This window comes from Phocoena phocoena, chromosome 2 (assembly GCF_963924675.1).
Source record: "Phocoena phocoena chromosome 2, mPhoPho1.1, whole genome shotgun sequence".
Taxonomy (NCBI): domain Eukaryota; kingdom Metazoa; phylum Chordata; class Mammalia; order Artiodactyla; family Phocoenidae; genus Phocoena; species Phocoena phocoena.
In genome coordinates this window covers 112,473,839-112,543,171 of record NC_089220.1, presented here as the reverse complement: position 1 = coordinate 112,543,171, position 69,333 = coordinate 112,473,839, and the positions used below count along the sequence as shown (strand labels likewise).

The 69,333-nt window shown below is 54.5% G+C and overlaps 1 protein-coding gene across 16 annotated transcripts; it reads left to right on the top strand.

Moving 5' to 3' along the window:
- The first annotated feature begins 23,346 nt into the window (after nucleotides 1–23,346).
- On the top strand, nucleotides 23,347–68,808 carry TLE3 (TLE family member 3, transcriptional corepressor). 16 transcript variants are annotated; one of them, XM_065871087.1, is made up of 21 exons: nucleotides 23,347–23,370; nucleotides 23,916–24,016; nucleotides 24,532–24,595; nucleotides 25,591–25,635; nucleotides 43,767–43,829; nucleotides 45,398–45,472; nucleotides 46,251–46,259; nucleotides 53,082–53,313; nucleotides 55,114–55,130; nucleotides 58,739–58,858; nucleotides 59,764–59,814; nucleotides 60,464–60,616; nucleotides 61,031–61,163; nucleotides 61,731–61,915; nucleotides 62,756–62,832; nucleotides 63,633–63,882; nucleotides 64,268–64,515; nucleotides 65,352–65,499; nucleotides 66,310–66,460; nucleotides 67,572–67,648; nucleotides 68,701–68,808. In XM_065871087.1, exons 1-21 carry the CDS (start codon nucleotides 23,347–23,349, stop codon nucleotides 68,806–68,808), a joined length of 2,331 nt encoding a protein of 776 aa, XP_065727159.1. The 16 variants fall into 16 exon arrangements, with proteins under 16 accessions (XP_065727159.1, XP_065727166.1, XP_065727165.1 ...); XM_065871094.1 differs by lacking the exon at nucleotides 46,251–46,259 and having other exon boundaries at nucleotides 53,109–53,313; nucleotides 61,031–61,136; XM_065871093.1 differs by lacking the exon at nucleotides 46,251–46,259 and having other exon boundaries at nucleotides 53,109–53,313; nucleotides 61,031–61,136; nucleotides 61,731–61,930.
- Nucleotides 68,809–69,333: the final 525 nt, after the last annotated feature.

Sequence of the window (69,333 nt, the reverse complement as noted above, 5' to 3'; positions counted from 1 at the left end):
TAGACTCTTCCATGGCTCCCCATTGCCCTGAGGAAAAAGTCCAGCATGCAAAGTCGTTGACTTCCTGGCCCCTCACCTCTCGGCTGGGCTTTGCCAAATGACTCATGGTTCTTCAGACCTGCATATGTCCCCCTCGGACTTCTGAGTACGCCGCACCTCTACATGGAAACCTCTCACTCTTTCCCACCTTCCTATTTTCTGGTTTCTCAAACCTTAATGCTTCCTCCAAGCAGAGTGGCCTGACCCCACATCTAGGTTAGATGCTGAGCTCAGATCACACTGCGTGGGCATGTCTGTTTGCTTGTCTATCTCCCTGGGAAGGCTGCGAACCCCTGGGGACAGGGATTTCACATCCAACCCCCCGCCCCCGGCGGTCAGCACCATGGAAGACAGTAGTGTTCATTAGAGGTTGAGTGATGAGCAAGCCAGCGGGTGAGGGAGTGAATCTGACGCGTCATTTCAGGTTAACCCATAGGGCCATGTCACAGGAAAAGGGACCACTCACCCCCATCAAGCATTTTGAAGGAATGGAAAGAACCTACAGATTACCCACATAACCACCTCCACAGCTACCAGACCAGGGGCTCCTGGCACAGGCACTGGGGAGCCAGTGGGGATTTTGACCAAGGGAGGGGCATGCCTTTTCCAGCCACGGTTGTTACCTGTTTGGCAGCCCCTCCGTGTTCCTCCTCCCCTGCACCCCTCCTCCACGTCAAGAGGGCAGAGCAAGTGCTGGCAGCGTCTGCCAGGTTATAGCAGCTTCTCCCGTGGGTGTCTTTCCTGGTCCTCTTTCGATACACTTTCACCTTCTGACCCCAGACAGGAAGCAGGATCAGTGCTTCTGAGTCCTCGTGAGAGGCTGTCCTTCTAATCCCTCACATGCCAAACCCCATCTCTTAACATTGTCACCAACAACAACTCTGGGGGCCCAGACATAGTCTCTGCTTTTGATGGGTTTGGAGAGAGGGCAGGAAGGATGAAACCATCATTAAGTAACGTCCGTAGCAGCCCTAAGGAGGGTGAGCAAGGGATGCACAGGGGTCCCTGGCACCAAAATGCTAAGGAATGGTTTTTCCAGACTGCACACATCTCTCAGCCCTCCTGTCTCGCTCTGTGCCCAACAGAGGATGGAGCAGGTGACCAGGTGGCTGGGGCAGCCCCGCTCCCTGTCCCGTGAGGCCACCACCTGTCGGTGCATTCACGCTTCACGCCCCCGGTCCCACACTGTGAGTGATGACTCTGGCTATCACTTCTCCAGCACTGAGCTACTCACGTACAGCCTCCTGACCTTCACTCAACTGTCCTGAGAGGTGGGGATGATTTCCCCGCTTTAGCTGGAATCTTTGTTCAGCAGAGTGGAACAGCTATTTGAGCTCAGGTCCGGGAGACCCTAAAGCCAGGGCTGTGGTACCAGTTGCCTGGTCTGGCCCTCATAGCAGCCAGGTTGGGGAGGCCAAGCAGACGGGAGCATCCTTACCTGGCAACTCCTAGGTGGAGCTCTCCATTGCTGTGAATGTCGAGGGTCTCCAGAAAGGTGGACAAAATCGACTTCCTCTATGACCAGCCACGCGAGGCCAGGGATAGCAATTGCCCTCTGGGCAGAGCCCTCGGCCATGGAGTAAGGAAAAGGAGGAGCAAAGGAAGGAAAAGAGCCCCTCCCTCCCATCTAGATCCCCCAACCCGTCTCTCTGGACCTCTAATATTCCCCCACCCCAACCCACCAATATCCACATTCATTCACTCATTCACTCCCATAGTGAGCGCCACCCTCACTTCGACGGATAACTCACTCAGTCCCACCTAGGGCTTTATTATTATCCCCATTTCACAGAGAAGAAAACAGAGGCTTAGAGGCATTAATGACCCAAGTTCTGCTGTTGGTGGGGCTGGGATTCCAGCTCAGGGCTGTCTGGCTCTGAAGCCTCTTGGTGCCATATTCCAGCTGGGGGCTCTGCCCCTGCCCCTGCCCCTGCCCTCAGTTATGCTGCTGTTCTAACAGGGCAGGAGGAGCCCAAGAACTTGGAATCCACTAGCAGAAGATTCTGGAAGTCAGGGTTCCTCCTTTTCCTTCTCAGACTTTTGCTCAGCCCCACACCCCTCAGGGAAGTCCCTCAGCCTCCTCTGGGTTTCCCTCCTGGCCCAAGAACACTTAACCTCCATCACCAGGGCAGGCAGGCCAGAGAGGACTAATTAACAGTCTGCCAGGGGCTTTGAAGTTGAAAGGCTGCCTACGGGCGGGTCCCGGCAGGTCCCTCAAGCCTCCAATGTGCAGACCCCAGCCAACCCCAGCCGCCTTAAACTAAGTGTGTGACCTGGGTCAGCCTCAGGCTGGGAGGCCTTTTTCATCACCGCATGCAGCTGTCCCTGCCCGCAACCTGAGACTCTGGAGGAAGGGAGAGCCAGGCCTCTCCTGAGGGGCCCCTGGCCAGGATCTGAGGGGGTCAGGGTGGGAGTGAGCAGTCCCGGGTCCTGGGCCTGGCTCTGCACCGCCTGGGGGTCCTGACCCACGTGGGTCCTGCCCTAAGGTGTGCCTTACGAAGTGACCTGCACGATCCCTACCCCACCCCCCACACACGGCCCTTGAGGGTGGCACCGCACAGCCTGCATCGTGGAGCCCCGAGCCCGGCGTAGAGCAAGTCATCGGTAACTGTTGACTCTGGGGGCCCCTCTGGTGCTGATTTTCTGCGGTTCTCAAACTTTAGGTGTTCCGTGGGTCCCAAGTTACCACGGCTGTACCCTCCGGTCATTCCCTGACCGGCAATGCCCTGGGGGCAGCTGGAGCGCTGAAGGAAGCCCCCTCAGAAGCAGGACCTGCACTCTGCCAGCTCCTTTCTAGTGGGTTCCCTGAAGGCAGGGTTTGTCCCCATTCAGCTCTGGAACCCCAGTGTCTGCCACAGGGGCAAAGCCGTGCTCAAACACAAACTTTGGTGTTAGCGATCCAGTAAACTGTCGTGAAATTGAAACTGTCAACTTATTAGATCGAAGAGATTTTGGAGAAGTCTCACCAAAAATTAAAAGTCTCACCCATCTCCACTATCTGGACCAATTACTGAAACTCTCCAATTCAAAACCAATTACTGACTCAGTTTCTTCAACTGTAAAATAGGGATAGTGAAAGGATTTACCCCATAAGGTTGTTCTTAAGTTATATGAGTTAATTCCTATAAAGAGCTGAGAACAGCATCTGACATATAGTATTTAGTCATTTATTATTACTTTTATTATTATTAATTAGTTATTAGTTACTATTATCATTAGTTAGATAGTTATTTTTCTCTTCACCTGTTTGCTGCCTCCTGGAATTCCTTTAACCCTTTCACCACACAAGGGAGGCGAGACTGGGAAGGCAGATGAATTTGGACAGCCCTTGTGACTTAATAATAAGCCCTTGCAAGTCAACAGCCCATTGCAGGTGTCCAGAACTCTCAATCAGCATCGCATTTGATCCTTACAACAAACCCGAAATCCAGAAAGGCAAGTACTGTTCTCCCCACTTACAGATGAGAACACTGAGTCACAAAGAACAGGGGAGTCAGTCGTCTAGGTGACCCAGCTGGGCGGGGCAGAGCATAGATTTGAATATGAATGAGAAATCATTTGTACAGTCAAGAAATGTGTACTGAGCACGGGTGGGCCAGGCGCCAGGGACACGAGAGAGAGGAAGACAAACTCGGTCCCTGCTCTCGTAGAGGTAACACTTCTTAGACAACGAGCCAGAGAAAGGTGAGTAAATGAATAAAGATCACAGCCTGTGATCAGGGCTATGAAGAAAATAAGCAGGGTGCTATGATCAAGACTAAAGAGGAGGTTGTTCAGAGAAGACTCCTCTGCTGTCTGGGCTGAGCCCTGGAAGATGACAAGTGAAAGGAAGCCAGTGCCTTTCTGTTGCTCCCAGCTGCCTTACCTCTAATTCTCGCTAACATGTAATTGATTAACTGTAGGACAGAGCCTGGAAGCAAGATGTGTAAGTGGAAGGGCAGAGGGAATCCGAGGGCAGTGTGGAGGCCCTGGGAGAGGAGAGGAAGGATGGCGTAGAGAAGGAGAGGGTTTGGAAAAGCCGAGGGGCCTTGCAAAGGTAAGGATGTGAGTTGCAACCTTCCAGGGCTTTGCTAAAACCAGAAAGGCAGGCTTGGAGGCTCGGGGAGAAACTCTCATCAGTGAGAAGGAAGGATGCATGCCTGAGCCCTCCCAGAGACAGGTGGCAATTTAAGGCTATGAAGGTAGAAAAACAAAAATCATCTCTTCCTGGGAGGCGGGGTGCGGAATGAAGCCATCATTCCTAACCAGAGTGGACAGAGAGAGCCTACAGGGTAGGTCCCTCCCTACTCACAGCTGTCCTGACTGAGCTGGTCCCATGCTCTGCCCCACATCCTTAAAGAGTCTCTACTATGCGACCCACACTCTAGTTGGGGAGCTGAGAAGGCCTGTCTGAGGAAGCCCTATTTGCACTGAGGTATGAACGAGGAGGGGAGCTTGCTTCTGGCAAAAGGAGCAGTATGTGTGGTGTGTGCTGGTAAATCTCTAACAACTGGCTAATGATAATAATAACAACTGGAGAGTGCAGGTGACTGACAGCATTTGCAGATTTCCCTGGTGTAAATATTCTTCTCCCGGCAAGATGTGGGCAATCACAAGCCAGAGGGAGCTGGCTCTAGCCCATGACTGGCGTGGGTGGCCTCAGGCAGGCAGGCAGGTACTCGGCTGGTTAAAGAAGGGGAGCCCAGCCGTGGGACCCAAGGAGGTCGCTGGCCTTGGAAGGGGTGTGACCTTTAGCCATCAAGTGGCATGTGTAGATTGTGACCACAGGTCTCTGTGTCATGTTCCCGTGCCCCTCAGAGCTCTCCCTGGGTCCGGAGTCCCTGATGTTAAGTTAACAAAGCGAGAGGTAATTAATTAGCTCCTCACAGGAGCTTTTCATCTGGTAAGAGGGGCAGGCTCTCTGTAGCCGTGGATGGGATGCCCCTGGAAGTGCCTCTGTCTTCGTGTCACTGACAGGACCCAGATCGCATACAAGCTGTGGGTTCAACAACCCTTCTGCATGAGGAGATCCAGGGGGGCAGCCAGGCTGGGGGGCAGGGTGGAAAGGTAAGGTAGAGACCCCACTTGTGCCCCTCGAAAGGCCTGGCCTCAAGAGCTCTTGGATTACGGGGCATCTCTCCATTCCCATTTTAGAGAAGGCTAGAGCAAGGCAGAAGGGGCCCAAGTGCTGACATGTAGGCAGAGAGCCTCCCCAGCTTCAGGCACCCAGGAGGATCAGCCACTCACAGGAAGCAGGGGGAGGAGGCTTGGAAAGGGTAGGACTGAGTGATGGGGCCTTGAGGACAGGGGACCTTCACTTCCCACTCCACCCATCACCCTGCACCAGGCACCCTGCACCTAGGCCATCCTAATTTTCCCAGTCTGAATCTGCCCTAAAAATCCTCTGAGCACCAACTATTCATCCTTCCCTCCCCCTGGCAACCAGTGATCTTTTTACTGTGTCCTTTTTTGCCTTTCCTAGAATGTCACGTAGTTGGAATCATACAGTACGTAGCCTTTTCATATTGGCTTCTTTCACTTAGTAATAAGCATGTAAGTTTCCTCCATGCCTTTTCCTGGCTTGATAGCTCATTTCTTTTTAGTGCTGAAAAAGATCCCATTGTCTGGATGTACCACAGTTTCTTTATCCTTTCACTTGCTGAAGGCCACCTTGGTTGCTTCCAAGTTTTGGCAATTATGAATAAGGCTGCTACAAACATCTACGTGAAGGTTTTTGTATGGACATAAGTTTTTCGTCTCCTTTGGGTAAATAACATGGAGTGCAACTGCTGGATTGTACGGTAAGAATATGTTCAGTTTTCCAAACGAAACTGTCTTCCATGGTGGCTGTACCATTTTGCATTCCCACCAGCAATGAATGAGAGTTCCTATTCCTTCTCATTCTCACCAGCATTTGGTGTCATCAGTGTTTGTAATTTGGCCATTCTTAATAGGTACATAGTGGTCTTATTGTCATTTTAATTTGCATGTCCCTAGTGACATATGATGTGGAGCATCTTTTTATATGCTTCCTTGTCATTTGAATATCTTCTTTGGTGAAATGTCTGTTCAGACCTCTTGTCTATTTTTTTATTGGGTTGTTAATTTTCTTATTGTTGAGTTTTAAGAATTCTTTGTATATTTTGGATAACATTCCTTTATCAGATATGTCTCTTGCAAACGATTTCTCCTAGTCTGTGGCTTGTCTTCTCATTTTCTTGATGAGTTAATTTTTTTTCATTATTAAAATAATTACTGTATAGACAGCATGTCGATAACGAAAATCAAAAGAAAAAAATATTTTTGAGTCTATTCCTCTAAGGATGATAATAATAATGATGATAGTGACAACCATTCCCATCTTTGGAACACTCGCCGTGTTCTGGGTGCTGGGAATCACCTCACGTGATCCTGCCCCAGAACCTTGTCAGGCAGATATTATTACGCCCATTTTACAGGTGCTAAAGAGGAGGCTCAGAGAAATGAAGTAGCTAGACCCCAACTGCATACTACTAAGTAATGGAGCCAGTATTCAAACCCAGCACCGTCAGTGCCAGAGTCCTTGTTCTGAACCGGGCCATCTTAGACTGAGCCATTTTCGTCTTGAACCTCCCCTAGTTGGAGGCTTAAGTACAGTTCATGTCTCTCCTGCCCCCAGACCCTCTTAATTTTTATTGCCTTTTTTTTTTTTTTCAACTTTAGGATCTCCCTGGGAGACAGGTGTCCTTACAGAAGAACAAATTGAGACTCTGAGAGGTTAAGTGACTTGCCCAAAGTCACACAGCCAGCTGGTGTGTGAGCTCGGATGAGCCACTTCCCAAGGATTCACACCCTGTGCCACCAGACCCCATAGCCCAACTCTTCCCACTACTTGGAGTGGCCCCAGAAAAATCACCCCGGGGTTAGACTGTTGCCGTCACTGCCTATCTTGCTTTCCCTCCTCCCCCCACCCATCCTTCTGTCACTTCTAGAGGGATCATTCTGAGCTACCAGCCTAACCGTGGCCCTCCCCAGTAATGGTCATCCTGTAGCTTCCTTCCATCCTCAGGAGGATTCCCAAACCCCCTGGCAGTGCACCCCAGCCTGCCAGCATCCTATCTCTTCTGCCTCTGCACCCTTGCCCGCGGTCTTCTCAGCTGAGCCAGGCCACCTGCATCTACTCTTTCTTGAGCCCTTTCTTTGTACACAAGTCCTGCTCTTCTGCCTGGTACACCTTCTCTCCTCCTTTGCCCCCGACTCCACCTAAGCCCGGAAGAGGCAGAGATGGCAGTGGAGGATGTACTTGGGAGGTGGCACCATCATGATTCCCTGAGAGAGCTGTTCACAGGAAAGGTTTGGGGCGGAAGCCCTTCCCTGGACCCTGTCCTCAGGGGCAGCCGTGCAAGTGGTCCATGGGAGGTGGGAGATTCCAGACCTGCTTTTTCCCAGGTAGGCTGGTGATGCTGGGGCCACCCCAGGAGTGGAAAGTACCTCCACAACCGCCCTTGCCCGGCCTTCATGGGCCCCAATCCCAGTTCCTCTTGATGTTACCATCAGTGGCACAACGATGGTAGCTTCCTACTGCACGCCCCGGAGGCTGACCTCTCTGTCACCGGCCGCAGCATTCCAGTTAAAGAGGAAGGGGGCAGAACAGGAAGTGGAACTCCTGCCCTAGCAACCCCACACTCTACTGGGAGCCTGGCAGGCATGGGGGTGGGGAGAGAGCAGAGGAAGGGATTTTTCTCAGCATTACTGAAAGCTGTTAGACATCTCCAAATGATCCCCTCACTGATATTTTTGCAAACTCTCTGATTCGTGTCATTTAATTCAGCATTTAATGAGCTCCTACTATGTGCCTACCCACAGAGCTAAGTGTTGTTAGCATATAAGTTCGTAACTCCAGCCTTTAATGTAAATAGCACTGACATGTGACCAAGAAGATCTGGGTAGTTGAGTCCTGTTCTGCAATTATTAGCTCCCTGGCCATGGGCACACCAGGAAACCTTCCAGGCTTCTATTGCATCATCTTTAGAATGGGGACTGTGATCTCTATCCAAGAGAGCTGCAAGGGTGCAAGAATGTGAAAATGACCTTATACACTGGACATCACTGTACAAAGGTCAGGTGACGCTCACAGCCTAGGGGCGGAGACCCACACTTGCCCAACTAACCATAGGGCAGGGGGAGTGACTCATTCTGACCAAGAGGGTTCGGCAGTGGCGGGGGGGGGGGGGGGGGGGGGGGACAGTAAAGGAAAGGCCTTAAAGAGTGGGTGGGATTCCATGAGCTCAAACAGAGAAGAAAGGGCATTCAGGTAGAAGGAACCCAAGAGCAAAGGCCAGAGGTGTGATCTATACCACCTAAGGGAGCCATGGGAGCGTTTTGAGGTCACGCTGGCTCCTAGGGAGGGATGGAGTGGAATTGCTGAGCCCAGTGGCCCAGCTGAGCGATTCAGAGGCTTGAGCCAGCCGCACTCTCTAGAAGAGAGGGGAAGCCTGCCGAGGCGCCCCCTCCACCCCCACCCCCACCCCCAGCCGCAGGCCGGGCCGCAGGATCTGCCAGATGGAACTGGGAAGCATGGGCCGGGCTGAGCCAGCTGCCTGCCCACAGCCCCGCCCCCAAGCCCACCCCCACCCCCTGGGAGCCTGGAGACCTGTTTGTTTTCCTTGTAAAGAGGGGAGCCCTGCCCTTTGTGAGATTTCTGCTTAGGAAAGAGCAGGGCCTACTTGTGCTGCTGCCTGGATTTCCAGCTATTGACACAGATTCTGACAATGAAAGCAAAGGCCAAGAGAGGCTGAGACAGGGTGGCTGATTAAAATGTTCTTCCCGGGTTGTTCAGCTCTGCCCTGGGAAGGCTCGCTGGAAAACCCGGGGAGGAACCATCTCCTCCAGAGCTGCAGGCCCAGTTAGAGGTGGCGCTTTGAAAAGGGCTGAGGAGTTTCTGCACCCCCAGCCCAATCCAGCGGCTCCAGCTCCCAAGTGCACTGCTTTTGTGGTCACCCGAGGATAATAACCAGGGTTACGTGTGTGTGACTGTAATTCCTTTCAGGATTCATTTTGTTTCTAAAAAGGGGCAATGGGAGTACCACATCATGGGCTTTGTTATAGGTCAGATTCGCCCAAGAAAGGACTGAGATGGAGCAGGGTTGCCAGATCAAACACAGGACGCCCAGTTAAATTTGAATTTCAGATAAACGAAGGGTTTTTGTTTAAGCGTATGTCCTGTGTAATATTGGGGATATACTAAAAAAAAATTATTTGTTTAACCAAAATTCAAATTTCATCCTGCATTTTTACTTGCTACATCCAACAACTGTAAAGTGGAGAATGTTCAAATGCTGGGGTTTTACTGAGAGGTGTTCTCTGGGTCAATTCGAGCAGTGAGGGCAGCATGAAGGGGCAGAGCGAGAAGGCAGAGGGCCGTGACACTGTCACACAGAGGTCTCAGCCAACCTGCAGGGATGCTCTGGAGCTGGGTGGCCTTTCAGAGCTACCCAAACTGAGGCTAGGGCTCTGGGCTTTTACACTCCCACAGCCCACTGGTCATTGGATTCTGGCTTTCCCAGGTGGGGCAGGAGTGTGACCTTGGGCCAGGGGGCTTTCCTCTGCTGAGGGCAGTTCTGGGAGCCTCCCAATACTCCCTGCAGGTGGGGCCTGGGGCCTCCGTCCTCGGGGGAGTCTGGGCCGTAGCCCACCCCGGCAACCATGACCCGATGGTTATATAGTTTGAGGAGACGATTGTGTATACAGCTTAGTGTGGGCCTGACACCTAGTAGTCGATGATTTTAGCATCCCCCAAATAAAGGCCGGGTCACTTAGCCTGGCCTCCAAGGCCATCAACCATCCAGCTCTGAGTTACCTGCTCTTCCAATCTCCCTCGGCTCCTTTTTGAGAGCCCTTTCCAAAGTCAGTCCTGTTGATTTACCATCTGGGGGGTGGGGGGACGACTCTGTTCACAGTTCCCCCTCTGTGTTGACGGCCAAATCTGCTCTAGCCTTCAATTCTGCAGGTCCCAACCAACAGCATACACGGGGCTTCTAAAGACTCTCTCCAGCCCAGATCCCCTAGTCACAGTTGTGGAGGCTTTGGTCTTCCTCTGTCTGGGTCTGGCCTCATTCTTGTCTTAGTTAGGCGATATGAGGCTGCAGTTAATTGGGTTGGAGAAGACATGCTCCTCATTGGCTAAAAGGGGCTCCCTGCACTGCCAACTGTGGAGGCCGCCTGGCTCTGGTTCCCAGTGTCTGTCTGGATTTGGCCTTTGTAGGGTGGGAGGCTACAGGCAGGTGGGCAGGGGCTGCATCCATGTCAGGCTCTTGCTAGCTCTGGATGAGCAAGTCCCCAATCCCATCTCACCCACCCCCACACACACATCTGTTACCCACTGAAAACCCACCCCCACTTGCATTTTCCCTTTGCAAGGACTCCAGGGGCCCTCTGATTAACATTGACCTCCAGCATTTGGGCCTCTGAGTCCCCATCTTCCCCTCTTTTCATGTCTCCCACTAATGTGAGACATATTTAAGTTCTGGGAGCAGAGGATCTAGCTCTAGTAGAAAAGCATCTAAGTTTGGATTCAGATAAAGAGGCTAAGGGGTCTGAACACATTGAGACAAAACAGTTGACGTGCCCTTATTCATTCAGAATCACTAACAGTCATTGAAAGCTTGATGCCAGCCCACGTTATCCCACTTAATTCTCACAACCACCCTGTCAGGAAGGCACCATTAATATCCCCATTCTACAGATGAGGAAACTGAGGCTTAGCAAAAACAAGTGTTTTGCCCAAGGTTCCACAGCAAAAAAAAAAAGAAAAGCAGAAGAATCAGAATATCAACCCACATCTGTTTTCCAAGAGCACTTGGGCTCTGAACGGAAGAATGTACCCTCCACTAGGTTGCGTGAATTCATCTGTTTATGCTCAGGCTTGATGGCCCTGAGTCACTGTTATTTTCAATATCATTATTCTTGTGAAACAGTTAAACAGCAAGGAAAGACAAAACACCCCAAAAGCCCAAGTCAGGCTGAGGTTGGCACAGTCAGGAGGTTGGCCAGAAGTAGTAGGAGGGTACCAGCCTGGAGTCGGGTGCGGGAATCGGAAGCCACTTTAGCGATGGGACACAGACAGCATTCAGTGGAAGGAACTGGTATCTGAGATACCACTGGAAGGGCTAGAGCAGAGGGCTGGGGCTGGGCCTCTGGGAATCATACCTAGAACTCCACAGAACTTGTCTGCCAGAGGGGCTGCCTCTTTTTTTTTTTTTTTTTTTCAATTATGGTAAAAAGCACATGACATAAAATTTACCATCTTAACCATTTTTACGTGTACAGCTCAACAATGTTAACTAAATGCTCATTGTTGCACAATACATCTCTAGAAATTTTTTCGTCTTGCAAAACTGAAACTCAGTACCCATTTCCCCTCCCCCCAGCTCCTGGCAACCACCATTTTACTTTCTGTTTCTATGAATTTGACTACTTTACATACATTAAGTAAGTGGGATCATACAGTGTTTGTCTTTTCGTGACTGGATTGTTTCGTTCAGCATAATGTCCTCAAGTTTTACCCATATTGTAGCACATGACACAATTTCTTTCTTTCTTAAAATTGAGTAATATTCCATTGTATGTATATATCCCATTCTGTTTATCCATTCATCCACAGATAGACACTTGGGTTGCTTCACCTCTTGGCTATTGTGACTAATGCTGCAGTGAATACAGGTGTGCAAATACCTCTTCAAGATCCTGCTTTCAGTGGTTTTTAGGTGTATACCCAGAAGTGGAACTGCTGGATCCTATGGTAATTCTATTTTTAACTTTTTGAAGAGCCTCCGTACTATTTCCAATAGTGGCTACACCATTTAACACTCCTAACAGTGCACAAGGGTTCAAATTTAACCACATCATAACTAACACTTGTTATTTTCTTTTTTTAATATAATGGTCATCCTAATGAGGTTGAGGTGATATCTCATTGTGGTTTTGGTTTGTATTTCTCTAATGACTGGTGATGTTGAGCATCTTTTCCTGTGCTTGTTGGCCATCTGTATATCTTCTTTGGAGAAATGCCTATTCAAGTCCTTTGCCCATTTTTTTTTTTTTTTGGTACGCGGGCCTCTCATTGTTGTGACCTCTCCCGCTGCGGAGCACAGGCTCCGGACGCGCAGGCTCAGCAGCCATGGCTCACGGGCCCAGCCGCTCCGCGGCATGTGGGATCCTCCCGGACCGGGGCACGAATCCGTGTCCCCTGCATCGGCAGGCGGACTCTCAACCACTGCGCCACCAAGGAAGCCCCCTTTGCCCATTTTTATATCCAGTTATCTATTTTTTTGTTTGTTTACCTGTGGGAGTTCTTTATATAACCTGCATATTATCCCCTCATCAGATATATGATTTGCAAATATTTTCTGCCACTCTGTAGGCTGCCTTTCACTCTGTTGATTGCTTCCTTTGACACACAGAAGTTTTAAGTTTGATATAGTCCCATTTGCCTACTTTTGTGTTTATTGCCTGTGCTTTTGGTGTCACATCCAATAAATCACTGCCAAATCCAATGTCATGAAGGATTTTCCCCCATGCTTTCCTCTAGGAGCCTTGGTGGAGGGCTGCCTGGCACAGTCAGGAGGATGGGGAAATAGATGGCCACCTCTAGCATCTCTGACTTGACGAATACCTGCTGTTACCAAGAGTCAGAGCTTAGAAAGCTGCCCTACCCATCACAACTTACCCTTGACACTTATGAAGCTAGCGATTAGACACTGGACCACAGGTGCAGAAAAAAACACCATCTTTACAAACACATCACCATTCAGAAACGACTGGGGTAGCCAGAGATGGTCTCTGCCATACTGCTGCTTTCCTGTCTTGCTTGAGAGCATCTAATTGTTGAACTGTCTTTTTGTTCAGGGCCCTTGCAATGAAGGAGTCTAGAAGTGTGATGTTTAGCTGTCAGCCTCTGCAGTATAGGAAGGTGCCTAGTAAGGAAGTTGGAATGCATGATGAGTGTTGGGGGGCCAAGGTAACACATAAGATGATGTATCAGAAAGTGCCAGGGCCTTGCTTAGCAGACAGTGGAGCATTAGTTCACGGTGACTTTGCAAGCACAAAGGAATGGCGGGTTGATGAGGCAGGGTGGTACTGGGTAGAGCAGTTCAATGCTCATGAGCACTGACTCTGCAGCTGGACAGGGCTGGGGTGGAACCCCAGGTCTCCCACTCCTGAGCTGAGTGACTTGAGAAGATCCCTGGGTCTCCCTGGGTTTCCCTTCTGTCCTCTATAAAAGGGCAGGTGTGGGTGGTGGGGAGGGAGGTGGCCCAGAATTATCTTCAGCTTTCCCCTTTGAGCCATCCAACCCACTCTGAGGGTTTTAAGAGTGGCCCTCAGCCTCCCAGAGTCTCCCTTTCCTCTTAGGCCATTTCACAAGCGCAAATGGGAAGCCAGATTAGCACTAAGGACTCCCTAGGTGTGAAGACAATGCAAGGCCTTCTGCTATGAGGCATCTGCAGTGCCCCTCCCAGAGCATGGGGCTTCTAGAGCCCTTCTCACTAAGCGGGAGAAAATTCTGTAGTCACAGCTGAGAATGTCTGGACAGATATCAAGTAGTTTAGTGATTCTAAAACTTCTTATTTAGCTCCAGAACCTCTTCTTTATTTCCCCAAAGTATTTTGTAGAACCTAATGTATTAAACAGATATAAAAATTTGGAGCGCTTCCAACGGAAGTGGGGGAGGGGATCCCTGTCTCCACCCTCTCCACTTCCACATCTTCTCCCCACCCCATCAACTTCTGCAGATACAAGGACCGCCTTAGAGCACAGTTTAAAAACCTGACTGGGGCTTCCCTGGTGGCGCAGTGGTTGAGAGTCCGCCTGCCGATGCAGGGGACACGGGTTCCTGCCCCGGTCCGGGAGGATTCCACATGCCGCGGAGCGGCTGGGCCCGTGAGCCATGGCCGCTGAGCCTGCGCGTCCGGAGCCTGTGCTCCGCCGCGGGAGGGGCCACAGCAGTGAGAGGCCCGCGTATCGCAAAAAAAAAATAAAAATAAAAAAAATAACCTGACTGGGTTATTCCAACTCCAGAAGGCCTAATTCTGGTCAAACTCACCATTATCAACTTGTGCGGTGGTGTACAAACCACTTTCTCTCCTTGATCGTCAGTTTTTTCATCTATCAAATGGAGATATTTCCCTGCTCTACATGTTGTGTGTTGCTTACGAGTCCATAGATATGATAGTGCTGTAAACTGAACACACGGCTTTCGTTTTGTTTGTACCTTGCCTCCTTCTGCAGATGTTCGGCAGTGGGTTAGTGGTCAAACAACAAGCTGGTCCTCCAGACTTTCAAAATGAGTCTTTTTTGCAATTCTACTCCAGCATGAACATCTGAAATGGTATATCAGCCGTATTTCCTTCTTTCTTACATCAGAAGCCCCTCCCTCTTCTACTGCCCCCGTCTCTCCATGCTCCCAGAATTCCAGGTCCACCTGCAGCCTGAACCTTCACAGTCTCTGTCACTTTCTTCCCTCTGTACCCCCAGCCTTGCCCCAGCCCACCCTTCTCAAGTTGCCCCAGGCTCCCTCCTGCAGGACCTTCATTCCAGCAAAGACACCTCCAAAGAAGGCAAAGTGTACATATGCCGTTCCTGGGCCACACCTCCCGCGTCGAACTCTACACAACCTCATCCTATTTAGCCTTCCACCTGGAGGTCTTTCAGAGCTGGGCCAACAGCTACTTTCCTGACTGTTTCCCAGTGTAATACAGATGCCCAGAGGGGCCAGGTTTAATGTCCTCACTTGGAGGAGCTACCAGGAAATCCCAGCCAGCCCTTCATAGAGAGAATTTATTTGAACAACTACATAATTGCTAATTTGTAGGGCAACCTTTAAAATGGCTTAAAGTCTACACAAGGGAGGATGCCAGAGCTAGTTGGTTCTAATCACCTTCTGGTAGAGCTCTGTTCTCTGAGAATAGAGAAAAGAGAAGAAAAAGGGTCTAAAGACCCTGATCCCGTGTTTGAAGATAGAGGGTCTGAGTTCAACAACCGCTTCTTCACATCCTAGACAAGTGACACCTTTTTGTATCTCAGTTTCCTCGTCTGCAAAATAGGAACAGAGAGAGATCCCCTGCTTGTTGAGGTCAGGTGAGACAGGTTTGTCAGGGCTCCTGGACCTCAGTGCTATGCACATCTGGGACTGGATCATTCTTTGCCGTGGGGTTGTTCTGTGCACCGTAGGCTGCTTAGAGGCATCCTTGGCCTGTACTCACTAGATGCCAGTAGCACCACAAGCCACAACTGTGACAACCAAAAATGTCCCCAGATAGTGCCAACATCCCCTTAGGAACAAAATCCCTCCTGGTTGAGAACCACTAGTATAGGTGAGCACAGTGGATGAACAGACTCTTCACTGTTATTGCCTGTATGCGACAAACACACTTTTATCAATTCATTTACTAAAAGGATATAAAGCTGAGAGCAGATTTGGAAGTGAAAATCAAAGCTGTGAGGCAAATACAGATCCTCTCCTCTCTCCTCGCCCAACCCGCACCCACCATCAAAGACCAAGTGTGCTCGGTGACAGTCCCCCCTTAATCATCCAGCCTGACCCAGAGCACTCCCCTCTGCTTGCTGGCCTGGATAATTCTTGCGGCGTGGGCCTCACCCTTGTGAAGTTGGATGCATTAATACCAGCCAAATATTTCTTAATCTCCTAAGCCTCCTTTTTGAATCCTTAAAAAGGAAAGAAAGAAATGGCACAAATCTCTTAATTAGGACGCCCAATCACTTCGATAAATATTTACCCGGTTCCGGCATGAGGCATAGAAACCCTGCGCCCTTAGTCGGTGGAGGTCAGCAAAGTGTGCCTTGGGAACAGCAGGATGCGGTGGGGCTCGGCTTCGGATGGAATGCTGGGAGAATGTTTCCAGACTTAAGCTTCTGCTAAAGACAGGTGAACAAACACATTCCATGCCTACTCAGCACAAAGTCCCAGGTAGACATGAGGGGCTCATCAAATCACCGCCCGGCTTCCTTAGCTTTCCGGAGAGAGGTGGTGGCCTCCTCTGCAAGTTGGGCCACCAGGCAAGCAAACCATCCCCAGCATTCTCTAGAACGTCCCGGCTGGGCACCTTTGCCCCTGTCTGGAACTCTCCCCTTCCTCTCCACTTAGCCACACCGAGGGCCACCCTCTATAGGCAGCTTCCCTGACTGTCAACCTCCACCCTTCTACCCAATACCGCTTCCCTGCAGAGACTCTATTTGGTTCTTAGGGCCTACATACAGCCTGGAATTAGGGGTTGTCCTGCCTTGTGTATGTTCCAAAGGCAAAGGCTTCCCTTAGATTTTGGTACCTCCAAAGAGGTCTTACACAGAGCAGGCTTTCTGTAAATTCTTGCCAGGTAAGCAATCAAGTGTCACCGTTCCCATTCTACAGATCTGGAAACCGAGACCCTGAGAGTTTCAGGGTCTAGCCCAGGATCTCGCGGATCCTCAGGCCTCCTGATGCCCAGGCTGGGGCTGCTACACAGCACTAATGAGTGGATTCCTCTCTCCTGACCTTAGGAGACTTTAGAGCCAGATTTCACCGGAGTCTGAAATAGAAGTTGGGATGAGGGCAGGGGTCTTAAGGAAGGGAGCCAAAGCACGTTGTCAGGTGGCAAAACACAGAAAGGATCCAAGGAAGCAGAAAGCACCCTGGCGCAGGCTGAGGGGGAAAGGTTTCTGTTACAAGTCTTTGTTCAGCCTGGTCCCCTTTACCCACTGGCACTTCTGTCCATCCTTCTTGACTGAGCTCAAGCTCCACCCTTCCAGGGAGCCCTCAGAGAACGCCCCCTTCACAATTCCCGTTCTCCCTCAGAGCCAGACTACTTTATACTCATATACTTCATTGTTGCGGCTTGTCTTCTCAGAAATGCTATGGACTCCACTGCTGTTTAGCCGGACTTCTCTGCCTCCAGAACCCCTCACCCCTCCAAGGCTTAGCCTTGAATTGCCCCCTCCCTTCTGCCCTTCCCCTCCCACACACACCTCAAGGGTCCTTGGGCGGTATGGATGTCCAAGGTCATCTGAGGACCACGATAAAGAATGCGAATTCCAGAGAGGGAGGGGAAGGCCTGACGACCTCAGGAGGGGCTCCAGCGAGCTGGGTGTTCCCACCGGGGCTTGGCTACTGCCTGGATTATTCCCTGCAAGGGCTGGGACATTAGACCTTCCTCATCTCTGCAGGCACCCACAAAACGTGCAAGGAGTTGAATCATCTGATGGTTCTGCATCCTCAGGACCAGCATGGCCAACTGTTATTGATCACTTAACGCCCAGGTTCTGTACTAAGTACATTGCGTGCATTACCTCCATCAGTCTTCAAAACAATCCTCAGAGGTGGACAGGATTGTTATCTCCACTTTACAGATGAGGAAATGGAGGCTTAGCAAGATTAAATAAGTCCCCCAAGGTCACATAGCTGGGACCAGCCAGAGAATTGGAAGAGGGGTAAGGAGACCCTGGGAAGTTCCCCAGCCTCTCAGAACTCAGTTCCCTTCCCTGAAAAGAGGTGGTTGCAGGATGAGCTCCCTCTGGGTCTTCCTGGGGCCCCTCCAGTTTCCTGTGGTCTGTCCTGCAGCCCTGATCCCCATTCCCAGGAAAGCCAAGCTTGCACAGTGGAGTGTGGGGGCTGAAGACTCTGGAGCCAGATTGCCTGGGTTCAAGTCCATCAGCCACTGAAGTGACTCTGGGCAAGTCATTGTACCACTGCATGTCAATCGCCCCCTCTGTAAAACAGGGGTGATACTGATAGTACCCACTTCATTCACTGTGAGAGGATTAAGTGTGTTAATATTTGTCAAGTGCTTAGAACAGTGTCTGGGACAGCGTTAAGCACTATGTAAGAGTATGTTAAATAAATAAAAATTCCCTTTCCTTTCACTCTGTGGTGACGTGCTCACTTGTGGAAGAAGGCTGGGGATGACTGAGCGGGGGTGGGGTGGGGTAAGGGTGTTGAAGGTTGGGGAACAGAACTGCCCTAGCAATGGAGTCAAGGGCCAACCATCAGAGGAGCCTTACAGAATCAACCGAAGGGGAGAGGGGAGAGAAAGATTCCTCTTCCCTTTGGGCAGTCCCAACAACAGACCTTTAGAAAATCAAAGCCAGTGGAGGCTGGGGGGCTGGGGGGGGAGCGGGGGAGGGATGATAGGGAGCCATCTGAAACCCACCCAAGATACTGACCTCTTCCTCAAATAGGAGGCCACAGCCCAGTGGCTGACCTCAGTCAGACCCTTTGATTGCTGGGAAAGGGAGAAAACATATATTAACACTTTATCTAAAGTGTTTGACAACTATTTTTTTAAAACCAGAAAAGCAGCTCTTGGAGCTGGCAAACAGCTACCCACCAACCACCCTGCGCCTCAAATGAGGGGCTGGGGAACCTCCGCTCTGCAAATCCAGGCCGGACTTTCTGTCTCACCGGGTGACTTTTTTTTTTTTTTTTTTTTTTTTTTTTTATGCCAGGAATTCCTCTCCCACGTGGGGTGGACTCCGAGGTACTCAATTAAGCAGCCAATGAAAAGTCAGCTCTCCGGTAGCAAATGACCCTGACACTTCTTGTAACATAAACAGTTGAAACGTTTCCAATTAGAACTGGAGACAGAGACGTTTGAACTCTCTCTCTCCACTCCCCTCCTTCTTTAAAAATAATTGTCAAGCGCTTTGGACGGGGTGTTGTATACATGTTTTTTCTTTTCTCTCTCTCGAGCATAAAAAAATTATTTTTCTCCTTGTTTTTCCTAATTTGTGGGGTGGCAAGGTGGGGGGTAGAGCGGTGGCAAGCTGAAAGGGGTGCTGGCCTGGTTGCCTACCTCTGTGCTCCTCTTGAGGCAGGAGGCCCAGACAGCCCTGCAGAGCTGGGAGTGATGCTGGGTGCAGAGCGAGTAGAAGCCAGGGGCTGGGGAGCTGGGCCTCTGACCTCATCGCCAGAACCTCAGAATGAATGAGTGAATATGAATGAATGAATGCCTTTCCTTTTGCAAAAGCTTGCCCCGGTCCAGCTCGCGCTAGCAAAGGGGGCGCTGAAGTTGGCTGTTGAGCCCGCTGCCCTGGACTCTAATCCTGACACCTCTGCCCAGCTTGGGGCAAGTTACTGAACTTTCTCGGCTTCTCTTTTTTACTCTATAAAATGGACTACCAGCCAGGCCGCTTCCTTCAAGGAGGGAGGCGAGAATGAAGAGGGTTCTCGCCTGGGTAGCAGTGTCCTGCCTTGTACACAGAAAGTGCTTGGGCGCCGTTATCATTTCGGTCTGGGCGGCGGAGTAGTCCAGTCGGGCCCTGCTGAGGAGGCGTCTCCCTGCAAAACAGGGTCGATCACACGCCCCACGGGCTCCTCCAAGGTTTCAGGCCTGGCGCTGGCCGTAGGGCTGTGGCTCACAGGTGAATTCGACGTGAGTCTGCTCTGCTCATGGGGTCCCTAGGAGAGTGGACGTCAGGGCAGGAGCGACGCCAAACCCGAGACGTCTCTTCTGGCCACGGTCTGCGTAGACCTGACCTAGGGCCCGGGCTCGTCGGCCGACTGCGGGAGGCGCCGTCGGAGCCGGTCTCGAGTGAGAGAGGAGAGGGGGAAGGCCGGAACAGGGGCCGCGTCCCGGGCATCTTGAAGGCATTGTGTTTAATAAATCCGGGCGAGACGCACACTCGCTCCCCCCCCTTCTTCTCTCAGCTCCCAAATCGAGACCTGCTGCGGGAGCCCCAGTTTATGGGGTCTTAAACCCCCCTCCACTTTGATTAGCAGCTTCAAAGAGCTCCCTTTAAAGTTTGCCCCCTTCCCCGTCCCCACCTCCTTTCACATTGCCACCCCTCCCCCATCACTTTCTAGACTTCTGGACAACAGAACACTTAATGCAAGTTTAAAAGTGGGGGGAGGGTGGGGGGAAGCTTCAGGCTTCCTCCTGAACGTGGGCCGTAGAAATTACCTGTTTCAGGCTTGCACAGGAGTCGGAGAACCGTGGAGTTTGGCTTTTTTCCTTTTTCTTTCTTTTTTTCTTTTCTTTTTTTCTTTTCTTTGGTGTGTGTGTGTGTGTGTGTGTTTTTACCTTTTATTATTTAAATTGATACGTTTCATTACTAGGGAGAAAAATAAAATATTCCTTTGATACACAAAATCAAATTGATATTTAGCCTCTGCTTACTTTTTTATGCATGGCTCCTTTATACCACATGGTAGTGACAGATTGTTTGAGCTGGAAGGAAAAGCCATTCAAAGCTAATTAAGCAGCCATTCCAAGCACTATTTGCAAGCGGGAGGCTCAGAAGCCTCGGCATTTGTCAGCGCTCCCCCACCCCGCGTGGTTTTGACTGACAGCCTTGGTCTCGGACTGACAGCGCTCGGCAGCTTCACCAATCGGTAACAGAGACTCCCATCAGCCGTCTCTGATTGGTCTTTCGGGCCTTGATAGGGGGAGGGGTCGGCGACCCCCACGTGGGGGCAGGGCGAGAAAGGGGCGGGGCGGGTGGGAAGCGGGTGCGCCCACCCGTGACGTAGAGGGGAGGGCAGAGAAGGGGGAGGGGGGAAAGGAAGCTCCAAAGCGGAGCCATTTTGTGTCTAATGAATGCTGCGGCCAGATGCTCGCATCTGTTGAGCCGGGCTTCTCCTCCCCCGCCCTTCGGTGCGTGCCGCACACGATTTATGTTTTTATTTAGGAAAATAAATAAATGAAGAGAGGAGCACGGTTCGGGGCTGGCGGCCGGAACGGACGCGGGGAGGTTCAACTCCGAGGCGGGTGTTCACGTGTAACTCCCATCGCACCGGCCTCCGAGCGCCCGCTCGCTCTCAGCTCCTCATTAAGATGCAAAAGGGAACTCCAGCTCCTAATGAGGAGAAAATATAGATCCGGGGACCGCCGACGGCCCCGGGGTGCGTGCGGGTTCGCGGAGATGCTGGATGGGAGGGTCCGGGGGCCCACCTGGGCCCGCCCACCCGGCGGTGCCCGTGGGCTTTGGGACGCTGCCCTTCCAGCTTCCCAGCCTCTCGAGGACCGCGTCCCCCAGGCCCGTCTGCCCGGACGTAACCCCGAGCACCAGAGGTGGAGGCTATCGCTGTGCGGGCAAACTGGCCCCCGTTGTCGAGCGGCCTGTTTGACCGCACGGGGAGTCCCGGAGGCGCGGCGGCGGGGTAGGAGAGGAGTGCGCGGGGGCGGATGAGCGTCTTCGCCTCGCGGGGCGTCGAGGCTGGCGGCCGAGACGCCCACAGGCTCGCACACGCGCCGCTCCGCGGGTTTCCGCCGACGCGGTGACACTGCCGAGGGCAGGCTGAGGAAACCGGGTCGGAACTCGGAGCTCCCGGGCCGTGGTGAGGCCAGGCCGCCACCGCATTCCCGACTTCGCTTCCCTGGCCCCGGCTCTCAGTGAGCAGCTGCGGCGAGGGCGTAGTCGTCTCCACCGGGAAGTAGCCCCGTGTGGGGACAGCGTGGACTGAGCAGGGTGTCTGCGGGAGTCGGGCTCTTCCGTCTGCGGTGCCCGCCAAGCTAGAGTTCCTCCGACTTCTCGGGGGCAGCCGCCGCACATCAAAGAGGCTGTTTATTTGGCTTTCTGAAAAGAAGGACAAATGAACAAAGAAGAAAAGCTGGGGGCCGTGGGGTCGGGGGTGGGTCGGAGAAGGCGTAAAGAAAGGGACACCCTCAGTTCCGAGCAAATTTTTTAAGGTGGGGGGCAACTTTGGGAACCACCACTTTATCAGTCCGAAATCTTGTGAAAACATTAAAGTGACAAAGTGATTTTGTTTGTTTTATAGTATCTAATTGGGCTGCTTTGCAGACCTAATGGGATTAGAGGAAGGTATCGTTTGCCGCCACTGCAGAATAAACTGATACGTTACTACCAGCCACAGGTTTTGAGGACTGTACAGCTTTTTTTTTCTTTTGTTATTATTCCTGTGTCTTCCCTCTTTCCCCCTCCCGCCAAATAATTATTTGCTAGTAGATCGTGGGAAAAAAAAAAGAGAGGAGGGGAAAAAAACCCTAGCAGCCCAGGACTATAATATATATCTATTTATTATATGTCTTTCGGTTAATTCCTGATCTGAGGAGCGCTGTTTTTCACTCCCATGCGAAAGTCACCAGCGGGTAGGGCCTGATTGCTACTTTTCATGCATAGTTTTAGACACAAGAGGGCATTGTGACGTCGCGCCCGGCGGCGCCCAGTCGCAGGCCGAGTCCGGCAGCCCCACGTGGGGGCCCCGCGCTCCCATTGGCCAGCTCTGGGCGAAGCTGCCACATTATTTTGTTACTTTTCAGTCCCTATTTGGAACTGCTCTCGCGGCAGTTCAGACCTCGTGCTCGTCTCCCTCGCCTGTCTGTGTGTGGTATCCGCAGGTCCGGGGCACTTTTTTTGGTGCGAGTGTGTGTGTGTGCGTGTGCGTGTGCGTGTGTGTGTGTTTGGGGGATTGTCGGGGCGCGAGAGGAGAGCCGAGCCGAGGGGAAGGAAGGAAGCCACAGATCTCCCCGGTCTCGGGCTGCTTCTCCCTTCCAGCGCTCTCCTGCCTGCGCGCTCCGAGGCGGCGGTGGCGGCACCGAGCGCTCCTCGCTGGGGACTCGGCGCTCGAGCAGGGAGCAGCGAGGACCCCTTTGATGCGGCTTCCTGTGCCTGCTGGAGTTAGGATGCCAGGGTGGTTGATTCCCACCTACTGAGCCCGGAGTTTCCTCCTCGGCCCTGGGAAGGGCTTGCCGCGGCGGCGGCAGTAACAGACAGAACAGCAGGCTCTCCTCTCCGAGGGGGGGGGGGTCGAAGCGCCCGCGCCGGGCTCCCGCCCTCACCCTCCGGCACTCCTGCGGCCCCAAGCCGCCACCCCGGTGCCTGCCTCCTTCCTCTTCTCGCCGAGAGCCGCCCCTGGGATCGGACCCGCGCGCCCCGGATGCTGGGGCTGCCCCGGCGCGCCTCCCTCCTGGCGCGACGCGCTGAGTGAACCGGAGGGCGCCCGCGCTTGCCCCAGGAGGGGCCCCCTATCATCGGGACCCCGCGCCGGACCCGCCGGGTAGACGACGATGTCCGCTCAGCCCCCGGCTCTGACGCGCTCCACGCAACGGGGGGAAGGCGGCCGGCCACAGCCCGCCGAGCCCTAGGTGCACAAAGCCCGCGCCCGCCGCCCGGCCTCGGCGCCCGCCGACGACTTTGCCGCCTGCTTCGCGGCTCTTTGTCTCCGCTTGGGGCGGGCGCCCGACTCTGGGATTTCGGTGTGAGAGCGGGCTGGGGGGGCCGGGGGCGAGCTCTCGGTTTCTCGGCCGCCCCCCGCTCGGGCTTGGCTCCCCCCTCCCCCGCATCTCCCCTGCCCGGGCTCTCGGCGCTTCCACGCTCTCGGAATCACGACCCCTCCCTGCCATGTATCCGCAAGGCAGACATCCGGTGAGTAATTGCAATTCGGTTTATTTAAGCATCTATCATGGGGAGGGTAAACGAGGCAGTTTATCTGGCACCTCCATTTTGCTTGTTGCTACCTTTATAGTGTGTGCGTGTGTGCGCGCGCGCGCTCACACAAAGGGGATGGGATGGGGGGGCGCCGTTACGAGAGGAGGTTAATTCCGCCCTAATGGCGTGGGGGGCTGCCAGTCGTCCTGGGGAACTGTTTTCACGCTGTCCCCCGCCCCCTCGCCTAAGTATCCCAACTCACTCGTTGTGTCTCCCCCGCCCCAGAAGGGAATGGGAGCCCCTTCGTGAAAGGGATGGGAGCCCCGCGGCCAATAGGGAGAGGTTAGCCCCCCGTCCCCCCCCCCCACGTCGGGGAGCTGAGAAACTTGCTGGAAAGGTGCTGGGCTGTGAGGGCGGCCCCTATGGTGGGTGGGTGGGGGAGGTGCGGGGGGAGAACGGGGAAAGCCAGTGAGGGGTCTGGGCAGCTTGGAGCCGGGTCTGACGCCCCCGCCCCTCCGCTGTCTTGTCCTCGCCGGCTTCAGGCTCCCCATCAACCCGGGCAGCCGGGATTTAAATTCACGGTGGCTGAGTCTTGTGACAGGATCAAAGACGAATTCCAGTTCCTGCAAGCTCAATATCACAGGTAAGGCCAGTGGGGGCCGCCCCGGGGCTGGCGGGGCGGGGGCGTCTCCGCCGCAGCTCCTGCCACCACCCCTAGGGGACCGAGCGGGCCCCCGACCCCGGGGCGGCGGGGCAGTCCGGGCCTCCTCCTTTTGTTTCCCCTTTCCGAGCGCGGCGCCTTAACCCTTTGCTGCCGGCAGAGCCTCCCGGCTCCCTGCGCCGCCCCCAGGGTGAGGGTTCGGGGCGCGAGCCGGCTCGCTCCGGGTTCTGGGGGTCGCGAGCGAGCGTCGGGGTCCCGCCCCCCCGCGGCTCGGATAAGTCCACTCTCCCGGCCGCGGGAAGTTTCAAGTTGTTTCACTCCATCTCCGCGTGTCGGGGACCCAAGACCCCCTCCCCCAGAGGCTGCGGGATAAGGGGGTCCCCCCGGGGGGAGGGTGTCAGGAAAGTGACGAAGTGGCTCCCAGAGGCCCCTGGGTTGGGGCCTCGGAGGAGGCTGTGCAGGCGCCAAGTCTGAGCCGGCTCCTTCTGCCCTCGCAGCCTCAAAGTGGAATACGACAAGCTGGCGAACGAGAAGACGGAGATGCAGCGCCATTATGTGATGGTGAGAGGCCGGGGCGGCGTGGGCCTGGGGAGCCTGGAGCCGGGTCCCCTGACCGGCCTCCGCCGGGCAGCCCCGGAGCGGGTGTAATCCGAGTGTGCCCTCTGACCCTTCACCAGCCTCCCATAGCCCGGCCACTTGGAGGAGGGTGGGTGAGAGGAGGGGCAGAAAGAGAAACCCAAACCCCAGGCCAAGCACTTGTGCACTTCCTTTGTGCCCCATTAATTTGTGTTTTGAAGGTTTCCCAGAGGGCTGGTTGTCTTATCTTGGCTAGTAAGATAGGATTGGATCAGCCTATGTCAGGGTTGGATAAAAATCTCTCTTAGAGATCTCCTGGGAGTGTTTGAAAACTTCACTGCTCTGCAACCCTGGGATCTAGCCAGAGTGGGACGTAAGGCCCCTCCTCCTACCTCCTTTCTCCGGGGGTTTCTGACAGTGGAGGAGCCTTTTACAGGCTTTTGCCTCCACTGTACACTCAGGGATCCCCCAACTGAGAGAGAACCTTAAAGGCCCTGGGACAGTGTGTAGACGTCTGCCCTTTTCCCAGTGTCTATTCCAGCAAGTTTAAATCTTCTGTTGGTGAGGAAGGCACCGGAGGTCCTTAAGTGAGGCTCCCTGCACTGCTTTGCACATAAGAGGCCTTCGACACATTGCTAAATAACTCTCAGAGGACAAGAGGGTCCCAGTGTACACATGATTCCTTGTTGAACGAGAACCTTGTATAAACAGGATATATGGCACAGGCAGGGTTGGTGGGAGGGAGGGCCCCGCTCTTCATAATACTTTGCGTATAGGATGTTCTGTTGCAGTGAGAACAGCACTCGTGAGCCGGTCTTCAGCTCTGCAACCCCTTTATAGCCGGCTTTGGGCTTTGACTTAAACTTCTTTAGCAGATGTATCATAAAAGTACCATTTGGCCAAAACCTTCCCCAAAGCTCATTGTGGAACACAAACAGACTTTGGTGTTGTGCATTAATGGCCGTTACTTTTACTTTTAGTACTACGAGATGTCCTATGGATTGAACATTGAAATGCACAAGCAGGTAAGTGCTTTACTGTACACGTCTAGTTTTAAAAATTTTACCTAATCCACAGATTTTTAAAAATGGTTCCTCCTGTTTGAAAATGAGCCTCGTTCTTCTGTTCCTTCTCCTCCTCCTTGAAGAGTGAATGGATCGAGCCCTTGACATGCCGGGTTTGAGGCTTGGCTGATTTCTTGGACATGTTGAGCTTCTAGTGTCCGAGCTTGTGAAGTTTGTCCTGGTGTTGGATCTTGGTGGAGGAGGAAGGAGCAAAAGGAAACTTGTCCCTTCAGGATCTACTTTACAAACTCCTGAAACCCAGAGGTAGCTGGCTGCTACCTGTTTTAATGTAAAATTTTCAAGAGGAAAGGCAGGAGAGGTGTGTGTGTGTGTGTGTGTGTGTGTGTGTGTGTGTGTACAAAAGTATGTTCTGCCTTGATGAGATTAAACTTCAAGAGTCTTAAAAGCCAGGCTGAGCTGTCAAAATTTAAGGGAACAAGCCACCAACTGCTTAAAAATATAAAGCCAGAATGAAATACAGCCCAATGCCTTATGTATATATGAGGCAATTTTTTCATCTCCATCTTAATGTGAAGGCGGCCACAGCCTTTCCCATTTTTCGGAGAAGGAAGGTGAAGTAACGAGCCTGGGGCAGCCTAGCCAGGACTTCTGAGATGGCTGGGGGTTGAGCTCAGCTTTGAAATCCTGGTTTGAAGTCAAACCAGTTTAGCTAGTGTGGTAGTGTGTGATGGATATGTAAACTACCCCGTATTGTCACTCTTCTAATAACAGTATACCTCACACCGGGCAAATACAAACACCTTTATCTTGGTGCATATCAGTAACTCATCCTGGGTGCTGGGCTGGGCTGTGGGAGAGGCCTGTTTGTGTATTTGTGTTGCGAGGAGAGGCCGCCTATAATTTGGCTTGGCCAGCGATTAGCATTGACTTGGCAAGGAGAAATGGCGCAGGCCGGTTGTTCTCTGTAACAATTGGTGTTCTTGAAATCCCAGAAGACTGTTGACTTATTCTAGTCTTCGTTGACCGTGCTTTGAATGGACTTTCTGCTCTAAATGAACAGTGGTTTACAAGGTTTAAACTTCGCTAAAGTTAAGGGGGCAGGACCCAGGGCAGGTGAGAAGGGCAGGTGACCTCTGGAATGCTTGTAGATTCCTGTCTGCCCACTCCAGTGGCTTCGCACAGAGTCTTTGGAATCTAGTTTCCTTTCCCCTCCTGGAGGGAACCCCAGTGTTGGGTGAAGGGCAGCCAGAAAGGGACCTGAGTTTGTTGAGGAATCTGGGGAGGCACATGTAGGCTACCAGGTTTTTACTTCTTGACCCACAGGAACTGTAACACTTTGTAAGTAAAGCTGTTTCTCCTCGGGGGGGTCCCAGGTGTTCAAGGGCCTTGGGCTCTTATGCAGGATGCAACCTCATCCCTTTCTCCACCCCCTCTCTTTTTGTCCTCAGCGCTTGGTATCTTGGGTGTGTTTAAATTGAACAGGGTAATTGCACCCAGGTTTAAAAGTTATAGCAGCCGTTCTTCTAAGAGCTTCGTAATTAAGGTGTAATATGTCGTTGCATGTCGAGGTCTGCATGGGTGGTGTTCCCCGTGTCTGTGAGTGGATGGTTCTTTGGCACAAAGAATCCACCTTGGCTGGTGGAGCGAAGCTGTTCCTGGAGTCCTGGGGACACTCTGAACCCAGGAAGAGTTGTTCGCCTTCCTAGCACATTGAGTAGTGGGGTTTGCATAAGAAGCAGCTGTGTGCATCTGGGACTTCTGGCCAGTCCCCAAACCAGGTTCTTAGGGGGAGAATGCCTGAGGTTTGGCGACATGGTCTCATTTAATCCTGTCAGCTGCCAGAGGCAGATAGATGTATTCTCTGCCCTCTTTTTTGTAGGCGAGGACACTGAGGCTTCAGGGAGGCGAGGAGGGCAGACCTAGGACTCAAATCTGGGCCTCTGGCTTCTAAACAGTACTTTACCCTGTTGGCCACTCACCTTTGCCTTCCAGCCTCAGCTCCCACTTGCTTCCCAGCGGGAGTGTTCCGTGCTCTGAGTTCAGTGCCTTCGCCGGTTTTATGGCAATCTCTGAGTTGGGTGAAATCCGCCCGGTGGCTGTGTAGGAACAAAGAGGCAAGGAGGTGAAGAAACCCTGCACTGAGAAATGCAGCCCTGACCTCCTGGGGCTGGCCACTCCCTAGGCGTGCAAGGGTTCTGCAGAAGGAAACCGTCCACTAATTGTAGTGTGGGTCTTGGGTGCATTTGGCGGATGGTGGTTAGGCCTGAGCAAACAAGTTTATCAGCTGACCTGTTTAGCGGTTGACTGGTGTTTTATCTGCACACACAATCAAGTGACTGGAGTGCTTGAATTATTCATGCAGTGTCCTGCCCTCTAGACTTGACTGTTCGTGTGATTACATCTGCCTGGAACAAACAGGCTGGATTCTTCATCTTGAAGCTGGGGGGGGGGGGGGCGGGGGGGCGGGGACTGTCTGTACTTTTATATAATGGATGCTCTCCAGAGCTCGCACCTTGGGGAGTGTGGCAGTCCTCAGCCTGCGTGCTCCCGCTCGCTCTTTCTCCCTCTCTCTCTCTCCCTCTCTCTCTGTCTCTCTGTCTCTCTCTCTCACACACACGCACCCCCACATATTTCTTTCAGAAGCCGTTTGCTGGCTCTATGGGAAATGCCTATTAGTTGGGAACCTCAGGTTCTACAGATGGGCCTGGGTATTGACAGAGGGCAGCTGATGAGGTGCGTCCAGCCCGTTTTTATTTTACTGAGAGGTTAAACTCACTGTGGCTGGCTCCTTTCCTAGCTGTTTCTCTGTCTCCCTCTCTGTTCTTTTTCCAAGCTGTCAGATCCCAGAGAAGCAGTAAATGGTTTCTCCTCCCCTCCCTCCCTAATTGTGGCAAAGCAGAGGTTACAGCATCATGGGCCTGGCCCGAGATTTCAAGAGGTCACCCACCTCCTCCAAGCCTCTACTTCCAGGCAGGATGTCAAGGGTGATTCAGCAAGGCCGGGGAGGTGATGATGGCTGGCCAGCTCGTCAGTTCCCATCTTGTTCCCGCAGAGGCTGAAGCTCTCCAGTGTCAGCCACAAATCACCAGCGTAGAAACAAGCACTCTAGAGCAATCGTAGTGCATTGGGTTTGAGGCACTGATGCCCTGAGAAGCTGGGGCAGGCCGTCTTTTCACCCCCCTGCTGGTGAGCGCTAAGGTTTTGGAAGAGCACCAGAGGCCTTTTGATTTGGGGACAGTGTCGTGCCCCCACTTTTCTGTCACCGAGCAACACTTCTTCTAACTTTCTGTTCTAACTGGGAGAGCCCTTTGGCATCTCCTGCAGACCTTTCAAGTCACAGATGAGGAGACTGAGGCCCAGGCAGGGGAGCCGAGGTATCCAGCCCCATGTTAGCAGAGGAACTGCCGCTGCCACTTTTCCTCCTGACCCCAGGTCTCTTAGCAAAACTCAAGAAATGAAGAGCGCTTATTTACTAACTAATAGCACTCTGTGTCTTTAATTATTGTTGCTGCTTTCCGCGTTATCTCAGGAGGCTAAGGCCACAAACCTGGCAACGCCAAAGTCCCACATTTCTGGTTCTATAACCATATCAGATGAATCATCTTTGCCCGCCCAGGGTCCTCTTCTGAACCGCTAGCTATTTGCACAACTAATGATTCAGTGCGCCTAGTAATAAACACAATGCATAACTAGCAATCCCGGAGGTAAGGGTCACGGGTAAGGTTTCATCTAAGGATGGGGGTGGCCATGAACATGGCTGAAGATGGAGATGGGACATCTTCATTTGTCATTGCCCTTCTCTGGGTCCTCACACCTACATAAAAAGGGACTTGGGCTGGAAGACCTCTAGGGATAACAGCTTGAAGTTTTGTGGCTGCTGTGAAGGTGTCGGTGGCCAGAGGGGGCCAGCAGGTGGTGAGGTTACCAGAACCCTGCCCAGGAATCAGGTCCGTCTTGGTGAGGAGAAGGTGGAACACTGAAATTGAAGGGGACGTGGGTCTTCATACTAGGGCAGTGCCTATATGTGTGGCATCTGAGTCGAGCTAAGAAAAAAACCTTTGAGTATCATTTATTTTGGTCAGAATGCTGGCATCCGGGAACCGCTCTACACCCTGATTTCCTTCTGAGTTTCTTGCCTTGTCGCTTTTCTCCGGAACAGTCTCTCCTCTAGTCATGCTGGCCTGGGGTGCCTGCCTTGCTCCAGTTTGGGGTCCACCAAGCTCCAAGCTCCCTTCACCCTGTCCTGTCCACCTAGGAGGAGCCTGCCTCCCAGGCCCCCAAGACTGCATCTCACAGCAGCCTTCTCGGGACCCCCTCTTCCTTCTTGCTGATGGAGTTGTCAGAGCGAGGGTCTGTGTGCTTTCCTTGCGCTTTTCCTTCTCATCCCATTTGATCACTGAAATGACCTGGGAGATGGGCACATGGTCCCTGTGTTTACCCTCCGATCAAGGAAACTGGTCCTAGATGGGGACCTGGCTCCTTACTGAAGACTCTCCATGAATCCTGCTGGACCAGGAGCTCCTGGAGGGCATGGAGCTCTTCTTTCTGTCTGTGGCTTCCTCCTTCCCCAGCTCGGACAGGAAGGGTCTAGCCTAGGTCAGAGGCCCTTTGTTTCCTTTTTTGGTGTAGGAGTGAGTCGGCCAAGCGATGAATTCCTTTTTCCTTCCTGCGTGGGGGGAAAATGTTTTTCCATCCCGTTTGTACAAAATCCTGGGATGCCAGGGGCAAAAAGGTGATCAGGCTAGACCTCAGTGGGGCGCCCTGCTGCGATCTGCATGCAGGAGGTCCTCCTACACCCCCATAGCTGGGGGGCAAGCCCCTCTGCTCAGGACTCCGACGTGCACTTAGCACATATTGGGTGCTCAGTGAACACGTAGCTTCTCCTTTGCTCAGAATTACTGGGCAGTCAGAGGGTGTGAGTCAGGATGGGGGTTGTTCGTTGCGGGCTGGCCGCCGGCTCTGCAGGCTTCCTCCTGCTGCTTCCTACCGCTTACCATCCAGTTTCTCCATCAGTCAGATGAGGGGGTTGGACTGATCCCCAAAATGATTATTAGGGGCCTGGAGTGTCCCGGGTGTGGTCTGGGGCTTGTTCCACAGACACCCTTCCCTCCACGGGGGAGTCGGGCATCTAAATAAGTCATTGCAATGCAGTGAAGCAAGTACTAACGGAGGAGCCCCCGGGACAGAAGGGCTCATCCTTCCTGGGAAAGGGGAGTCGGGTCAGAGAAGACTACACCGAAGGACTGTTACTTGAGCCTCGTCTTAAAGGGAAGGCCGCATTCGTTAGGCAGGAGCCGCCAGTGGAGGCTCCTCCCGGGGTGGCAGCAGCAGTGCTTGGAAAGGCAGCCAGGTGTGTCCCGGAAGCCACAAGTCCACAAGTCTTGGGAACGGGGCGGGGAGGGGGGACTCCACTTGGGGCAGGAGGTGAGGTGGTGACATGTTGCAGCAAAGTGATCTCCAAGGCCTCTCTGCTCTCACACTCGCCGCTCTGTGGCCCTTCGGTCCCCAGGTGGCTCTCCAGGGCTGGCCCAAGTCCATCTGCCGGGCCGGGCCGGGGGGCCGCTTGCTGCAGTCTGTGGCCTGCTTCCCCGCCGTCATCTGCTGGTTTGAACTTTACTCCCCAAAGTGGCATTGTCTTCTTGCTCATATTGGTAATTCTGTAATGACTGGTTATGACCCACCCCCTCCCCCATATTTAATTCTCATCAGCCCAGCTCTCCACTTTGCTATTAATGATAGCAGCCGGCAAAATAGCTTTCAACATGCCATTGACAGTCTGGTTTAAGAGAGCACTTGAAGTAGTGCTAGACAGCTGAAAGCACCCATAATTGTGTACCAGAGTGAGAACTGCGCACTCAAGGGCCTTGTTTTTATATGCTTAAAGGGACAATATCTTGTTTTCAACATCACAGCCAAGATGCTTTCTCTCCCCTTCTCTCTTTGCTTTTCTCCCTTGGCTTTTGCTTTTCTCTTGCCTTTCAAAAGAAATGTTCCTTCTCAGGTTGAGGCTAAGGGGAAACTTAGGGAAGGGGGGGAATTTCCTGCTGCCACAGAAGTAAGGTTTGGTGCCGCCCCCGAGGGTTTTCTGGAGGAGATAATGGGGGCGTTGCAGTTCTCCCCAGCAGTGATGTTGAGTTCTTTTGTTTGCTAGGGCTGTTGCCCTGGTGAGCATGTGGGTGGAGCGAGCAGGCTTCCAAACTGTCACCTTGTCACCATGGATGTGCAGGCAGAGGCCATCTGACGGGGGAGGGGTCAGCCTTTGGGGAGTCAGATCAGGGACCTTGAAGTCCCTCAAATCAGATTCCAGGAGGCCGTTCTTCTGCAGAGGCCCCTCCGGAAATCGTGAGGTTGGGAAGGTCAGGGACTTGCCTTCTTCAGGGGAGGTTCATCCCAGCTTGGGATGAGCCGGGGGACCCATTTACTCAGCCCTGAAGATTCTGCCTGAGAACAAAGACCTCCCTCCCCTTCACCCCAGTGATGTCACGACTTTGAAGGTTCAACAACCTTTTAGGAAGAGGCTCCCTTCGCTTGCTATCACCAGAACTTCCCCTGACCAATTGCGTCCTTTGAAGGGTGAAGGAAGAACCAAGTTCCCAGGAGTGGGGCTGCGATTCCAGGGGAGCCCCTTTAGGGTTGAGTCTGGCTGTGCCCATTGCCCTGTCCTCTCAGAGGCGCCCTGTTTCATTCACCCGCCACGTGAGTGACACAGGCGGGGTGTTGGGGCAGCTGCCGCCATCTCCAGATAATCCCAAGGGAAAGCCTTCATCAAGGATACAGTGAAAATTTGATCTACCAAATATTGTAGATTATAATAATACAGCCTTTCGTATTTCTGTAGCACTTGATTGTTTGCAGAGCAGATTAGACATTTTCATCTTAGAAACCTAAACTCACAGGTATTTGGGTCCAGGACACACACACACCAGGAGGAAAGCATCAGAGCCTGGCACGAAAGGCCTGGCGTGTGAAGATGACCTGTATACTTCAGGGTGCCACAGGGCTGTGTTCCTTTCTTTATTTTTACTTTATTTTTTTTTTGCGGAACGCGGGCCTCTCACTGTTGTGGCCTCTCCCGTTGTGGAGCACAGGCTCCGGACGCGCAGGTTCAGCGGCCATGGCTCACGGGTCTAGCCGCTCCGTGGCACATGTGATCCTCCCGGACTGGGGCACGAACCCGTGTCCCCTGCATCAGCAGGCAGACTCTCAACCACTGCACCACCAGGGAAGCCCGCAGGGCTGTGTTCTTAAACTGGGGCTGGGTTTGGGAGGGGAGGAGAGCGGTGTGGAGGCTCTGACCGCCCTGAGGGACGAGACCATTCTGCATTCACGGAGGCCCCTGAGCCCGTACCGGGTGCACGGTGTGCATTTTGTGGGGGACTCCGGGACTGTATGTTCCAGTTTGGCGGTCTTCCTGACCCTGTATAGCGTCACGGACCTTCTGGGAAGGATAGCAGGCTTTCTCAGGTTTCTGAGAGAGGCCTGTGGTTGTCGTGCTGGTAGGAAGAAATATGTGTCATAAACCTGTATTATAACATGTCTTTGATAGGCTTAACCATCCCCCCCCCCCTCACGTGACAGGACAGTTGAAGTGTGGGAGGGGGCTGAGGAACGAGATAGTTGGGGAAGGATGATAACGCAGAGATATGGGGGGGGGGGGGGATAAGGAATGGGGAAGAACCAGGGAAAGCATGCTGAATTTGGAATACGGGAGCACCTGAGTAGCTGGAAGCAAGGGTTAATGGCTTGGAGGTAAATTAGTAAACAATGCGTGTCATTCCTTAGCTATCTATTTGGGCCTGGAGTTCCAAGTGTTGGGGCCTTATCTCATTGCCCTTTTAAATCCTTGATAACCATTGTTCACAGCTCTTCGACTTTTTTTTTTTCCCCCTTAATTCCGAATGAGAACTTTTTCTTTCCTTGGTACTGGGAGGCTACATCTTCCCTCAAAGGCGGAAAGAGTTCTTTCCACCAGTCCTGCAACCTGGGGGCAGGGCAGGGGACTCTTCCTGCCTGGTTGGCTGGGGAGGTTTCTGTTTTAGATTCCTATAGCACCCAGCCAGTAGGTGAGGACTTTGTGACAAAGGGCCTCTCCCCAGTCCCCAAACACTTCTCAGGGGAGAGCCCTCAACAGGTCCGTCCTGCTCCTGGTCTGAAACTGAGCATCCTGGCAGGCATGTGCTTTGTGAACCAGTGGTGATATCTGCTAGGGCGGAGCGGGGCAGTTTAGTGTGTCTGGGGGGCAAGGGATGGGAGGCAATCCTCCGGCTGAGGTGTAAGCGGGATACAGGGACTATCAGACTTCCTGCCCCGGAAGAGGTCGGGCAGACTCATGGGCCTGGGAGAAGCTGCCGGTGATACCAAATGGTCTGGGATGAGGGGCTAAATAGCCTGGTGGGAAGAGTACCCATGAGATCGGGCACATGGAGGTAGGGCGCGGGCCAGGGCTGATCAGTCAGTGGGTGCTTTAGCCTCTCCTTAAACCCTTGCTCTGAGAAGGGAGGGGGCCCTTCCTCAGAGATGCCTTACCCGTGGAGAGTGCTGCAGTCCAGTGCTCATCTCGCTTTGCCTAAGAGCAGAAGTCCTCGGGCAAGACTCCGGAGGAGTTGAGGTTGATGGCCCCATCTCCTAGGACCTCACGCTTTATCCCAGAGAATCGGTATCCCCATGAAGCCAGCCCGAAACGAGAAGCATTAGAGCCCCCCAAAGAGCTGCCCTCCGCCTGCCACAGTTCTCCCACTGTTGGCTTGACGCTGGTCTCTGTGTCACCTGGCGCTCTGTGTGTGGCACCGGGGAGCCTAGCCTGCAGGAACTCCCGAAGGTGGCGGTGGTGGGGTGTGTGCGTGGATGGTCTTCTCTCTCAGCCTTTTCCGGTTTCTCTCTAATCTCTTACCTGGTTCTCACCCCACTTCTCAAGGGATCTCCACCTGGCTCTCCCTCGCTATCCCCCTGACTAAGGCCCTGTCTTAATCCCCCTCTGGTGCTGTAGGAACATTGGGCATTTCCCAGGCCTCCAGGTGGTGGGTCTTTGATAAACCCTTTTTCATGAAGGTGCCAGTGGAATCAGAGTTGGTCTATCAGAAGTCAGTTGGTTCTCGAAGGGGCATCCTGGGAAGTTAGGTTCAGAGCACCTGGAGCTGGGAGATGGCCTGTCCTGGTGGCTAGGAGACAGGCTTGGAAGTCATACAAACTTAGTTTTGAGTCCTAGATTAGGATCTACTGGCTGTGTGACTTGGGACAGGCCATTTCTCTCTGCGAACTTGAATTTGTAAAGGGAGTGGTGAGAACGCCTACCTGTTAGAGTGGTACTGATAGAGCTTTCTGCAGTCGTGGAAGTGTCTATCTCATTGTCCGGTACGGTAGCCACCAGCCACGTGCGGCTGTTGAGCCTTGGAATGTGGCTACTGTGACCCAGGAACTGAGTTTCAAATTGAACTTTAATTAACGTTAGCTAGCCACGCGTGGCCGGTGGCTTCATGTATTGGACTGTGCAGTTACCGAGCGTGTTTTGAGGATAATGTGAAGTGATGTGTGCTGACTTAGCACAGTACCTCCCTTGTGTGTGGGGAGACCTCAACGGGATTCTCACAACAGGACAGCCCCCAAAGTTGCCAAGGCCTGAGAGAGCGAGGACCGGCTCCTTGGTGTTGCACATGTCGTGACACTTCCCAGAGCCCTTTCTCCTTTGTGAGTTGTTGGCTCCACGTGCCAGCCCTACAATGTGGACACCAGGAGCCCCGCCTAACAGTACGAACACTGACGTTTCAAGAGGTGAAGTGACCCGATTGCGGTCTCGCTGTGGATCAGGGGCGGGTTCAGAACTGGTAACTCGGCTTGTTTCATTTGGACCAATGATCTTTATCCAGAGGCCACATCAAGGTGTGGTCTTCTGTGGTCTCCACGCTGGCCCACCCTCAGACCCATCTGTACATCAAGGCTTTGATTCCAGTGTTGGGAAGTCCTCAGACAAAGCTTTTTAAGAATTCAGTGAAACATGAGTGTCAGCGACGTGTAGACTGGGGTTTCTCAACCTGGGCACCGTTGGCATTTGGGGGCCAGATAATTCTCTGTGGTGGGGCTGTCCTGGGCTTCCCGGGATATTGAACAGCATCCCTCGCCTTTACCTCCTAATTTCCAGTAGCACCACTTCAGTTGTGACGCCCAAAAATGTCTCCAGACACTGCCAGTGTCCCTGGGGGAGTAAAATCTGCTCTGGTTTAGAACCCTTGATTAGGGGGAGGAATTCTGGCTCCAGAGCCATTGTCTTGCTGTGTGACCTGGGGCAGCTGGGCCCTCTCTGGGCCTCCTTTTCTCCATCTGTGAAATGAGATGTTGAATGTGCTGGTGGTTTGGGAGGGGGCCAGTCTGAGAGGGAGCCGATCGTTTAAGCAAGTTTCTAAATAACTCATCTTGATTTTTATGGCCGATGAAATGCCACCATTCCTGCCATCCTTGTCTGGGGAAGAGAGGCCCCTCTGACCCTTTTAATCTAAGGAAGGGCCACGCTCTTGGGTTGTGAACTTAGTGATGGGGTGGGTAAAAGGGGACTGTTTTCTGGTCCTTCCCCGGCACCTCATTTTCCCCTTCCCACCACCCAGGTTTCCCAGAGAGCCCCTGTCCTTAAAAAGTCACAGCGCTCACCTTACAGGGAGACTCCCAAAATTTAACGAGCCGCCTCTGCAAGGGTAATGTGACTTTTACAGCCTGTTGAGGGGCAAAGGGAGATTTGCATAATGTTCCAAGGGGGATTAGGTGGCTGGGGGTTGCCATGGCAACGCCACAGGGATGAATTGAGAATTTTCCCTCCTGGCGGGAGTTGGCCTGTGGAGTCTGGGAAGGTGGGGGAGGGGGCCAGGGGGTTATCTGAGGGGAGGGAGGGAGGGATGGGGGGGGTTGGTGGGGTCTGCTGCGCCTGGGATGAATGGGCAGTGTTGGGAGAAGCTGTAATCTGAAAAGGCTTTCCCTGTTCCATCTACACAAGCAGGCTCTTTGAGGGCCATTCCCTGGAGTGGGGGTGGGAGGCAAGCAGAGTTTAATGTGTTTGGGAGCCAAGAAATTAAAGTGAACAAATATTTAAAGATTATTGGATCTTGTTAACAGGAAGCCCGGTGGATGGAAACTGAGAGTCTGAGAAATGAAAGTCTCGAGTCTTAGAGCCAGGGAGGGACTTGGCTGTCACCTTTCCAAGTCCCTCCCATGGAGTGGTATCCACGCCCGCCCGTGTCCCTGTAGGGTTGCCATTGAATGCTCCCCAGGACGGGGTACTCACTTGCACACAGCACCTAATTTGTTTTTGAGAGCTCTGATTATTAACTTGGACCCAAGTCTGCCTCCTTCATGCAATGGAAGCTGAGGTCCTAGCGCAAGACACACCTGGGGCGGAAATGCAGGTCTCCAGACTTTGCGTTGCCAACTCTTTCCAGGGTCAGTGGCCTAGATGCTTCCTCTGTTCTCCCACCCACGCCACTCCCCCGCTTCCTCACTCAGCGTCACCATTCCCAATTCCCTTACTCCCTAGACTCTTGGCAGAATATGTCCAAGATTTCTGGTGGGCACAGAAAAGGAAGGCGATATTCCTTTCAGGGGAGCACGTGGGAAGGTCATGTCACAACTCGGGGCCCCCAGACTCCCTTGCTTTTCGTCTGTCCTTGCTGGGTAAAGGCAAGTGTGTTAAATCCTCTCTGCCATCTTTACTCCGTGTGAAGGGCACGGGGACCAGTGTCACAGGCTGGCCCCAGCCAGCGTCCCCTTCCTTCCTCCGGGAGACAGATCCTCAGGGTCACACCAGGGCTGGGCCTTTTTTTTTGTTCGGAGCCCTCCCTGCATAAAGAATTCAGCAGGCTTCCTCAGAAGCATAAATATTTAATGGCGTTGTAGTTATATATAATTTGATCAATATGTCAATGCTAAAAGGGCCTTTAAGGAGGCTCACCTATCATTGAGTGATCTGTGATGTAAACCTCCCCAGCCCTGCAGGAGCAGGGGTCATTATCTCCAGGGCTGCTAAGTGGGTCATTTACTCCCCGCTTCTTAAAGACATCGTGGAGCTGCTCTCCCCTAGAGCCAGTGCCTGGCGGGGATGGAGCAGGGCCTGGGAACCCGGCACTGGCTTTTGCTGGAGGCCTCACACCTCCCTGTCCCTGGACTTCCTTCTCTCTGGTGATAAGACATCCACTTGCTTTGTTTCCGAGCTCTCTGAGCTTGGTCTGAGGAGAAACTGCTTGGCAAGGAATTTCATCTCGTAGTCCAATAATTGAGGGCCTATCAGTTTAGAATTGCCTAGGAGATGCAGTGGGATACTTTAAGGCAAAATTGCTCAGATGCATTGTTCTGGAATCTCCCAGTATTTGATTGTGGGGTGACTGTGGCACCTGGCTGCCACAGCTTCCTGCTTCTGCATGGCCCCCAGCCTCTCCCTGTGGCCCTGTGATGTTAATTCAAGACAGAGAGACTCACTTGGAACACCCCAGGACTTGAGTCAGAGAGCCAGGTAAAACCCCATCCAAATTCAAGAACCCCAGAGCAGACCAGGTGTCCACCCCAGACACACATGCTTCAAGAGGAGTCACTAGTCCAGAGGTCACATGGCCTGTCAGACGCAGAGCTGGGGGCGCGGGGGCGGGGGAGCACCATTTTCACGTGACTTGGGGTGTAACTCACATCTCACATAGGTATCTTTTCGTCAGCTCATTTTTCTCGCACACGTCCACAAACGGGGCTCCAGAATCACAGCACTCTGTTCTTCCCACGACGCTGGTTGTCCCGTGAAGAAATTCTTGTTTTAGAAGTGAAACCGGGAACCTAGGAGCGGCCCTCTGGCTGCCTAATTGCTGTTACTTCCCACTAAGTGAGACACCTTGAAGAGCCCTTGCCTGACTGTCTTCAGCTCCTTGTGAATCATGGCAAGAACCCGGACAGGAGGTGCTTGGCACTTACAGATAGGACATCACTGCTCTTGTCTGCTCTGTCACTGTTGTGTGCAGTATGGCTGATGGACACATTCGAACGGTTTGTGCCGTGAAGACTGGTCCTGGGGACCAAGCCCAGCCAGCCCCAGCCTAGCCCGCTACCCGGCATCCATCCGTGTCTCGAGTCGGCTTGCCTCTTCGCTGCTCATCCTTTGAACTCACGTTCTGCTATGTTTTACTGAGCTTTCTGGAGGAATCGGTGTGTCACAGAGCAGCTCAGGAATGTTTAGCGTTCTCAGACTCTGAAAGATGGCTCCTGGATCTTATAATTTATTCAGTCCATCCCTCTGTTTTGCAGACAACAGAATTTGAAGCCCAGAGGAGGGAAGGGATTTGCCCAAAGCCATGCAGGTAGATTGGAGGCCGAGCTGGGAGGCAACGCCAGGTCATTTCTGTGTGGCTCCGGGGTCAGAACGTGCTCTTTAAAGCGGCCAGGTTCCTCCCTCTCCTTGTTTTTATTGGGCTGAGGTTAGAATGAAGTGTGCATTTTCAAGAGCTGATAGGTCCAGACGACCTGGCAGTTCAAATACTGGAGAGACGGTCTTCTGGAAGTGGCTGTCAGCTGTGACTTGAGCAGGCAGTTAAATTAAAAAAAAAAAAAAAAAAAAAAGCCGTAGCCTGGCCGGGTGCTGCCGGTTGCTCGGGGTGTGGACCAAGGGCAGATTCCGTCTCCCTCCATTCAGTGTCGTGGGTCGCCCAGCGGATGGGAACAGCAGCAAATGTGAATGCAAGGGCGTGGCTGGAGCAGTGTACTTTGAGAGAGCTCTGGCACCCTCCGTTTACCCCAGGATGGTTAGAGGTTCTGCTCTGATGAGATGATCGCGTGAATGGGAGTCACTAAGGCGCGTGGAGCAGACTGCTCTTTGGGAAACTACACTCGCCCACCCCCACCCCCACCCACCCCCGCATCTTGTGTTCCATCATTTATTGCCTAACAGTCTGGACGGGGACACAGGGCAGGTGTACCTCCTGCGCCTCGTTGAGAGCGCAGATTCTGGATTTCGCAGGATCTCTGTGCACACTTCTCTTTCTGAGCGGCCGCTCTGTCTGCGTCGAGTAGCTTAGTTCCTTCTGAGGAACGATGTTTTTCCACCAGCAAAGCTGCCTTCTTTGAACCACACTTGAAAAGAAACTTTCAAAGGCAGCACCAGGCTCCCCAAACACCTTTTTCCAAAGGAAGCCGTCCTCCCGCAGCCTGGCACCCGCCGCCTCCCAGGTTCTCCTCCGCGGCTCTGACTCAAAGGCAGTGACCTTTTGGGACCAGGATGGAGGAAGGATGAAGGTCCACCCCGTGAACCCCAGCTGCCTTATTGATAACAGGGTGCCCCGAGGGCCAAACGGAGCTTTCCAACGTAGGATCTAGTTCCAATTTGTGATTTGTGACCTGTCCCGATTGTTAGAGTCACACGTCTTGATTCTTTTTTTCTTTCCTTTCTTGGAAGTGATGTTTAGAGCTTGTTTGAGTTGGATCAAATGCTGTTTTAACAGCTGCCCTAATCGGAAATGCTGTCAATTATTAACCCTGACAGTAGTTTTTCTTTGAAAAATACTTCTCTGAGCTCCCTCAAAATGTCAAAATTTGGCTTCTTGGTAGGAAGTCGGTTAGTGACGTTGCTTAATTGCTAAGCGTCAGTTTCCCCATCTGAAAACTGGAGATTTATAAGGAGTGCCTTCCCTGTAGGGTTCTTGTGAGCTCACACACGCAAAATGCTTGGAGCAGCTGGGTCGGCGGATGTTAGCCATTATTATTATCGTTGTTGTTAAGAGTGGTTCTGTCCGGTCAACTTTCTATTTGCGGGAGCTTCCACTCCTGCCGTCACCACCCTCAAAAAAATAAACATGAGAAGAAAAATCGTTTAGGGAATAGTTTTCCTGTTCGTTCTTTGACGCACCAGCGTGCGCTGAGCCCGTTCTCAGGGTCGGATGGTCTATGTAGAGGAGACCGAGGCTCGATTCCTGCTCGCACGTGGTGGGGAGACCAGGAGGGGAGAGCTGCTCCCCGGTAGGGGACGGTCCCAGCTGGGAAGGATGGGATCGCATGCTTTCTCCACCCCCGCTTCCTCCCAGAAAAAAAACCCAGACACGAGGACAGGGACCAAGTGTGACACCACCCCCTTTCCTCTGCCCTCCCCCAACACTGTACAGTCCTAACTCGTGGCAGGCCAGAGTCCTTCCTGTCACTCGGGGAGGCCGCTTTTCATTAAGTCTGGGCCCCAGGAGAGAGCCTGAAGGCTGATAGCCCAGGCCTCCGGAATGTTGCATATCTGTTCTGCTCGTCCTTGGTTGATGTGTGGGGTTGGGAGGCAAGAACTGCTCCCTGTGGGTGGAAAGGTGAGATGAGAGGGGACTTGGTCTGAGCCCCCCACAGGGCTTCTGAGCGACCCAGCCGTGGTCACCTAGTAGCCTGGATGCCAGGCTTGAACCGGTCTTGAACCAGGCAGAGCTACGTGAAATCCCGGCAGATTTTTCCTCATAACCAGAGGATGCTGGGCTCTGGACCAGGCCGTGCAGGGGAAAGATCCCACCTGGGGGCAGCCTGTGGCCGCACATTTGCTAAAAGATGCGGGGAGAGGGAAGGTCAGCTACTTTTCATTTTGTTCCTTTACCTCCCAAGATCTTGACACTTGACCTGTTTGCTAGAGGGAGTAAGCAACAGCTGGGACTCCTTTATAACCACCCACCCCAAAAACGGTGAGAGCTGTAGTTGCTGAGCAGGCCAGAGTGATGGGGACGGTTCCGAGCCTGCACCTGCCTCCCTGGCTGTAGCGGGGGCAGCAGGCAGAGCCCAGCAGGCGGCTTGTGGCTGGTCCGGCTTGACCACTGCCTCACCCTGTCGATGAAGGAAGGACTTGTGCTCCTGGTTGTAGGTCAGCGCCCCGTCCGCCACTGCCCCTCCCCCAGATGCCCCCCACAGTGGGGCAGGCCCAGATCCCTGGCCAGGGGCCACTGCAATCTGAAGTCTCGAAAAATAAATGCGGGGAGGCCAGCGAGATTCTTTTGGCTCAACATTTACTGAGCACCTACTATGTACCAGGCTCTGCTATGCCAGTCATTTGAGGTGAGAAGCCTTGGACCGATGAGCTCTCTAGCAGTGAGGATGGTTTATTTTGTTTATTTCTCTTTGCTTTTTGTTTTAAATAAAACTTTCTGTTCTTATTTGACACATAAACACGTGACAGTTGAGTGATTATGTTGCTCTTACGGGTTTGGACTGGTTTGATTGTTTCTAGAACTCCCGACGTGTACAACCCTGACTCTTATATTTTATCCCTCTTGCCCACTGTCAGTCAATTTGGGGGAAGAAGAATGAACATAAGTGAGAAAGGACCTTGTTTTGGAGTAGAACTCTTCCCACTTACCTAGATTAATAATTTATACAATAATTAGTAATCGTCCCAGGTTCCTTACAGTGTGAATGACGGGCATCCAGTGGGCGGAGGCCAGGGATGCTGCTAAAAACACTACAATGCCCAGAACAGCCCCATGCAACAAAGAATTATCTGGCCCCAATTGTCAATAGCATTGTTGCTGACAAACCCAGTTTGTATAACAAACCGTTATACAGAGTATACCCTGAATGTGCAAATGTGGCTGTGAGTCCCATGGGGCTTAGCGAGGATGATATACCCTCTCCACCCTGCAAGTTTAGAAATGTGGGGACCGTTATTGGCACTCAGCTGGTCTAGGATACGGGGGACAGTCTTTCACACCAAAGACTTGTTTTACCCCAGGTGCCCACAGTGGGCAAGACTGGCCCTATTCCTGAGAATCTAGAGTGTTCCAGGAGAGAGCGGTGATCTCTGATCCCCATCCAGGAGCCCCTGATGCCCTGGACAGGCGGTCTGAGTTGGAGCCTGCACCGCCGCCAGCAGCCCCAGGACGTTGGACCGCAAAAGCCCATCAGATTCCTGGTCCATGGCCTGTCTCTTCACAAGCCAGGGGCATCCTCATCACTCATGAGTGGCTGGGGGCTGGGGGGAGGAGGGGGTGCTGGCCCCAGGAATTCTCCTGGGGGCCAGGGTCTGTTCGTAAGCCTTCAGACAACATTGCTTTTATTTTAAGTGCACGAGGATTTCTCATCCAGAGTCATTTGACATGCAGATGATCACAGATTTTTAAAGGCTGTTGTCATGGTTTTGTCTCTGAAAGATGGCTATGTGCTGATGAGAGCCTTGAAGCCAGCTCTGGGACCTCAGTCCTGGTGGCCTTGGGATTCAGAAGGAGAAAAGAGAAGCAATTCTGAGACTTGTCTGTCTGGTCCTCGGCCTTCCTGTCTGGATTCAGTTAACCATTTAGCCCCACTGTTTTTTTCTTTTTTTTCTAAACCATTCTTCATCTGAGATGGTTTCACATGGAACACGGGTGGCAAAATCAGTTGATGTTTTTCTGAATGTGATCTTTTCTGGAGGGTTAGCGGTGGGACAGAGAATTGTTTCTGTGGTCAACTTAGATGAAGGGCTAGGGATCCAATCAGTTACATCCCGGGCATCATGTTAGAGAAGGCAGTGCTTTATGCCCCCCAAAAGGAAGCGTCAACGGTGGGCTTTCAGGCTGGGCAGCACATATAAGGGTGAGGGATCGGTCTGGTGGGAGACAGGCAGCAGTGGAAAGTGGAGGGCGAGGGAGACCCTTTAAGACACATATCGCCGGGTGTGAGGCTGGCCCCAGGGAACACTCTGGCACATGCAGCCGGGCGTCTTCCATCACCTCCTGATTTGTCTGGGAGCCTGAGAGCCTGGCTTGCTGTTGCCCTTGGGGCCACACGGCGTAGCAATTCCTTCTCACCACACTGCGTTTCACTCTTGTTTGTGATGGGTTTCACCGCAGTGGGCGGTGCGGAGGTTGTTCTTGTTTAGTTTTGCGTTGTTTTGATTAGGGCTTCCATCCAGAGGAGGCGAACTGGATACTCTGAACCAAACACAGAGACCACCTCTGATAGGAAATTGGAGCTCCCTGAAATGTAGGCAGCCCGGTTGGAGCGAGTTGGAAGAGATTGCTTCACGCTGTGGATTTAGCGAGGCCTCCTGGCAGGAGGCCCACCGAGGGTGGAAGGATGGAGCCCGTCGGGGGTCTGCGGTTTGCGGGGGAGCTTGTCCTTCCACCGTCTGACATTTTGGCGACTTGATTTATTGGCCTGAGCCTCACGCAGTCTCTTTTCCTTTGCAGACAGAGATTGCGAAGAGACTGAACACAATTTTAGCACAGATCATGCCTTTCCTGTCACAAGAGGTAAGCCCTTCTCTTACTGTGCCCTCCGTTTCTCGCAGAGCAGCCCAGTGGCTGCCTAGGTCTCACCGGAGCCCCAGCCCCTGTCCGTTCACGTGGACTGAAGTTGACAGCCTGGGGCTTTACAGAAGCTCCTCTGGCACCTCAGAGGGGCCACTTGTTCCTTCAGTGGAACCTGTTCTCTGCCCTTGCCTGAGCCCCGAGAGGAGGGTCCTGGCCTGTGGAGGGGCTGACAGTGGGCAGTGGGTACCGCTGTGCCTCCCCCCACCGCCGGCCCTACCCCATCCCAACCAGCATCCCCAGCCTCTGCTTCCGCGTGCCCCAGCTTCCACACCTGGAGACATCTAAGAGCAAGGAAGCCTGGCCAGTTAGCACCGAGGGCCAGACCCTGCAAGGAGAACTGCTACCCAAAGGGGACCCCGGCCCCCAGGACAGAGTGTCCTCATCAGAGGCATGACCAAGTCAGTCACATCGTCTTCTAAGCACACTCTTGCAAGAGACTCCCGCCTGAGGCAGGGCTGGACCAGTGGGCAGTAGGAGAAAAGCATCTCCAAGGAGGCGCCGTGGTGCAGGGCAGATGGGTGGGCTGCCCGAGAGGGGCCCCTTTCCATCCAGCAGAGCTCACTCCAGCCTGGGGCAGGCCTGCCCTCCAGGCCCCCGTCAGCGGCTTAGACCACCCTCGCTCCCTCCGGGATTCCTGGGTCTCTTGAGTTGCAGTAGTGACCCATACATGATTGAATGCATGTAAAAACAGGATATAGTGATGTCCTAGGAGCTTGCAACCCATTAGGGGAGACAGCTGCCTATGAAGCAGGTTTCACCTCAAGGCTGAAGGGAATGAATGCACTAAAAAAAAAAAAAAAAAAAAGTTTTTTTTAAATAGACTCTATTCTTTATAGTTTGAGGTTCGCAGCAAAACTGAGTGCAAGGTACAGAGACGTCCCCTAGCCTTCCCCGCCATCAACATCCCACACCAGAGTAATTGAGGAACCTCCATCGACACATTATCACCCAATTCCCAGCTTGTAGCGTTGTGCCGTGTTGTTGTTGTCGTCGTTTAGTGTTGCGATAGACACAGGGTGTCTGCAGACGCGCCTCCTTCTCCTCCGAACCCTCTGGGTGTGAGTTGCAAACATCCTGACAGCTCGCAGCACTCACTGCTCCAGCTGCCTCTCCTGATAGGACACCCTCCTACGGGACTGCACTGTTGTCGCCACATTTAGGAAATGAATAGTCACTCAGTAGCATCTTCTGATACCCAGCCTGGGTGTTCGTTTGGGAACTTATGCCTGGAAGGAAGTTTTTTTTGTCTGCGTGGCGGAGGGGGACGGTCCGACACATAGCCCCTCTTTGGGCTCTTTTATATTTTAACTTGAAACTCCGGGAAGTGTGGATCACAGAAGTGATAGGCACACGTTGAGAAGGATTTAAAGGGTCCCCCGTCCTCCCTGTGTCCTGCTTTGGTCAGTGGACCTCGTCTGCCTCCTGTGTCACCACCTGTCCCCTACCCCCGTGCCTCCGTGATCGGTCGGGGAAGGCGGCCGCCTCTAACCCACACCCGCTCCCTCCAGCACCAGCAGCAGGTGGCGCAGGCGGTGGAGCGAGCCAAGCAGGTCACCATGACGGAGCTGAACGCCATCATCGGGGTACGTGGACTCCCCAGTCTGCCTCTCACCGTGTGTATAGCCCTTTTATTCCTCTCACTTACCGTAACCAGAGATGGACCCTGACCTTAGCTGGCCTCAAAGAATGGCAGCCCCAGGGCTCCGGCCTCTGCCAGCATCTCGTGGGCTTGGACCCGCCTAGAGATCTCCCCCTGTGGCTCCCCGGTTGCCTCTCACTCCCCGAGTTAAAGCGGTGCCCGACACGACCCCATCCACCTCGAAATTCTTCAGCCCCATCCTTTCCCGGCTTTCGGTATCTCCAACATTGAGCGGGGGGTGGACTCTGGGATCACCTTGGAGGCCAACCTGGTTTCTCCCACCTCCCCAGGGGCCTGTCCCCTCACTGGCAAAGGTCTACCCTTCTTCGGCCACCTGGGATCAGAACTGTCTCTGCTGTACTGTGATGTGAAACGTGCTGTGGCATTTGGGGCTGGGCCTTTGCTGTCCCATGCGCTGAGCTGCCTGGCGGAGTCTTCATCCTGGGCACAGGATGTCAGGTCCAGCCAGGGCCCCTGGCTAGGTCTCCCTGATGTTCTAGAAGTCCCGTCTCACCCGGGAACAGGAAAAGATAATGCAGAGTGCTTCGTGAGGCCCACTTCTGGTCTGGCCCCTCAGTGAAAGGAGGAAGCCCGATCTCTCCCCTTTAGTGCTCCTACCTGGCTTACATCTTTAGTGCACTTGTGGGGTTCACACAGCATCTTCCTCCTGCTTGCTGCTCTGGTATGAGGCTGCTGAAGGATATTTAAGACAAGCATCTGAGGAGAAACAGGTTTTTTAAGGGGACTTTGGGCAAGGCTCGTAGCCTCAGGGTGCACCCGTCCACCTTTGGTCCCTAAAATGAACAGGGTGGGTTAGATAACTGCTTCCCATCCACAGATGGCTGAGACCAGGTCCCCAACGGAGCTTCTGAGCAATACATTCTAGGACACTCACCCCAGAGTTCTTTTCCATAGATTTGGGGTGGACCCGGAAATCTGTGTTTTGAAGTTTTCTAGATCATTCGGAAGGGTAGTCAGGCTTGGGAAGCAGTGGACTGGTTGGCTGAGGTCCCTCTAGCCCTCTGATTGGTCCTCATTCCTCCTCTTGTTCCTAAGTACGGTCATTATTTCAAGGTGGAACTGAAGGCCTAGAATGTTCTGCTTGGTGGGATGAATGATGACTCTGGGCTCTTCATTCTGGGGCAGAAACCTGGAGACCTGTGTTCTAGTTAAGCCTCTTCCCCAGGTGACCTCAGGCAGCCCCATCTCTTCCTCGGGCCTTAGTTTCTGCGTCTGTTACAGGAAGGGGTGGACCAGCTCATTTCTTTGGGCCAGGAACGCCAGGAGGGTGGGCTTTTGGAGTGACAGAGTGATGCTGCTGGGTACTGATCCTCCAACACAGTATTGGGACCCCGTGATGGTTACTGGGTTCTGTCCTTCTGGTCTGAGTCCCCTGGCAGCTGCTGAGAGCTGCTGGAGGGTGGCCAGGGCGGGAGCATTAGCCTCGTCTGAATCCTGACAGTGTTGAGCGGTGAGGAGCAGAGAGGAGGCCAGAAAGGGGAACGGGAGTGACTGGTCACTGCTTTTAGCCAGTGAGCTTGGGAGGCAGAGCCCCCAGCGGGGAAATCATAATATGGTAAAGTCTGAAGTCTCCTTGGAAACCATGTTATTAGCCCAGGGTTCTTCAGCCTCAAGACTCGTGAACTTTGAGGCCACATACTTTGTGAGGATGTACAGTAGGGTGTTCGGCAGCAGCCCTGGCCTCCACCCACTGGATGCCAGTGGCACCCTCCCACACACAGTTGTGACACCCCAAAACGTCTCCAGACATTGCCCGATGTCCCGGCAGGGGGCAGGGGCAGTGCATGAAATGGCCCGTGGTAGAGAACCACTGATCCAGCCGATGCCCTTCCTTTACAGAGACGGGAGTGATTCGCAGATGGTCACACACGGTCCAGGAGCAACGCCAGGCCAGAGGCCCTGGGCTGGCTTTCGGCTTAGGGCTCTTCCCCCCCCACCTCCCGTCCAGTCCAGCCCCGGTGTGGCGCCTGTGTCCTCCTCAGTGGCCAGTTCACAGCGTGGAGGCTTTGCTGAGAGTGGCAGATGAGGGCTCGGGGTGGGAAGTGCGTTCTCTGATACTTCTCCTCTCTCAGATCCTCTTCCCTATCCGCTTTCCAGGCCCAGCCTTCCCATCCCTCCGTGGCCGCAGTGGAGTCCCTTCTCCCCCACTGTCTCCCCCCCCAACCTTTGGAATTAAAATCCTCTTATGAAAAAAAATTTTTTTTTAAGTTCTAAGAGAAGAGTGGAATTGGGGGAAGAAGCGCTGCTTGGATTAGCTCCACTTCCTTCAAGCAGTATTTAGGAAGCTACACGTTAGGCCAAGGCAGCTAGAGGCAGATATTGGAATTCAATTAAAGCCAACGAGTGGGGCCCGTGACCCCCATTTTGGAGGTAATTGCTTCTCCGGCTCTGAGTGAATGCGGCCGTCTCCCTGTCATTAAGAAGGCAGCCATCTAATCACTGCGCCTGACAGAGCCTCACAAGGCAGGAATTACGGACGGCTGAGGATGGCTCGCTGAGCCGGGGCATCTTGTGAAGGAGGAAGGAGAGGGACAGCGGGCTTGCGGCCGGGCTGACTCGGGAGAGCGATGGGAGGAGGGTGGCAGGGGGCCGGGAGGGATGATGGCCAAAGGGCAGGAGTCCTGCCCCAGCAGGAAAGGGCGGTGAAGGGAAGGACCCAGAAGCCTTGTGGCTACCCACATAGTACTGTCTGATTTGCCCCTCTTGGGGGAGGAGTAGCCCAGCCCCCTGGTCTGGGAGTTAGCGGGGGCTTTGGGCAAGTCACTTCATTCCTCTGGCCTGTTTTCCCCATTTGTGAAAAGATGGAAAAGGGCTGGGCAAGTTTCCTTTGACATGCCCTTTTCAGTCAGTCATCTGGGGCTCTCCTGGGCGTGGGGTGGAAGGATTCTGGGTTCACCTCTTGGCTCATTTCAGAGAGAGATGAGAGGTCAGGTAGACACATCTGGCGTGGGCATACCTGCAGCTAGTGGTGTGTGTTTATCACATGAATTAGACTATTTCCAGGGCCTCCCGTCCAGGTGAGAGAGGCCAGAATCCAGCGTCAGCTTGGTGTGAGGGGAGAGGGGACAGAGGACAGAGGGGCTGACGGAAGTTCAGTCTTGCTGGCCCAGTCCGCCCACCACACACAGGGCCACTGGGAACTCAAGTGACCGTCTGGGGAAGGCAGGCCTGAAGGTGTGTGTCTGTTCGCCAGGGCCTGCCAGGACCCAGTTACTGCAGACCTGTTACACACCCTTTTTTCTTGGATCCAAGTTATTGGGGGATCGTTGGAGGGTCAAAAGATTCCTGAGCGTGAGGGGTGAAATATTGTCCCTTGGTCAGCAGCTTGCACAAGGCCCCCCCAAGCGGATTAAAGACCCTGTGAGCCGAAGTTACCCACCATCTTCAGAACTCGTGTTTTAGTTTGCTCCGTGCTAAGTCCAAGGTCACTGAACCTGGCAGGTGGAGGGGCATGTACCTCACTGGCCCCACTGACAATTTGGCGTGCATTCCCTTGGAAATTATGAGTGGAAGATACAAGTGTTGCCTTGATTGCTTTTTTTTTTTCATTTTTTATTTTATATTGGAGTATAGTTGATTAACAACGTTGTGTTAATTTCGGGCATACAGCAAAGTGATTCAGTTGTACATATACACGTATCCATTCTCTTTCAAATTCTTTTCCCACTTAGGTTATTACAGAATATTGAGCAGAGTTCCCTGTGCTGTACAGTAGTGGGTCCTTGTTGGTGCTTACTTATTTTTTTTTTTAAATTGGGTGAGCGGGGTGAGGAAGGGGGAGGTTTTAGCTTGTTACAAACTACACTGGGTATTTTGAAGCCAGTCCTGAGGTTCTCGCATTCCCTCCAGGATGCTGACGAGCTGGGTTCAGTTGACTGGGAGAAGGATGGTGCAGCGAGTGTGCTGCCTTAGAATGAACGCATCTGTTTCTCTCAGCCAGGGGGCCGTGGTAGAGAGAAGTCATGCTGGGTTTGCGTCCTGGCTCTGGTTACTTTGGCTTAGCAGAGTTCCTTCGCCTCCCCCTGAGCCTGTTCCCGTCTCTGAAATGGGGATAACGGGGTTGTTGTGAGCTCTCCAAACTATAACAGAGCATGAAGGCACAATTCAGCCCGGAGCTGGGGGGCCACCTCCGTGGGCAGGAAGTAGAGGCCGGGGCTGCCCTCCCTCTCCTGGGAGGGCAGGGCATCTGCATCTTATGCAGTTAGGACTCTGTCTGGGTGTCCTTGGTGGGTCTCAGCCCTGGAAATGCTTAGACAGCTTCACTAGGTTTAACCCAAATCGTGAACCTGAGAAGCGAAGCATTAAATCAGGTTGCAGGGGCGTGAAGCGTGATTGTGCATAATCCAGTTACACAGACTCGGCCAGTGCGGGCCTCCCTGACAGCCTCCCACGTGAGTGGCCGTACCTCTGGAGCCCGGGAACTGGGCATTTGGCACACGTGAGGACAGGGACACACATCTGCCCCATGGGACATGTTTTTTGCCATGTTTTGCTGTTCAGCATGAAATGTTAAAGGTGGGAGGAGGGTGTGCTCACGATGGGGCTTGCTTCCAGACGCCTTACCCCTCTTTTGGAGTTGTGGGGTGGGTTGTTGACTTCCTTTCCTGTGGTGGACGGAGAAATCCTGGTCTTGGAGGGAATGGTGGAAGCCAGGGACAGGCTGCTGCAGAGTGGTGAGCCCAGTTCCCTCCTCGGACGGTGGACTTGATCCCATTTGTCCCCAGTTGAAAACGCTGTCACCCTCCCACTCGGATGTCACTGTGTTTCTGCACATCACCCTCTGAAGTCACAGATACGTCACAGGGATAGAAATGTAGCCTGAGGATGGCTGTACCCTGCCTGCGACACGGGGACGGAGAGACAGGTGGATCACTGCCAGCCGGCTCCCCCTGCTCCGCCGCGGCCAAGACTTTGATCTCACTCTTAATCACAACCAGGACTGTTGTTAGCAGACCCTTGGCCCGACAAGCCCCGGCATCTGTCCTCGCCCCAGGGGAGGAGCCTGGGAGGAGGTCGGCTCTCTGTCCCTGCTTCCTAGAGCCTGATGGGCCACTCCCGACTATGCCTTCCAGCCACCCAGAGCAGATCTCAGGGGAGTTTCTGGCTGTGCAGGGGGTGCTCTTGTATTTGGAGATGAGAAGTACATGGAAGCTGCCTTTCCTCTGTTGCAAAGAAGAGACACTCCTGCTTGACGGGCCACGGCTGAAAACCAACTTGTCCGTCTGGGAAGCTCAGCAGCTTTGAAAGCCACTGTCTTCCAAACAGCCACCGCAACTACAGCCTTTGTTCCAAGTTTCTGATGCTGGTTCACTGGTTCATGTTTTGGGAAGCAGGTTGCGCCACTGATGCCCCTCTTCCCAACCAAGAGGAGGCTTGGATCTGGGCAGGTGGATGGCTTGTGGACAGAGCCACCCTGCTGACTTACTTCCCAGCCTCTCTGTGTAAACCCTTTTCCAACATTTTCATTTATTCACCCAGCAGATGTGTATTGGGCAAACATGCCAGGCCCCACCCGAGGTGCTGGGATGGATAAAACAAGGTCCTTTCTTCCTGGAGCCCACGAGTTGCCAAGATCAGAAATGAAAGATGCAGTTCTATTTGTGGTCCACTCATAGTTTTTGCTAATGTTTGTTGAACACCTACTTTGCCTTCACATGTAGTAACGCACGTGATCCTTGTACAACCTGAAGAGACGGGCTGCATTCTGATCCCCACTTTGCAGATGTGGAAACTGAGAGAGGTCCACTGTTGTCTGAGGTCTTACAACTGATAAAAGATGGAGCGGGACATCTTCCTTAGTCTGTCTGGCTCCAGAGTCTGAGCTGTCATAACTCTCAGAAAGGAGGAACCTGTTCTGACCCGGATGATGGGGAGGGCTTCCAGGGGTCCCTTCAGCTTCGTTTCTGCTCTGGCGTCTCGAGGCAGATCTGGGATCAGGCTGCAACCTGGACCACTGCCCACCGGCAGCTTCTGTAAACTGCCCACCAAGAGATGTCCTAGGTCTGGAGCAATGGCCGTGGGTCCCAGCCTTTCTCCCCAAACTGAGAAATGAACTCTCTGGGGCCAGGAGTGTGGTGTGACTGGCGGTGCACCAGGTTGGCGGTTGGCGGCTTAGTTGGGGAAGAGTGGGGCTCTTAATCCCTGACCTCACACACACTCATTGCCTCTTGGAGCCTCACGTCTGTCCAGAGCTGTGGGCCTGCATTGTGTTTTGTTGTCTGTTCGTCAGTGGCCTGAGAGCCACGGTTCACACTGACAGGCGAGCTCGTCACGTCTTAGCTCTTTGTCACCCCCACCAACTCTTCTTGCTTTGAGGAGGAGGGTCTCTTGAGGAACATTCTTTGGCTGACGTCGGTGGTTGACAGGTCTGAGTCCAGATACCACACTAGTGGTGAGACTTGGCTAGTGACTGGCTGCCTACTCCAGCCCCTAAGTGCCAGTTTGCCATCTGTAAAATGGGCAGAGCCCTTCTGCCAGGTAGTTGGAAGGGTCAGAGAAAATATTTGGAAAGGGCCCAGGCATTGATTGAGGCATTCAGTAAATTTCTGTTCCCTCCTGTTGTGCTCGTTGAGAAGAAAGGTGTATGTGTACCCAAAGGCCCGGCCATTCCTAAGAAATATTTCAGTCCCTATGGAATATTCAGCCGTGGCGTAGCGTGCGCCACAGTGCCCGTGGTTCTTGACGCAATCTTGGGAATGATAAAGGGCGCTTTGTCTTGGCTGCTGGGGGAGCACAAGGGGAAGGGGGAAAAGAAGACTCTGAGGCTGGTGCTGAGCAGAATCCTTAATTAGGGATTGTTACCCTTGCTATTGATGATAAGTGACTTAATGCACGACTAGACTTTGGAAGGGGAGGGAGCCTTGGAAAGGCCTCTGGGAAACGTTTAGCTATTGTTATGAGATCACTTAGTGAGTAACCTGCCTGAGGTCACCCACCTAGGAAGTGCCAGGATTTGAATCCTGGTCTGTCTTGATTCCAAAGCCCCCACTCCTCCTGTTACCCTGTTCTCTACTCTGATGTCCGGTGACGTCGGCTCTCATTCCACTGGCCCCAAACGCCTCTTGATCCCGGGACTCCTCTGCTGTGTCCTGCCCCCGCTTTGTAAGACAGGCGTGGAGTTCCTCAGAATTAGGGAGTCTTCCCCAGGGTACGGGCTCAGGGTGGGAAGCGCTGGCTGCTGACGTTTGCAGGCATGTAAAGCATGAGCGAAACTGTGGCCGCTGGGAGCTTAAAAGTGGATCGCCCTCAACGGAGAGGGAGCCCCGACGGCTGGCTTTTTAACGCATGCTGTATTTATCTTGGGCTTGGAAACATGCATTGAGGAGTTCTGTCCTGAGACTGGGGTTGGAGAGGAGATGGAGCGTTTGCCATCATAAATCTTGTGTCTCAATTGCGGTCCATTACCAGACTTCCTCCAGCATGACAGCATGTGTGGCCTGAGCTGGGGGCAGAGGTTTGGGGGACGTGTTCCCCTGGCAGTTCCTGGAGAAGCAAGAGGGCCGGCCCAGGCCTACCCGGCCCTCCCCGCTCAGCCGCACTCACCACCAACTTCATTGCAGCAACAGCAGCTCCAGGCGCAGCACCTCTCCCACGCCACGCACGGCCCCCCGGTGCAGCTGCCACCCCACCCGTCAGGCCTCCAGCCTCCAGGGATCCCCCCGGTGACGGGGAGCAGCTCAGGGCTGCTGGCGCTTGGTGCCCTGGGCAGCCAGGCCCACCTGTCGGTGAAGGACGAGAAGAACCACCATGAACTGGACCACAGAGGTGCGGCCCGGGGCGGGGATGGAGGGCAGAGTGCAGGGCTGGAGGCAGAGGTTTTGGAGGCCCCTCTGTGAACAGACACAGCAAATGCTGTCACTCTAGGACCAGGAGTTAGCAAAAGGCTTGGAGCCATCTATTAAGTTCCTGGTACACGGAAACCGGAGCCCCATCCCCCAGGCCACCCCCCAATCCCTGATGTGTACCTGCTCTTCTTTGCCCTGGAAGACATCTTGTCCTTTCTTTCTGGAATACCTTCCCATCTTCCTAGCCACACCCTGTCCACCCTCCAAGGGCCAGCTCCAGTCCCACCCCTGCAGGATGCCCTCCTGGCCAAGCTGAGGGTCTCTTTTCAAATTCCCATAAGAGTTCAAGAGTTGGGGGTCCCAAGACGGAGCCCTTTGTTACCGTTCTTCTGTTTCCTACCCTGGGAAGTGTTTTATCCTCACCAGGATCGTTAGTCCCCTGAGGACAGAGACCACGTTCTTTGAAAAAGATACCCAGTTGGCGCTCAAGTAAAGACTCATTAGGGGGACTGTCTTTAAGTAGAAGTGGTGGTGACACTGCTGTAGGGAGATGATTGGGAAGACTGGGAATGAGAACGTCCTCTACCCTTAACCCAGCCTGTCCTGCAAAGACCCCTGAAGCTGCGCCGAGAAGGGCCTTGGGAGGGGGCCTAGTTTGATCGGGAAAGGAGAGGGCCTGGCTTCCTAGCAGACCCTTTGCAGAGATTGCCACCTTGTGTGGTCTGCTCTTAGATACTATTTTTATAGCTTTATTGAGATCTAATTGACACATACTATCCTGTTTAAAGTGCACCACATGCTGGTTTGATTTGCCCTTAGATACTTACTGGGGCACATGGCCAATGCGTTATGAGCCGGCCCTGGGCACAGGGGGCTTGGAGTGTTACCATCCTGCCTGGGCCGGGGCCATGGGGCGGTGGTAGCAAGTCGTGGGAACCAGAGACTAAGTTTTTTTGCTTCTGCAATAGGATGGTCCTCCTGGCAGAGGAAGAGGGCCTCCCCACAACAGACAGGAGGATCAGGGAGCTAGTGCCTGGCTGGGCAAATAATCAGAGGCCTCAGCTTCCTGGGGCATCTTGGTAAAGAAACAGAGAAGAGTATTAATTAAAAAACAACACCGGGCTTCCCTGGTGGCGCAGTGGTTGAGAGTCCGCCCGCCGATGCAGGGGACACGGGTTCCTGCCCTGGTCCGGGAGGATCCCACATGCCGCGGAGCGGCTGGGCCCGTGAGCCATGGCCGCTGAGCCTGCGCGTCCAGAGCCTGTGCTCTGCAACAGGAGAGGCCACAACAGTGAGAGGCCCGCATACTGCAAAACAACACCACCACCACCACCACCAAAATACCACTCCGATAATTCCTTGAAAAAAAAATAATAAATAACAATAATGTTCTCAACTCCCAGATCCTATGGCTATTCTGCATAGCACGGTCCTTCCCAAGTTTATGGCTTTAAAAACTGCTGACCAGTAATCTTGGTGCCCTTCTCCGCATGTCAGGGAGAGCTAGGCCACAGATCCCCCCCTGCTGCCCCACTGGGGCCTGGTGGCCGAGTGAAGCATTGGAATTGGGGCGGTTAATTTCCAAACTGAGAGACGTCACCTAATGGCCCTACCTTGGCTGACCCGCGGTGACTCAGAGAGCCAGGCCGCTGCCCGTTTTAAAACCCGTGAACTAGCAAAGCATAAAAGCCAACCAGACGATACTGACCTTGCTTTCTTTTTTGTTTCTTTGTCTTGGGGGACCTGACCCTCCTCCTGTCCTGGCCTTCTGTCCCCAAAGAGAGAGAATCCAGCACGGTAAGTGCCAGTACTCTGGAACCTGTGGGGGGGGGGTGTTTGGGTGCTGGGGGAGGGTCAGCCCTAACCCTGTGTGGGCTCCTAGGAGGAGGGTGTTGTCCCCTGTTGAGTGACCTGCACTTGGGAAAGCCTTCATCTCTCCAGGCTTCAGGGCCATCATTTGTTAAATGAAGAGCTGGGCTAAGTGAGCTTTAACCAACCGCCTTTTGTATGAGAGGTGATTACTGGAGAGGTCAGCCAGCCAGCCAGCCCTGGGCCCTCCAAGGGGGGGTTGTGGAGTCACAGGGCTGAACCCAGAGCTCGGGACCCTGGTGTCCCCCCCCTCGTTTGGGGCCGAGTGCCTCCCTGCCCCCCATATTGGCTGACCCCTGTATGATCCTATATCCTCCTCATTTCCTCCCAACACCTGAGGTTTCTCCCTGTTCTGGGCTTTAACTCGGTTTGAGAAAGTGCTAGCAAGCGAGCATTAAGGGCAGGCTGCCTGCGTGTCTGTCAGCTCTGAGATTTGTTGTAAATCTTTCTGATGACACTGAGGCTCAGAGGTTCTGTTTCAAGTGAATAAGCCTTCTGAATAAGCACGGTGGAGTCGGGATAAAAAAAATCCTCCAGCGATTAACACAGCTATTTTATTCCTCATCGCCGTCCTTGTATCTGGGGCCATCTAATCTGTTAGGATGGCTTTGGTTATTACCTCGTGTTAAGTGGGACTTGGAAGGTCAGGCAGTTAACTAACCATCTAGACAGCAGCTTCCTTGGGCAGCTTCTCCATCCCGACCCACCTCCCCTTCCCAGCCCTCTACCCGGGCTGACTTTAAACCTCCCATTAGCGGCAGTGCTCACGTCCCCTCTCGACTTGCCTGTGTGCTCAGAAATCCAGGTCATTTGGGCCCAGGAATGGCTAGGTGCATAAGAAAGGAACAGCTGAAACTGTAAATCCATTTTGATTGCTTTAGTGTTGATCCCAGTAGGTGGCCTCGTTGGAGGGCTGGGCTGGACACCTCAAGGCTCGGTCTGGGCCCAGATTCCTGGGATGTTGGGAAGTCCTCTTGGCCTCTCTGAGCCTCAGTTTCTCTCTCCGCAACACGGCAATATTCCTGCCCAGCCAGCCTCTCCGCTTAGCTAGGAAGACCCCTCGCTCAGGACGGGACCCAGGATCCGGAGCTTACCTGCTTAACGGGGACCTGCCGCACAGAGAAGTGGGTGCTCCGCCCCTTCCCTGCCTTCACACATTCACATGCTCATCCTTGTCACTCTTGACCCTGGCTTTGTGCCCCCATCTGTGAACGCTTTCTGCTAAAAGGAACCCATGGGGAACCCCTAAGAGCTGGGCTCTTCGCTCCGCAGTGCTCGCCGACATCCAGACTCAGGGCAGAGGGGCCAGCCTTGGGCCACTGGAAAACTCCGTGGAAATGAATCGGGATGCCGCCCTGGGCCGGGAGGGGGTGTGGGGCGTCCCGGGGACAGGCAGTAGGGGCTCACATGTGTGCACGCGGCCGTGGTGTTGGAGGGAGTGTAGACAAACGTAATCAGCCCTTTGGAAACCAGGTTGTCAACAGATGAGGCCCCGGCAGGAAAGACAGGGCCGTGTCGGAGTGGGAGGGGGGCCGGCTGGATGGGCTGGAAGCTGTCCCAGAGGGGTTAGTCTGGAGTCCAATTAGAGGTAGCTCCATTCATATTTCCTTGCCTAGCCGAAGCAATAAAAAATACTTAGTTTTTTGGCCGCCTGCCAGTCAGAGGCGGGCTGGATCGATGCCGCTAAACGCCTGACAGGACTCTCCTCCGGTAGCAGCGAGGGTTTTCAGCCTGGCTGCAGGAGAAGAAAGAGCCCGCTGTTCTCTGAGCCGTGGCCCTGGTTGCGGGGAGAAACACGAGCAGCCGCGCGCCCCCCCTTTCCTCCCCGCCTGCCCACCCGAGGGCAGAGGGGCTGGGAGCGCTTCTGCTTAGCCCGGGGTGGCCACCGTCAGAGGAACTGAAATGAAATGACGGCGACTTTTCTGCCGGCGCTCGCCCCGGCTAATTGAATCACGGCTGTGCGTGTATCGCCGCCGCGCCTGCCCGGCTGCGGGGAGGGTTGAGCTGTACTTCCATTATAACCTCCATATTTTCTTCAAGGCTTGATAACTCTGCCATTTTAATTTGCTTCAGGCAGAAGCTTGGCAGGGAAGGGCTGCCCAGAAACCGGCTTAGGGGAGGAAATAAAGTTCTGTGGCTGGTTCCCGCACCACTCCCCCCGCCACCCCACCCCGGAACACCGTCCCCGGCCTCTGGGGAAGTGGGGAGTCTTTCCACCTGCCTCTTGGTGCCCTTCTCCTCTGAGCAGACGTCTCTCTGGGTCCCCACGTGGCCTCGTCACACACCCCTGGGGATGGGGATGAAGTGGACTTCGCCTTCCCTCCAGCTGGATTGTGAGCTCTTGGAGGGCAGGGACTGTGTCTTGTTCTTTCCTCCACACCTGGCGTCCAGCCCCAGGCCTGATCCAGGGCAGGTGCCCTGAAGAGGGTGCTGAGCGAAGCGGGGACGGGGTCGCGTGGTCTCTTAGGAAGGGGCAAACCTCGGCAGCCCCCTAGAGGGGGTTGTGGTATTTTTCTCTTGGCACAGAGGTTTGCTGGCAGGTACCCCTGCCCGTAGCTCCTCCCTCCCTGCTCCCAGCCCGTTCCTGGTTACCCATCACACCACCAGCCAGGGTCCTCCTCTGCGGGCAGCTCTCCCCTTCCAGCACCGCTCCGTCCCCGGGCCCACTGGCGGGTGCTTCTCCTGCCTCGCCTGTTGGCCCACCTTTCCTCTTCCCAGGCCTGAAATTCCAAACTCTCCTCGTCCTCACTTGCTTTGTAGTTGAAGGGAGAACTTGCTAAGTCTCTTCCAGGCCTGAAAAACTTGGGTTTCCTTCGTGTTGCCTGCTGCTGGGGGACCTTGGGCACGTTGCCCATTGTCTTGGGGCCCCTCCTTTCCTGTCATTACAAAGCGGGGGAGTCTACCTGTCCTCTGTACCTTTTCCTGTCTTAAGAGGGGAAAGGCTTCATGACATTGCATTTATCTGTTTCTTTATAACTCTGGTGTTTCTCTAAAGTTGTAGGAGGCCATGCTGTAGTTGTAGGGTGTTCGCACAAAATGCCCCATCGCCCACCTCCACTTAGGAGGCCTTTTGGCACCCCGGCGATCCCCGTCCCGGTCAGTCTCCCCGCTCCTGTCGGGTTCAGCAGATGAAGTATTGCACTTGGCCCCAGTTTGTCGGCTCAGATCCATCTTTCGAGACCCAGTGCAGATTGAGCTTATCCATTCTTTGAGCAAATCTCTGTGGCAGGCACAGATGGGTGGTGGGGGACACAGGCGTGACCCCCGCCCTCATGAGGCATACAGTCTCATAGGCCAGAGGCAAAGGGCCCGTGCTGGGTTAATTACCTAATGGCAGCTATAAAAGAGAATCGTCGTGCTCCCGGGGTCGCTCCCAGAGGAACCGAGTCTGGGGAGCTGGGAAGGCGTCCCTGGGGAACTTCCGATGGAGCTGAGACCTGCAGGACGCACACGACACCTCAGCAGACCTTCTGAGTCACTTAGCTATGTCAATATGTGCATGAAATGTTCATACTCACTCTCCTCCTTGCTTCCAGAATAACTCGGTGTCGCCCTCGGAAAGCCTGCGGGCCAGTGAGAAGCATCGGGGCTCTGCAGACTACAGCATGGAAGCCAAGAAGCGGAAAGCAGAGGAGAAGGACAGTTTGAGCCGATACGTATGTCTGAGAGCGCGGCGGGTTCCGCCGGGGTTTGGATTGGGTGGGCTGGGCTGGGGGAGACCCCATGGGGCCTGAGTCGTGGGAGAGTCAGGAAGAGGTGGGGGCAGGAGACGCTGCCGCACTGAGGAGGGCAGGCGGCCCGGGCAGGGGAAGCGTCCACAGACCGATGTCCCGTGAGCCTGCGGACCACGGCCAGGAGGCAGTGGACAGGGAAGTCATCCGGGCCTCCATGGGGCCTGGGGAGAGCTAGGGGTACCTCCCCCGATGGGCCAAAAACCCCCTGCTGCCATCACGGCCACCGTTCCTGGCATCCCCACACTTCGACCCTACAGGTGGTCATGGTGTCTGCTCTGTGCCAGGCCGAGCAGGGCTGAGAGCTGGGGCAGAGGGCAGGGGGAGATGCGGTGTGGGACCTGGTGCCCTTGGGCCCGGCCCTCCGTGTTCAGCTACTTGGCTGTTCTGGGGCTTCAGACACGTTGCACAGCCAAAGCCTCAGCTGCGTTTCTGGGAGACAAGGCTAATCACCCCCCCCCACACACACACACGGTGATGGGAATGATGGAACGAGACCAGCGCACTCACTTGCAAATGGTGGTGGATATCAGGCCAGCTGGAGAGAGGTGTCTGGCTCCAGAGTGACATGTTAAAGCAGGCTTAGAAATATTATAACTGGGCAGGTGTTGGTGAGGCCGCCTGTGGGCGTGGGAGCAGAGTGACCGTGGGGCTGGGGTCTGGGCTAGCAAACAGCAAGGAGAAGAGGTCAGCTTTGGTGGGGCTGAGTGGGGAGAGCGTGGACTTTGGGGTTTGGCTGGGGTTCAGAGCCTGGCTGGTGGAAGCAGGGGCGTGGCCTGGGCTCAGTCTGGGGTGGGCGTGGCCTCTCACTGGCTTCCCTCTCCGTGCAGGACAGTGACGGGGACAAGAGTGACGATCTGGTGGTGGACGTTTCCAATGAGGTAAGGGCCAGCCCAGGTCGCAGGGCGGCTGCCCCTGTGCAGGGTGGTTGGCGACTGCTCCTGTCCTGGGTGGGAGCTGTCGTGTCTCAGGTGTTGCACCGTTACCAGCAGCCCCAGCTGGGTGACGAGGCCTTCGGGGTTGGGGCATCCAGCTGGTCAGGAGGAGGAGGGCAGGGCTTGGCTGCCTGGTGGCTGGGCATTCGTGCACACTGCTGGGTTCCTAGGCTGGGTCTCCAGAGACAGGCCCCTGAAGATCCCAGGGGAGGGCTGGCTCCCAGTCACCATGGTCCTCCAGGTCAGCTCTGTTCTCCCCACCACCCCTGGGATCTTGGGGTTGTGAGCCCCCTGGGTCAGCCTTAGCGAGGGAGGGGGAGCTGAAAAGGACCTACCCAGGGCCAAGGCCCAGCTGCCCAGCTTGGAGTCCTGAACTCGTATTTGATCTTGGGCAGGTCACCTCCACCCACCCAGGCCTCAGTCTCCCCCCATCTGTGGGATGAAGGGGTCAGACTAGGTCATTAAAAACTCATTGTCCCCACTTGGGACCAGGCTCTTTTCCCATGCCCCGTGCCCACTCCATTCCCGTCCCCAGAGCAGAGAGACTCCAGACTCGTCACTGCTCAGCACATCCCCATGTCACTTGTGTTTTTAGGACCCAGCGACGCCCCGGGTCAGCCCGGCACACTCCCCTCCTGAAAACGGGCTGGACAAGGCCCGTGGCCTGAAGAAGGACGCTCCCACCAGCCCCGCCTCGGTGGCCTCCTCCAGCAGCACACCCTCCTCCAAGACCAAAGACCTTGGTCATGTATGTGGGGTCTGCCCCTGGCGCCGCAGAGGCTGGGAGAGGGTGGGGAACGTGGGGGCAGAGGGAAAGCGTTCTGGAAAAGGGTCTGGATCTGGAGTAGTGCTAAGTGGAAGGCAGAGGGCTGGAGTAGAAAGTACACGGATTGGGGCTTGGCCTGGGTTCAAATCCTGTCTTTACCACTTACAGGCTGAGCCCTGTGCTTGTTATTAGTTAACATTTCTAAGTCTTAGTTGCTGCATCTATTAAATGGGAACAATTGCCACAGTCCCCGCCAAACAAGATTGGGCAAGAATTGAGGAGCTGTGGGGCAGAAGATTCAGAGCTGGGTCCAGCACTGGGCTTCATGTGGTGCCCAGCTCTTGGGAGAAAGGAATCTTCATGGCTTCCCTTGGTCTCTGCATCTACCCTCTTCAGAATGACAAATCCTCCACCCCTGGGCTCAAGTCCAACACACCAACCCCAAGGAACGATGCCCCAACTCCGGGCACCAGCACGACCCCGGGACTCCGGTCGATGCCGGGCAAGCCTCCAGGCATGGACCCGATAGGTATAATGGGTAGGCACGATGGGGCTGGGCTGACCATGTTTGAGGGGAGGGGCTCTGCCCCAGGCCAGGGCTGGAGCCTCACAGATGGGGGCCAGGGAGGGGGGTCAGAGTCAGGGCTCTCCCAGGGCCCGTCTCTGGGGGACTTGGTCAGGTTTGAGAAGAAGGTGAGTGCCTGGTGCTTCAACACCGATGTCAGGGCTTACTGGAGCCACTGTGCACTAGGTGTGTGGAAGGAGTTTCGGACAGGTCAGGACACCAATGATCTGTCTGCCTCTGCTGTTAGTTCTGTGAGGCTCTGAACAACCCCCTCCTCTGGGCCTCCAAGTCCTGCTCTATAAGAACCGGTGGTCACGTCTTTCAGCTCGAACCTTCTTCGGCTGTGAAGATGGGGTTCTCTGGTAGGTGGGTTCAGTCCAGGAGGACTGCCTGGAGTAGGCAGCTTTAGAACACAGGAGGGATTGCTGCTGGGCAGGGAGGCAGCCTGGTGGCCTGAGCTTTGCCCTTGATGGAGGCGTGGGGCCCACTCCCCTTGGTGGCCTCTCCCAGCTGACGCCCGCCTCCTTGCAGCCTCGGCCCTGCGCACGCCCATCTCCATCACCAGCTCCTACGCTGCGCCCTTTGCCATGATGAGCCACCATGAGATGAACGGCTCCCTCACCAGCCCCAGCGCCTACGCCGGCCTCCACAACATCCCACCCCAGATGAGCGCGGCTGCCGCCGCCGCTGCCGCCGCCTATGGCCGATCGCCAATGGTGAGCTTTGGAGCTGTACGTAGACCTTTTGGCTCCTTTTTTGGGGGGACTGGGTAAGGAGCGGGGGAGTTAGAGGGGGTGAAGGTGGCCCTTCCTGCACACCAAAGGGGACCTGGGCCCAGCGACCAGGCAGCTAGCTGCCTTTGGGGTAGAGTGTTAATTAGGAATAAGAGTGGAACGCGCTTGGGGGTCAGCAGACCTGGGTCCCACCCCGCCTGCCCATCAGTTGCCATGTGACCTCACACAACACAGCCTCCCTGGGCTGCCCCTTTCCATCTGGGAAGCGGGGCTGACGCCTCTTTCTGGGCTCTGTGGGGGCGGGCATCCCACGGTGAGTCAGGTGATTTCCACGAGGCAGGGACTTGGCAAACGGGGCAGCCCGTTATACCAAGATTTGTCTGCCGTTTATTGAGAGCAGTTCAGACTGGAGAGGTGGGTCCTCTTCCAGGAGACGGTTTTTCTCTTGATCTCCTGAACCCAGGTTGGCCTCCTCTCCACATGACAAGCCCCCTGGGGCACCAGGGGAGGGAACAAAGTGAGGAGGGGCCCGCTCGGCCTTGCAGAGCAGGGAGAATGAGCTGGGGGAGGGAGCGGAAGATAACCGGTTCGGAGTTCGGGCTCTGGACCATCATCGTGTTCCTGCCATTGTCCTGGACGAGGCACTTGGCCCTCCTGGGCCCGTGCTCTCTCTGGAACAAGGGGCTGTGCTCTGCCCAGCTGTCTCGGGTTCTGAAGAGGCAGCGCCGTGCGGGTGGGACAGGAGGTGGTGGAGGGGGATGTATAGTGGGGGGACGTATGGCGGCACCCCGCACTAAGGGCTGGCCTGGCCTTGCCTTACAGGTTGGGTTTGACCCTCACCCCCCGATGCGGGCCACGGGCCTGCCCTCCAGCCTCGCCTCCATTCCTGGTGGAAAACCGTAAGCTTTGGCTATCTTCTGCTTCTTGGGGAGGGTGGGGGAGAGCACACCACCCACCCACCCATCCCCTGCCCTGGTGGACCTCCCCTGAGGGAGGGTGTCTGCCCCTCTCGGGGTACCCACAGGCCAGGTTGCAGCCCCAGCAAAGCTGCCTGGCCGCGCTCCTGAACGGCCCCCAGGCTCCCTCTGAAAGGGGAACGAGACAGGGCTGGGGTGGAGGATGTGGTCCCTGGGCTCTGAGAGGGAAGGAACACTTCGGACACTGCGGTCTCTCAACCAAACGCCGTGGAGCTGCCCTGGCCTTGGGGGCTCCTGTGGGTTCTGCCCACAGCTGGCACTTAAAACAGCAGGCCGACCACACTGGCTCGGCCCTGGCTCTGAGGTGCACCCTGGGACTCATTTGGAGGGTCGCAGACAGGTTTTCCTCCCTAATGCCACTGGCTCCTAGAGGAGGGGTGGCGTTCAAGCTGGGTCCTTTCTGGAGTCAGCGTGTTCGGGATTCTGTAGATGGTGGGGGAAGGGTGCTCCCTTCCCGCGGCCAGTTTGGGGTCAGCCACCTGGTTTGGAGCAAGGATCTGTAAGCGGGGGCAGAAGCCAAGGTTGGACTCTGCAGCAGTTTCCGGCCTGGTGGAGCCAGGCCAAGGAGGTTGGGGTTACCAGGTGCCCTCAGATCTGGAGAGAGGGGACACCTGGAGGCAAGGAGGCCAGGCAGGGGCGGGTGCCGGTCAAACTAGGCAGGAGCTGTACAAACTGTTATTAGAGGATTGGAGATGGCAGAAGTGTGGTTCTCCCCCTCCCAGAGCCTACTCTTTCCACGTGAGTGCTGACGGGCAGATGCAGCCCGTGCCCTTCCCCCACGATGCCCTGGCAGGCCCCGGCATCCCCAGGCACGCAAGGCAGATCAACACCCTCAGCCACGGGGAGGTGGTGTGTGCAGTGACCATCAGCAACCCCACGCGGCACGTCTACACAGGTGGCAAGGGCTGCGTGAAGATCTGGGACATCAGCCAGCCGGGCAGCAAGAGCCCCATCTCCCAGCTGGACTGCCTGGTGAGGATCCCAGAGCTGTGGGCATCCCTTCCACCTGGTCTAGGAGAGCGGGACAGCCTGGGTCAGGGGGAGAGCCCCATCCCCCCGGCCAGGTGCAGCCCTGTATTGGCTGGGCGACTTTGGGCAAGTTGGCAAACCTCCCTGAGCCCCACTTTCGTCGTCTGTAAGGGGAGGTGATGCCGACCTCCAGGGGTCTGTGAAGAAGTGAGCGAAAGTTTGGAAGGGGGGTGGACGAGGAGTGAATGAGGAGCGGAGTCGGACTGGCAGCTGCCTTCGGTAAGGGCAGGAAGTGGGCAGAAGCGGCCAGGATGCTCAGTGTTGTGGACCCTCCTGGTCCCCAGGAGGGGAGGTGGGTGGTGCTGAACGCTGCCCCTTCCCCCTCCAGAACAGGGACAACTACATCCGCTCCTGCAAGCTGCTCCCCGACGGGCGCACGCTCATCGTGGGCGGCGAGGCCAGCACGCTCACCATCTGGGACCTGGCGTCACCCACACCCCGCATCAAGGCCGAGCTGACATCCTCGGCTCCGGCCTGCTACGCCCTGGCCATCAGCCCCGACGCCAAAGTCTGCTTCTCCTGCTGTAGTGACGGGAACATTGCCGTGTGGGACCTGCACAACCAGACCCTAGTCAGGTTAGACACGGGAGGGAGCGGGGGTCCTTGTCCTCGGGAGGGCCTCGCTGGCCGTGCCTGGTATCTTTGCTGCGACTGGCCTGTCCGAGGTGCTGTGGGCCGGCTGGAACAGCGCGGGCGAGGGCACCCAGGTGAGAAAACAGCTTGTGCCAGATGCCTGGCATGGGTAGACGATGGAGGGCTCCTTGGCCCAGGAACTTGCACAAGGCTCCGGGGAGAAGGGGAGCTGGAGACACACAGAGAGGGCAGGAGAAGGAGAGGCGTTGAGACCAGAGTGGAGGAGCAGTACCTCTTGGTGGTTAAGTGTGGGGCCTCGGGAGCGAAGCTGCAGGGTTTCAATCTTGCCTCCGTGTGACCTTGTGCAAGTCGCTTAACCTCCGTGCCTCGGTTTCCCTTGCATGCAACGGGCGGAGAGAAGCCCCTTCCTTAGAGTCGGAGCCCAGCGCCGGGCCCAGCATCGGCCCTCAGTGCAGTGTGGCCGTCTGTGTTAGTCATAGCGCCGTGCAGCTGGTTTATGGCCTCAGCCGCGTGGTTCATGCGGGGTGACAAGGATGGATCAAGAATGCAAATTGAGGAGGCATGAGGTGTCGGGCTAAGGCGGGGGGGGGGGGGTTCCCTGTTACGTACCTGCTCTCCCAGAACTGCCCCTGCCGAAGACCCTTGAGCAGAGTAGGAGAGGGGCCCAGGCCTGGCTCTGCTGCAACAAGCTCCCCGGGGGGACGATGGACCTGTTTCCTGTTCTGCTCAGGCGGAGCTGGCCTGCCCCCTGGGATGGCTGTCCGCTTGGCGTCGCTTCTTCCCCGGAGCTCACCCCCATCCCTGCCTGGCCTTCCTAGGCAGTTCCAGGGCCACACGGATGGGGCCAGCTGCATAGACATCTCCCACGACGGCACCAAGCTATGGACCGGAGGCCTGGACAACACCGTGCGCTCCTGGGACCTGCGGGAGGGCCGGCAGCTGCAGCAGCATGACTTCACCTCCCAGGTGTGCCCCCGAGACCCCCCCCCTTCCCTCCATTGGAGCAGCGTGGGGCCTTTCCTCCCCAGGTCCCAGTGGCTGAGTCGGGACAAAGGGGCCCTCACACCTGGTCGTTGCAAATGGACCTGAGACCAACCTGAGCCATCTGGGAAGGCTTCCTGGAGGAAGTGGCAATGAAACAGAATCGACAAGGCTTTGGAGTTGGACACACTTGAGCCAACGGCTTGGATTTGATTCCCAGCTCCTCTGCCGTTGAGCACTTTGGCCTTGGTTTTCTTATGTGGGATGGGAGTAGTCATAGCTGCCCCATGGGCCTGGCGGGAGCACCTGAAATGGTCCCTCTAAAAGCCTTGGCTGTAAGCATGGCTCATAGAAAGCATTCTATAAGTGCCAGGTATTACTGGGTTCTGTTGTTGTTTCATTACTTGTTTTAATATTTTAATCTTGCTATTCAAGACGTTAGTGTTTTATTGACTCACGTTTTTCTTAAGGAAAGGCAGAAGTCACTGAGGCAAGAGAGAATAACTGTGAGAGTGAAATATCTGTGCCACCTCTGAGTTTGCTCTGCCACTTACTTTCTAGAGTCAGCAACCTCTCTGGGCCTCAACTTCGTCACCTGTCAAATGGGGATGAAACCTGAGATCCCGTTCCCCCCGGGTTATCGGGCTTGGCTTTGCAAATGGCAGGTGGGGAGGTGCTGGGGGAAGGAGTGGTGGGACGCTGAGTTTTCAGAGTCGCAGAGCAGGGCCCTCGAGGACCCCCCCCCACCCCTGTGGCTCTGGAGGTTGCTGATCTCCTTATGCCCCTCCCCCGCAGATCTTCTCGCTGGGTTACTGCCCCACCGGGGAGTGGCTGGCCGTGGGCATGGAGAGCAGCAACGTGGAGGTGCTGCACCACAGCAAGCCCGACAAGTACCAGCTGCACCTGCACGAGAGCTGCGTGCTATCCCTCAAGTTCGCCTACTGCGGTGAGCCTGGGGGAGTGGGAGCCCCGGGACGCCTGGCCTGCCCTCTGTGCATAGATGCGGCCCAAAGCTCAGAGAAGGGCCAGAGGCCCAAAGTGAGCACGGTCCCAGAACCAGGTCCCCTGACCCTGACCAGTGCCCCCCACCTGGCATCCCCCCCTGCATCCTCGGATGCGGGTACTGCCACAGGGTACCAAGCACTTGTGAGACCAGGCCAGAGCCAGACCGTGCTGGCTTGGGGCAAAGGGACAGTACTCACAGCCCTGCCAGCAGCGCTTCCAGGTTGTGGTTCAGACCCCAGGCTTTGGTGGCCATAGCTCTGGATTGGAATATCTGCCGACCCACTTTTTTTTTATATATATAAATTTATTTTACTGTTTTAGAAATTTAGTTATTCCTTTTTGGCTGTGTTGGGTCTTCGTTGCTGCGCGCAGGCTTTCTCTAGTTGTAGCGAGTGGGGGCTGCTTTTTGTTGCGGTGGGTGGGCTTCTCATTGTGGTGGCTTCTCTTGTTGGAGAGCACGGCTGTAGGCGCGTGGGCTTCAGTAGTTGTGGCACGCGGACTCAGTAGTTACGGCTGTGCAGCTCTGATGCGTCCCGTCCTCTCTAAACCCCGACCGGTCTTTCTGTGGACCAGAAATTGCAGGCACCCCACGTGGCTCTGGGAGCCCTGGGGCATTAACGCAGGCAGAGCCCTGGCAGCGCACCTGCAGCGATCCCCGCCTTCCGCTGGGTCTCCAGACACTCAGAGCTTTGTCATTCCTAGTACTTCCTGCCGTCTTCCAGTAGTAGAATCGAGATGGATCAGTCAACCTTAGTGGCTTTAAAAAGAATCTTTTGGGCAGTGTAATCCCTGTGATCAACTGCAGATCCTCCCTTTCTCCGTCCCAGCCTGCCCACCCCTCCCCTCGATTGCAGAGGAAGGCATTCTCTGGGTGTCGATGTTTGTGTTACTGTGTCTCGGTTACAAAATGCCTCTCACAAGTGAAGAGTTGGCCCAGCACTGGTTAGCGGTTCACACTGTGTTTCCATGGCAGCCAGCCATGTATGGGGCGGGTCTCACTTTAGAGGGCAGCAGCCCCACAACCTGATGTTTCCTTTGCCTCCCGCCTGCAGGCAAGTGGTTTGTGAGCACTGGGAAAGATAACCTTCTCAACGCCTGGAGGACACCGTATGGAGCCAGCATATTCCAGGTACCACCCGCCATCCGAGCACCCCTCCTGATTCTGCCCAGAGTCAGGGCCCGTCCGCGGCGCTGGGGGCGGGGGTGGGGCAGGTAAAGCAGAACTTGCCCCGGCCTCTTCCAGCCCCTGCCTGCCAGGGGTCCAGGATGGGTTCTCCAGAGGCAAGGGCTTGGACTTGGGCGCGTCAGTGGGCCATACACTCTGCTGCTAATGGCATCTGACCCCTCGGGGTGAGGGCTTTTAAGCAGGGGCTCTTGTAGGATTTCTAGAGCAAGGAGAAGTGAAAACAGGCTCTTGGCTTTGGCCTGCACGCTGAGCCCTCGCAGGAGGTGTGCTGGGCATGGGAGCAAACTGGGCAGCTTTTTTTCTGAGCAGTGTTGTCTGATATTCAAGGAAGTTCGTATTTCATCTCAACACTTCCAAGTAGGGAGAGAGGTGGGGCAGGAGAAAGATCCAGAAGGAGATGGGAGAGGAGGAAGAGGCTTTCTGTGAGTTTTCAAGACCTGGGGCCTGATGCTGCGCCCTCTCACTTGGTCACACAGACGCGCACACATACAGAGACATGCCCCCCACACACACACACACAGTCACACCCACTCTCGGAGCCAACAAGCCACTTTCTGGATTCGGGCTAGAAGTCTGGCATCTAGCGTGTCACGCACGTAACTTTCAAGTCTCCAGTTACACTGGATGCTTCAAAACTCAGGTGCAAATCCTTTTTCTTAGCTCACCAGGCTGAGGGTCTGGCCTGTTGACACCTGCTCCCAGCTCAGACAAGCTTCTTCCTGTTTGTAAACTCAGGAGGCTCAAGTGTTCTGTTTTGCTCCTCAGAGACTGTAAAGATCACGTTGGGCCCTCCCTGTTAACGAGCTTTTCCTTGTGGGGAGGCAGGTGGAAGGGGCCCCTCTCACGGGAAGGGCTGTGTTTGAAGGCCTTGCAGTGTGGGCTCCGGGGCGGGCAGAGGGCGGTTGAATTCAGAGAGCCCTGAAGGGGCGTCCAGTACCCACAAAGTGAATTTCTGTCCTTTCTCTCGCCGCCCTCTCTTGCCTCTCCTCCTCCAGTCTAAGGAATCCTCGTCTGTCTTGAGTTGTGACATTTCGGCGGATGACAAGTATATTGTAACAGGCTCTGGTGACAAGAAGGCCACGGTTTATGAGGTCATCTACTAAACAAGGACTGTAACAGGGCTGTCAAACTCCGGGAGAGACAGACTCAGCTGTGCCGGGGAGACCCCGGCGAGGGGCTCCGTGGACGTGGAGGATGGGCGGCGAGTGGGCCAGCGCTGTGCTCCGGCGGCTGAGAAGGTGCCCCCGTCACAGTCGGGACTCCCAGGCGTGGATTGATGGGACTCACGGACTCTGATGGATTTCTCCTCTCCTCCCCTTACCGATCCTGGCAGATGCTACACATAGATTTATTCGGGGGCTCGTGGCTCCGGCTCCCCACAGACGCCCTCATGAATCTTTCCTTCCCCTCTTGTTTTTGATGTGTTCCCCTGCCCTGGCTCGGGGACACTGGAGCGTGGACCACACGTTTGTGCCAGGGGAGGGGGGGTTTCACGTCCCTGGCTGTGCAGCGTGCAAGGTTTGTGAAAAGTGTAAATAACAGACTCCTGTCTCGGACTGGTCAGCGGGGGGAGGAGGCCCCTTCCCACCGGCAACGCCAGCCGTGTATTTCGCCTGCTGTATTTGTAA

What these genes read in the sequence shown, in the direction of transcription:
- TLE3 (XM_065871085.1), top strand. Translation starts at nt 23,347, where the DNA reads ATGTATCCGCAAGGCAGACATCCG. An exon ending in ATCCGCAAGGCAGACATCCG is followed by an intron (nt 23,371 to 23,915) that starts GTGAGTAATTGC and finishes CGCCGGCTTCAG; the next exon opens with GCTCCCCATCAACCCGGGCA. An exon ending in ATGGAGCCAGCATATTCCAG is followed by an intron (nt 67,649 to 68,700) that starts GTACCACCCGCC and finishes CTCCTCCTCCAG; the next exon opens with TCTAAGGAATCCTCGTCTGT.